The 72,089-nt window shown below is 36.6% G+C and overlaps 1 pseudogene; it reads left to right on the top strand.

Annotated features, from left to right (window-relative positions):
• The first annotated feature begins 50,846 nt into the window (after positions 1-50,846).
• On the top strand, positions 50,847-51,004 carry LOC127483364 (U2 spliceosomal RNA; annotated as a pseudogene).
• Positions 51,005-72,089: the final 21,085 nt, after the last annotated feature.

Below are 72,089 nucleotides of genomic sequence, written 5' to 3'. Positions count from 1 at the left end.
CAGCATATTCATTCTCAGAATACATGTTATTATTTTTATAGAGTTAACTAAGCTTTAAACCATGCCTGATTACTACAACTTCAGTGCATATAGACCCCAAAGCTTAGGCTAGAGGAGAAAAGACTTATTCAATGCTCTTTAAAGTAGGATACATTTAAGATAAGTGAAAGAAGAATCTATAAAGAAACTGAACCTCAAATTTCAGAATTATTTGGTAGGGGAGAAAGATAGATTTCTGCTAAGGAATGGGCCAATGTGATATCATTTGCGATGTCCAATAAGAAAAGAGCAGAGAATAACACATGTGCTAATAGTATACCTGATTCTGAAAACTGGAATAGAGAGAAGGTATAGAATGTATTTGAACCAATACTAGGAGCAAGAGGAAGAAGTAAGAATTGATCAACTGTATGCCTTCCTGGGGTGTAGTGAATGAGTTAATTTTGTCAAAGCCATTCTTTGTTTAAACTATTACGCATCTTACTAATGAGAAATTCAAAAGCGGATTAAAGCCATCATTTTTCCTAATACTTATAAGAATAATGGAAATAAGATATATTGTAAAATATAACTGTAAATGGACATTTTATTTTACAGATCAAAATCAAGGATTGATGTATGCTTATTTTTTCATAAATGGTCAAAAGTCATATTTTGTCAAGTAATATTTAAAAATTGATTTAGGAGTTCTGTGTTCTAAAGGATAATAATTTTTATTTTTCTCCTCAAACTTACATAAGAGACTCTAAGTATGAATTTATTATTTATTATTTAATACATTTAAGTTTATGATAAAGTAATATAGAGAAAATGGATACCATCCAATCTTTCAATATATCTGCTACATTGAAAAATTCTAATGCTGCAGTAAAATCCTAGGTACAGGAATGATGATCACAAAACTTCAGAAAACAAAGACAGAAAGCAATAATAAGATAAAATGTTTTGTTCAATACCCAAGAACTAATATTATTATTTGTCTATTATAAAATTTTGAACTTAGCAGCAATAAAATAACTGAACTGTATTTCTTCAAAGCACTATCTAGTAGTATAATCATAACTGTATAATGACTGCCTTATTAAAACAAATGTGAGTAAAATGGCTCTTGGATCAATTGCTTAACCTGCACGATAAAAAAAATTCAAAACCCAATTCAATCTGAACACAGAATGCTGATCAGAGGGTGGGAGGGTGGAGATTGATAAAAGTCTTTGTAAAAGCAAAATAAGAAAAATTGGGTGTGACTCAAAATTTTGAGAAAGATGGTAATATAAGATGTTAATAGGGGCATGGGGTGAGGAGTATATGAGAACTCTTTGTATTAATAACTCAATTTTGCTTTGTAAATTTAAAACTATTATGAAATAAAATGCTTAAAAATTGTCAATGATACAAAATGATTATTTGAATATTTGCATTGTGCTGATAAATCTTTTTTAAATTATGGATTACAATGGCTTCCCCCCCCCCCCGATAATTTCCTCAACTCACACCCCTCCCATCTCCCGCTCCCTCTCTCCTTCAATTCACAAAAAGATTTATTTTCAATTCTCTTTATATACAGAAGATCAGTTTAGCATATATTAAGTAGACATTTCAACAGTTTGCACCCACATAGAAATACAAAGTGAAAAATACTGTTTGAGTACTAGTTATAGCATTAAATCACAATGTACAGCACATTGAGGACAGAGATCCTACATGAGGAGTAAGTGCACAGTGACTCCTGTTGTTGACTTAACAAATTGACACTCTTGTTTATGGCATCAGTAATCACCCTAGGCTCTTGTCATGAGTTGCCAAGACTATGGAAGCCTTTTGAGTTCACCGACTCTAATCCTATTTTGACAAGGTCATAGCCAAAGTGGAAGTTCTCTCCTCCTTTCAGAGAAAGGTACCTCCTTCTTTGATGACCCGTTCTTTTCACTGGGATCTCACGCACAGAGATCTTTCATTTAGGTCATTTTTTTTTTTTTTTTTTTGCCAGAGTGTCTTGGCTTTCCATGCCTGAAATACTCTCATGGGCTTTTCAGCCAGATCTGCGTGCCTTAAGGGCTGATTCTGAGGCCTGAGTGCTGTTTAGGACATCTGCCATTTTATGAGTCTGCTGTGTATCCTGCTTCCCATGTTGGACCATTCTCTCCCTTTTTGATTCTATCAGTTAGTATTTTCAGGCACTACTCTTGTTTATGTGATCCCTTTGACTCTTAGTCCTATCATTATGATCAATTGTGAACAGAAATTGATCACTGGGACAAGTGAGATGGCATTTGTACATCCACCTTGATGGGATTGAATTGGAATCCCCTGGTATGTTTCTAACTCTACTGTTTGGGGCAAGACAGATTGAGCATGTACCAAATTGTACATCTCTTCCCTCTCTTATTCCCACTCTTAGTTTTAACAGCAATCACTTTTCAGTTAAGTTTCAACACTTAAGAATAACTGTGTATTGATTACAGTATTCAACCAAAAGTATTAAGTGGAACAAACAAAAAAAATACTAAGAGGGATAACGTATTAAATTGTTCATAAACAGTCAAGGCAAGGGCTGATCAAGTCAGCGTTTCTCATAGTGTTCATTTCACTTTAACAGGTTTCCTTTTTGGTGCTCAGTTAGTTGTCACCGATCAGGGAGAACAAGTGGTATTTTTTCCTTTGGGACTGGCTTATTTCACTCATAATAATGTTTTTCAAATTCCTAACAGGGGTCACTTTTCAGTTAAAATTTAAACACCTAAGAATAATTGTGTGTTAATTACAGAGTTCAACGAATAGTACTAGAAAAAAAATACGAAAATGAATAAAGTATTACATTGTACATCAACAGACAGGACAAGAGCTGATCAAGTCACTGTTTCTCATAGTGCCCATTTCACTTCAACAGGTTTCCACTTTGGTGCTCAGTTAGTTGTCGCCCATCAGGGACAACATATGATATTTGTCCCTTTGGGACTGGCTTATTTAACTCAACAAAATGTTTTCCAGATTCCTCCATCTTGTTGCAAATGACTGGGTTTCATTGTTTTCGACTACTGTATAGTATTCTGTAGAGTACATGTTCCATAATTTCTTTATCCAGTCTACTGTTGATGGGATTTAGGTTGGTTCCAGGTCTTAGCTATTGTGAATTGAGCTGCAATAAACATTAATGTGCAGACAGCTTTTTTGTTTGCCAATTTAATTTCCTTTGCATAAATTCCAAGGAGTGGGATGGCTGTGTTGTATGGTAGGGTTATACTCAGGTTTCTGAGGAATCTCCAGACTGACTTCCATAGTGGCTTAACCAGCTTGCATTCCCACCAACAGTGGGTTAGTGTCCCTTTTCCCCCCACTTTCTCTCTAGCATCTATTGTTGGTAAATTTCTGAATGTGAGCCATTCTAACCAGGGTGAGGTGAAACCTCATTGTGGTTTTGATTTGCATTTCCCTGATTGCTAATGACCTTCAACATTTTTTCATGTGCCTGTTGGCCATTTGGATTTCCTGTTTTGAAAGATGTCTATTGAGGTCCTTGGCCCATCTCTTAAGTGGGTTGTCTGTTTTGATGTTGTGGAGTTTCTTGATTTCTTTGTACATTCTGATTATGAACCCTTTATCTGTTGCATAGTTTGCAAATATTTTTTCCCATTCTTTCTGTTGCCTCTTCAGTCACCTGACTGTTTCTTTTGCAGTACAGAAACTTCTCAATTTGATGCAATCCCAAATGTTAATTTTGGCTTTGACTGCATGTCACTCCCCTATTCGCAGAGGAACTACACTAGACCCTGCGCTGTTCTTTTGTCTCCTCGGCCCTTCCCGGGTTTGCTGCTGTTCCTTCCCGGGTTGGCTGCTGACCCCTCCACCTCCATGGAAGGGCAGTTCCCCCTGCCAATTTCCCCACTTCCGGCTCTCTCGGGGGCTGCTCAGATGTTATCCGGTAGTTCCTGGTGCATGTTGTCTCTCGCCTCCTTTATAGTCCTCTTCCACCAATCCCAACTCTGCTACCCACACGCTGAGCACGCTGCTCTCCTCCAATCAGGAGCAAGATCAGCTCCTGCAGCTCATCAGTCAAATTGGCGAGAGACAGCTGTGTAGAAGTTGTTTACTCCTCTCCCAGCGCCATATTGTGGGAGAGCAGATGCATAGAATAAGTCTTAATTCCAGTAACTTCATCTAGTCCGAGTTGCTCCCCACAACTGCATGTGATTCTTGGGTATTTTCCATGAAGTCTTTGCCAGCACATGTATCTTGCAGTGTTTTTCCAATGCTCTCTAATAATTTGATGGTGTCGGTCATAGATTTAAGTCTTTAATCAATGTTGAGTAAATTTTTGTGTAAGTTGAAAGGTAGGGGTCTTGCTTCATGATTCTGCACATGGAATTCCAATTTTCCCAGCACCATTTATTGAATAGACTGTCCTTACTCCATGGATTGGTTTTGGAGCCTTGATCAAATATAAGTTGGCTGTAGATGTTTGGATTGATTTCTGGTGTTTCTATTCTGTTTCATTGGTCTGTCCATCTATTTCTGTACCAGTACCATGCTGTTTTGATTACAACTTCCCTGCAGTATGTTGAAATCTTTTATTGTGATGCCTCCGGCTTTGTTTTTGTTGTACAAGATTGCTTTAGGTATTCGAGGTCTCCTGTGTCTCCATATGAATTTCAGCATCATTTTTTCCAGATCTGAGAAGAAGGTCTTTGGTATCTTAATTCGGATTGCATTGAATGTATAAATTGCTTTTGGGAGAATGGACATTTTGATGATATTGATTTTTCCCATCCATGAGCATGGAAGATTTTTCCATTTCTTGGTATCCTCTTCTATTTCTTTCTATAAGGTTTTGTAATTTTCATCATAGAGATCTTTAATGTCCTTGTTTAAGTTTATTCCAAGGTATTTGATTGCTTTTGTAGCTATTGTGAATGGGATTGATCTTAGCAGTTCTTTCTTAGCCAGGGCATTGCCTGTGTATACAAAGGCTGTTGATTTTGTGCATTGATTTTATATCCTGCAACTTTTCCAAACTCTTCTATGAGTTCCAATAGTCTCTTAGTAGAGTTCTTTGGGTCCTCTAAATAAAGAATCATATCATCTGCAAAGAGGGATAGTTTGAGTTCTTCCTTCCCAATTTGTATACCTTTAATTTCTATTTCTTGCCTAATAGCTCTGGCTAAAACTTCCAGAACTATATTGAATAGCAGTGGTGAGAGTGGGCATCCCTGTCTGGTACCAGATCTCAGTGGAAATGCTTCCAACTTTTCCCCATTCAATAGGATGTTGGCCGTGTGTTTTTCATAAATTGCTTTGAATGTATTGAGGAATTTTCCTTCCATACCCAGTTTGATTAGAGTTTTCATCATGAAAGGGTGTTTGTATTTTATCAAATGCTTTCTCGGCGTCTATTGAGATAATCATATGGTTTTTCTTCTGCAGTCTGTTAATGTGGTGTATCACATTGATTGTTTTGCGCACTTGAACCATCCCTGCATACAAGGGATAAATCCCAATTGGTCTGGGTGGATGATCATTCTGATGTGTTGTTGCATTCTATTGGCAAGAATTTTATTGAGGATTTTTGCATCTATGTTCATCAGGGATATTGTTCTGTAATTTTCTTTCAATGCTGCATCTTTTTCCAGCTTAGGAATTAAGGTGATGCTGGCTTCATAGAAAGAATTTGGGAGGATTCCCTCTTCTTCGATTGTTCTGAATAGTTTGAGAAGAATTGGAGTTAGTTCTTGTTTAAATCTCTGGTAGAATTCAGCAGTGAATCCATCTGGTCCTGGGCTTTTCTTTGTTGGGAGGGCCTTTATTACTGTATCAATTTCTGTCTCAATTATGGGTCTGTTTAGGTTTTCTATGTCTTCCTGGTTCAATTTAGGTAGGTTGCATGTGTCCAGGAATCTATCCATTTCTGATAGGTTTCCCTGTTTGCTGGCATACAAGTCCTTGTAATTATTTCTGATGATTCTTTTTATTTCTGTGGTGTCTGTTGTTACATTTCCTTTTTCATCTCTGATTTTATTGATTTGGGTCTTTTATTTTTTTAGTTAGTCGGGGCAATGGGGTGTCAATTTTGTTTATTTTTTCAAAAAACAAGCTCTTTGCTTGGCTGATTTTTTGTAATTTTTTTTTTTTTTTGGATTCAATCCTGTTGATTTCTTCTCTGATTTTAATTATTTCTCTTCTCCTACTAGATTTGGGTCTGGTGTGCTGCAGATTTTCTAGATCTTTGAGATGAATTGAAAGCTCATTTATTTGGTGCCTTTCCAATTTCTTGATGTAGGCACCTATTGCTATAAACTTTCCTCTTAACACTGCTTTTGCTGTATCCCATAAGTTTTGGTATGTTGTGCTGTTATCCTCATTTACTTCCAGAAAATTTTTGATTTCTCTTTTAATTTCTTCTATCACCCATTACACATTCAGGAGCATGTTGTTCAATCTCCATGTGTTTGCATATGCTCTAGGGATTCCTGAGTTGCTAATTTCCAACTTCATTCCTTTATGGTCTGAGAAGCTGCATGGTATGATTCTAATTCTTTTGAATTTGTTGAGACTTGCTTTATGGCCTAGTATGTGGTCAATCCTAGAGAAGGTTCCATGTATTGCTGAGAAGAATATAAATGCTGTATGTTTAGAATGAAAAGTTCTGTAGATATCTGTTAGATCCATTTGGGCTATAGTGTCATTTAAATCTACTGTATCCTTGTTGATCTTCTGTCCTGGTGATCTGTCTATTTCTAAGAGTGGGGTATTGAAGTCCCCCAGTACTATTGTATTGGAATCTAAGTCTCCCTTTAAGTCCATTAACAAATCTTTTAAATAAACCAGTGCCCTGTAATTAGTTGCATATACATTGATAATCGTTATATCTTCCTGTTTAATCGATCCCTTAATCATTATATAGTTCCCCTCTTTGTCTCTCCTGACAGTTTTTTTGGTAAAGTTTATGTTGTTCGATATTAAGACGGCTACGCCCGCTCTTTTTTCATTTCTGTTGGCATGGTTTATCTTTTCCCAACCTTTCACTTTCAGTCTGTATGCATCTTTGTTGTAAAGATGTGTTTCTTACAAGCAGCAAATAGATGGGTTTTGTTTCTTAACCAAATCAGCCAATCGGTGTCTTTTAACTGGACAGTTCAGGCCATTAATGTTCAATGTGACTATTGATAAGTAGTAACTTTGCCCTGCCATTTTTCAAAGATATTTTCTTATATATGTTTTGAACTTCCTGTGATCTTTTGCTGTGTTTCTGTGTTTCTGTGTGTAACACATCTTTAAGCATCTTTTGCAGGGCTGGACGAGTAGTGACAAAGTCTTTCAATTTCTGTTTGCTGTGAAAGGTCTTTATTTCACCTTCATTCACAAATGAGAGCTTTGCAAGATATAATATTCTGGGCTTGCAGTTTTTTTTTTCTCTTAGTACCTGGGCTATATTTTGTCATTCCCTCCTAGTCTGTAGGGTTTCTGATGAGAAGTCAGCTGTGAGTCTGATGAGAGATCCTCTGAGAGTAATCTGATGTTTCTCTCTTGCACATTTTAGGATCTTTTCTTTATGTTTCACTGCGGTGAGTTTAATTAGAATGTGTCATGGTGAGTATCTCTTTTGGTCATGTTTATTTGGGGTTCTATGAGCTTCCTGTACTAGGATGTCTCTGACCTTCTCCAAACCTGGGAAATTTTCTGCTAATATCTCACTAAAAGGTCTTCTAATCCTTTCTCCCTCTCCATGCTTTCAGGAACTCCTAGAACCCGATTGTTGGGGTTTTTAATAGTATCCTGAAGATTTTTGACAATATTTTTTAGATTTCTAATTTCCTCTTCTTTTCTTTGGTTTGACCGTATATTTTCCTATTCTCTGTCTTCTAAGTCTGATACTCTCTCATCTGCTTCACCCATTCTGTTTTTAAGGCTCTCTAATGTGTTTGTCATTTGATCTATTGAATTCTTCATTTCATTATTATTTCTTGTCACTATCCCAGTTTCATGTTCTATTAGTTGTTTCATTTTATTTTGATTCCTCCTTAATATTTCATTTTCACGAGAGAGATTTTCTATCTTGTCCATTAAGGATTTCTGTAGTTCAAGAATTTGTTTTTGAGAACTTCTTAATGTTCTTATCAATTTTTTGAGATCTGCTTCTTGCATTTCTTCTATCTCATCATCTTCCTAATCTTGAATTGGGGTGTCTGTTTCATTTGGAGGCATCATAGTGTCTTCCTTGTTCTTGTTACCTCAGTTTCTGCGTTTATTGTTTGGCATATTGGAGATATTCTTTGGTTTCTTTGGTGTGGTGTTTTTTCTTGTTATACTGTGACTCTAGATTAAGTGGACTGTCTGCTATTGATGGATCCTTAGAGGCTGTGATGGGTGTGGCCAGAGAGCTCTGTTTGGTTCTTCAGGGTTAAGGGTGTGCCAACGGTGACTCACCCAGATTGTTCTCTTGCTTGCTCTCTCTCTCTCTCTCTCTTTTTTTTTTTTGACTCAGTTGGGAAGTAATTCCATACAGCTGAGTGGATTTGAGGGTAGTTGATGTATGAAATCTGGCTCTGTGGGTATTCGTCTGCTTACCCCTGGGACCACACAAAGAGTTTATGCAGCCCTCAGTGTGGTCTCAAATTTCTCAGCAGTCTCTCACCAGGTTGCCAAGGTTACCGAGTTTGTGTACTTGGTGAGTTCTCTTGCCCCCCACTCAGATTTTCACAGTCTCAGTTCGTTAGCTCCGCACTTTCACTAGGTCTTAACCTCCTGTTATTTCTCCCCACCAGAGTCAGGTTTTTCTGCTTGGCTAATGGCGGGTGCCATTTACATACGTAGAATGGCACCTGCTCTTTGTCTTGCTTGGCTTTGTAAGGTGAGTGGAGAGAGAGGCTAATGTCAGTGCCGGTTCCCCTTATTTATTCATTTTTTTCTCTCCTCCAGTCAGCCTGGTGAACTTTCCCCAGTGGGGCTTCAGGCCTTGTTCCCTGTAGGCTCTTTCCGCCTTTCCCTGCCAATGTCTTGGGTTAGTGGGGTTTTTGTCTCACCTCCCCTTACAGCGCTGGCGCAGACTCTGCAGCTCAGCTTCTGCGGCGGCTCGGCTCCCGCAGCTTGGCTTCCATGCGGTGGGCGACCTTGCTCTCCCTGTAGGTCCTCCGTGACACATCTACTAGATCTGGAAGAGTTTCCTCTGCAATTTTTTCCTGAGCCTTTTCCTGAGGCTACAGTAACTCCACTTTTATTAAACTATCTTTTCACAGACTATCGGTGCATGCCCTCACTATTCTGCCATCTTGGCTCCACCCCCTGCTAATAAATCTTAAATCATTTTTGTTTGGTTCCTGCTGCAGTAGCATCATTGCTAACAAATATTTTTAGTTTCATCATTTTCTAATTATAGCACTAAATTTGATACGTTCTCAGAAAATTTCTTAAGATTTTGACAAGTCAGGCTAACATTTCATTCACTTCTGCCACTAATGACACCGTGGTTCATTAACTACAGGTTGAGATACATGTTTATGTCATTTGCTTATTGGAGTGCTAATTGTAGCATATGTCTAGTTGACTGTCATGGGGGTTATGTGTCTGGGGGTTATACACATGAGCTTGGAACTTTCAGACTGAAAATAGGAGCTAACAACTCTTTGTAGTCATTTTCAGCAATCACTCCTGTTGAGGGTAAAATAAATTGTTTTAAAATATTAGCTGCTACGTTGCCTAATCTATTCCTAAAAGTCTGGTGTTCTGGGCCTTCTTGAGAGCCAGTGGGTAAGAAACAGCAAGCTTTCTCTTGCATAATGACATTGACATTTTTCATTTGTGCTTGCACAACCCTATTGAATTTCTTCATTTGTATTTCGTTGTCATAATTTGCCAATGTAACATAATATGAGTTATTTAAAAGCTATGATTGAAATATTTAGTCTATAAAAGTGTTACAAACACTGATTACTATCTAAGCTAGCACATCTAATGAGTTATCTGCAGTACATGTTCCAATACCAATAATTCCTTCATTATCTAGGTTTATATTTCATTTTCCTTGCTTATGCACCTTAAATCCATCATTAATTTCTTTTTATACTTACTAATCATATAAATTAGCAAATTCCTGTTTTTACTATAGTTCTTTTTTCTGTTTGAGCTTTCTCTTTCTGCATTAACCATGTGTCTGTATGTAAGCTATAATACTGAATGTTTCTTGTTACTCGTCTAGTGACAATAAATTTTTCTCCACAGGAAAAATAATGTAATCTGATAGCATCTTCCAGTTACCTGACAACCAACCCAGGCCACATATTCAAATGATTGATAAATAAAACATAATTAATTGATATGTCAACTACTTCTGCCTAACATCATTATCTCAAACTTAGTTGCTTAAAACAACACATAGTTATTATCTAGGAGGCTCTGTGGGCCAGAAATCCAGGAAGCTGAACATAGCTTAATTGGGTTTTTGTCTTAGGATCTCATCAGAGATGCAGTTAAAAAAAAAAAAAGCTCTATTTCTAACAATACTTAATTATTATCAGACTTAAGTTCTTTGAAGGTGGAAATTTAGATTGAGACACTGAATTCTCAGTGTCTCATTGAAAGTTCTGAAATCCTAGAGGCTGCACATACTTTCTTTTTGTATGAGGTTTATCTTAAAGACTGTTTGCATCCTCATAGTCCACAAAAGAAACCAATCTTACCAACATTTTGCTCTTGGACTTCTAGACTACAAATCCATGGAGCAATAAATACCTGCTATCCAAGCTATTCAGTCAGTGATAATTTATTATTGCATCCTCAGTAAAGTAACAAAAGGTCTAAAAACAAAACAATTACTAAATAGAGCTAGACCTACCATGTCTCAGGTCTCCTAAATACAAATTTAGTATACTTATCCACTATGAGCTTTCTAAAAAATCACCACTTTTTTAACGGTGTTCTTTTAATCTTTCTTATTTTTCTATTGAAAGTAAAGCCATGAGTAGTTTAATGAAATCATTGGTTCTGTATTCTAATATTCTTTCTTTCTTTCTTTCTTTCTTTCTTTCTCTCTCTCTCTCTCTCTCTGTCTCTCTTTCTTAGTCAGAGTTACACAGAGTGAGGAGAGGCAGAGAGAGAGAGAGGTCTTCCATATGCTGGTTCACTCCTCAGATGGCTGCAACGGCCGGAACTGTGCCAGTCTGAAGCCAGGAGCCAGGAGCTTCCTCTGAATCTCCCATGTGGATGCAGGGGCCCTAGGACTTGGGCTATCTCCTAATGCTTTCCCAGGCCATAGCAGAGAGCTGGATCGGAAGAGGAGCAGCTGAGACTAGAACTGGCACCCATATGGGATGCTGGCACTTCAGGCCAGGGCATTAACACACTGAGCCATAGCGCCGGCCCCTATCCTACTATTTTCTAAAGTATTATAGTATTGGAAAGAAAAACCAAGTATTTCATTGATTAGTGGCCTATTAAGATGGTTCAGTTTTATTTTGTGTTGGACTAACATTTTGTTATTCTAGGAAGTATGCATAATAATCAAGTTATAAGCCATGTGAGAACACATTTAAAGTTGTAGTTTCCAGTGAAGTCATCTTTGGTTTAATGTACAATTGGATGATACTAGGGTCTGAATGCTTTTAGTGTCTCCTCATAATTCATATGTAGGGATCTAATCACCACTGCAGTAGTATTAAATGGTAGGGCACTCAGAGGGGGTAAAGTCACAGATGTGGAAGTCCAAAGAATGGGGTTATTGTCCTTGCAAAAGAGTCCTGGGGGAGCTTGTTTGTCTCTTCCACATGGGAGCACACAGCAAGAAGGCACTGTCTGTGAACCAGAAAGCAGACCCTCACCCAACACTAAATATTCAAGTGCCTTAAACTGGGACTTTTCAGGCTGTAGAAATATGAGAAATAGATGTCTGTAGTTTGTAAAGTCCCACCTTCATGACAGCATTTAGTCCTCTTTCTCCAAAAGCTCGAGAGCCTAGTTGAACTAAAGCATCTCTTCCCAGATGGGTAGAATCATGTAGCTCCTTAATTTTCCATTGAGAGGCCAATGGGAGCATAACCTTATATGATTTAAGGTCCACCATCCATTAGCATCTTTAGTGTAGCCTCACTGTTGGGCCCATTCAATTTCAGGCTCAATATATTGAGGTTCCTTAGTCATTTCTACAGGTTGAGGTATGAGAGCCATTTCCAGACCCTCTTTTTTTTTTTTTTTTTTTTTTTGACAGGCAGAGTGGACAGTGAGAGACAGATACAGGTCTTCCTTTGCCATTGGTTCACCCTCCAATGGCTGCCACGGCTGGCGCACTGCGGCTGGCACACAGCGCTGATCTGATGGCAGGAGCCAGGTACTTATCCTGGTCTCCCATGGGGTGCAGGGTCCAGGGACTTGGGCCATCCTCCACTGCACTCCCTGGCCACAGCAGAGAGCTGGCCTGGAAGAGGGGCAACCGGGACAGAATCTGGCGCCCCGACCGGGACTAGAACCTGGTGCCAGCGCCACAAGGTGGAGGATTAGCCTAGTGAGCCGCGGAGCCGGCCTGCAGACTCTCTTGTGCAGCTGCTCTTTTTGCTTCTCTATCCTCTAGTGCATTTGCTTGGTTAACGTAGTTGTCTCCCTTTTGATGCCCCTTAGAGCGAATGATGACCACTTCTAAAGGCTCCAGTACTGCCTGAGGTAGATTTAATATATCCTTGCCATATTCAACAGGGGAATTCTTTGCAGTCAGTAAACCTCTCTCTTTCCAAATTGTGGCATGTGCATGTACCACAAGAAAAGCATATTTGGAATCTATATATATATAGAGAGAGATGTTATGTATCTATCTATCTATCTATCTATCTATCTATTTGTTAGCTCATGGGCCTTTTCCCAGCTGTAAGGTTCTAGTTAGTGCAATAATTACAGCCTTTGGGGCAGAAGTTTTGTGTGGTAATGCTTGAGCTTCTATTACCTGCGTAAGATCCATCATGGCATAGGCTGCTTTTCTAATTCCTTCCTTCATATAGCTACCCCCATCAGTAAACCATTCAACATGTGGATTTTTTTAAGGGCTCATCTCATAGGTCAAGCCTACCAGGATACACCTGTTCTATAGTTTCTACACATGAATGTGTTAACTCTCCTGAACTCTCAGGTGGTGACAAAGTCGCTGGGTTGAGGATCTGGCACACCTTAAGTTATTTCAGGTGAGTCTAATAATAGGGCTTGATATTTTGTGAGGCGTTCTCCTGTTAGCCATTGATGTGCTTTAATTTCTTTTTTTTGATTTATTTATTTTATATGAAAGTCAGAATTACACAGAGAAAGAAGGAAAGACACAGAGAGAGAGAGAGAGTGAGAGAGAGAGAGAGAGAGAGAGAGAGGTCCTCCAGCTGCTGGTTCACTCCCCAGTTGACTGCAATGGCCAGAGCTGTGCAGATCTACAGCTAGCCTCCTCTGGGTCTCTCACATGGGTGTAGGAGCCCAATCACCTGGGCCATCTTGTACTGCCTTCCCAGGCCATAGCAGAGCTGGATCAGAAGTGGAACAGCTGGGACTTGAACCGGAGCCCACATGGGATGCGGGCACTACAGATGGCAGCTTTACCTGCTACACCACAGCACCGGCTCCAATGTCCTTTGATTTCTAAGACCCCTGCACCTGGTGTGGATTTTGAACTTAATTTCTAATGCATTTACAGGTTTTGATTCTAAATGCTGCTATCATTTTTAAATTTTTAGAATGTATCATTCCAAGGATGCAATGCACATCCAGTAAGTAAATCCCAAGATCACCATGGCACCTTGGAATTAATTTAAACTGATTCAAACACAACTTAATTTAAAAGTAGTATCTCTTAACCCATTCACCAAACCCATTGGCCTAAAATGCAGATTTAGTATTTGGTTGAGGGATGGCAGGTGCACAAACAATAGAAGGTGTAAGATTGGGGTTCAAAGCATTCTTTTGGCATAACTCAGGAAACTTTACTTTTTTTCGGATCTCCCAAGGATTTCAAGGATTCTTCTATCTCTATGTCAGTGTTTATTTCTTACTCAATTTTTCTGCTCAGTGTGGCCCATTATAAGGCAAAATGACAACTCCTCACTATTAACCCATCTCTGAAATAAGTGCAGATTAATTTTTAAAATTTCTATAGTTTATTTTGCTTCTGGAAACAGCACAGATAAAGGAGCGTATATGGGACCATTGCTTTGCTTCTCTGTGTCTTTCTCTTCCTCTGGACTGTGGAGAAAATAGACAAAATTAGTGGAAAATGTGGCAACTTATTATCTGGTAAAAATGCTGAGTAATGTTATTTTGTCTCAGAAGAAACTAGAATCCAAAACATTTTTCAGATATCGAATTTATATTTATTGCTTTTCATTCTCCAGGAAAAAACAAGAACAACGACAAAAAAGGATGCAGCTATGCTGTAACACATGAGAAGGAAAAAGCTATTGAAAATTTAAAGGGAAGAATCAGATGGAACTGACATTGCACAAAAGAGCTCCTATTACTCAGATATTTGCTATTTGACCAAAGAAGAACAAATATGGTTTGTTATAAACCACTAAACCTTGGGGTCACTTAGATAACTAGCCTATTTGTGTCCAGCTATTTAGATTAGTTGTTTAGTCATTTATCCTCCACTTTTCTTCCAATTAGAGGTCTTCTAAACAGTGCGGCTGCAACACGGGCATTTGACATAGCAGTTATGTAGCCATTTGAGGTACCTGAATCCCATGTTGGGTTGCCTGGGTTCAGTTCTGGCTCCACTTTAAATTCTAGCTTCCTGTAAATGTGCATTCTGGAAGGCATCAAGTGATAGCTCTAGTATTTGGTTCCCTGACACCACTGTGTGAGATCTGGATTGAGATCCTGGGTCCTGGGTTTTGCATGGTGCAGCACCAGCTGTTGCAGGCATTTGAGAAATGAATCAGTGAATGAAGAATCTCTCTCTTTCTCTTCTTCTGTGTGTCTCTCAAATAAAAATAAAATAGGTACATACATACAATATGGCAATGTGCCCTGGAAAATACAATATAGCCACACTACACATGTATGATACCAGTTATTTTTTGAGGTACCATGAATTTGCGAGAAATAGGAGCAAAGAACTTGATACTCGGAATTGACTTTCTTTGGCTTGGAAGTTGAACTTCAAAGTAAAGACATAAAATGTTTCTCTTTTATTTTGTTCATGGTAGAGTATGCCTCTAAGTGAACAGGTATTATTAATTTTTTCTACTTACTTCAGAAACATGTGAATGATTTATTTCATATTTTTTTAAACTTTTATTTAATTAATATAAATTTCCAAAGTACAGCTTATGGATTACAATGGCTTCCCCCACCATAACTTCCCTCCCACCCGCAACCCTCGATTCTCTTTATATACAGAAGATCAGTTTAGTATACATTAAGTAAAGATTTCAACAGTTTGCTCCCACACAGAAACATAAAGTGAAAAATAATAGATGATTTTTTAAATGATGATGAAATCAAAGCAGACCTATTGTCATGTTTAATCCCAGTGAGAGTCAAGTTGGGAACTGATGATCTTTTTTTTTTTTTTTTTTTTTTACAGAAGATCAGTTTAGTATACATTAAGTAAAGATTTCAACAGTTTGCACCCCCATAGAAACAAAAAGTGAAATATACTGTTTGAGTACTCGTTATAGCATTAAATCTCAATGTACAGCACACTAAGGACAAAGATCCTACATGAGGAGTAAGTGCACAGTGACCCCTGTTGTTGACTTAACAAATTGACACTCTTGTTTATGGCATCAGTAATCACCCTAGGCTCAAGTCATGAGCTGCAAAGTCTATGGAAGCCCCCTGAGTTCACTGACTCTGATCATATTTCGACAAGGCCATGGTCAAAGTGGAAGTTCTCTCCTCCCTTCAGAGAAAGGTACCTCCTTCTTTGATGACCCATTCTTTCAACTGGGATCTCACTCGTGGAGATCTTTCATTTGGGGTTTTTTTTTTCCCCCAGAGTGTCTTGGCTTTCCATGCCTGAAATACTCTCATGGGCATTTCAGCCAGATACGCATGCCTTAAGGGCTGATTATGAGGCCAGAGTGCTGTTTAGGACATTTGCCATTCTATGGGTCTGCTGAGTAGCCCACTTCCCATGTTGGACCATTCTCTCCCTTTTTTATTCTATCAGCTAGTATTTGCAGACACTATTCTTGTTTATGTGATCCCTTTGGTTCTTAGTCCTATCATTACGATCAATTGTGAAAAGAAATTGATCACTGGGATTAGTGAGATGGCATTGGTACATGCCACCTCGATGGGATTGAATTCGAATCTCCTGGTATGTTTCTAATTCTACCGTTTGAGGTAAGTCAGCTTGAGCATGTCCCGAATTGCACATCTCTTCCCTCTCTTATTCCCACTCATATTTAACAGTGATCACTTTTCAGTTAAGTTTCAGCACTTAGGAAGAATTGTGTATTGATTACAGTATTCAACCAAAAGTATTAAGTAGAACAAACAAAAAAAATACTAAGAGGGATAACATATTAAGGTGCTCATCAACAGTCAGGGTGAGGGCTGATCAAGTCACTGTTTGTCATAGTGTTCATTTCACTTTAACAGGTTTCCTTCTTGGTGCTCAGTTAGTTGTCACCTATCAAGGAGAACAAGTGGTATTTGTTCCTTTGGGACTGGCTTATTTCACTCAGCATAATGTTTTCCAAATTCCTAACAGGGATCACTTTTCAGTTAAAATTTAAACACCTAAGAATAATTGTGTGTTAATTACAGAATTCAACCAATGGTACTAGAACAAAAAAAAAATACTATAATGGATAAAGTATTACATTGTACATCAACCGTCAGGACAAGAGCTGATCAAGTCACTGTTTCTCATAGTGTCCATTTCACTTCAACAAGTTTCCACTTTGGTGCTCAGTTAGTTGTTGCCAATCAGGGAGAACATATGATATTTGTCCCTTTGGGACTGGCTTAATTCACTCAGCATGATGTTTTCCAAATTCCTCCATCTTGTTGCAAATGACTCGGTTTCATATGATTTTTTTTTTTTTACCATTTTGTCAAAAGGAACTGCAGTTTAATAAGCTTAGCTACTTTTTTTTATATTTTCTTCTTTCTTTCTTTCTTTCTTTCTTTCTTTCTTTCTTTCTTTCTTTCTTTCTTTCTTTCTTTCTTTCTTTCTTTCTTTCTTTCTTTCTTTCTGACAGGCAGAGTGGATAGTGAGAGAGACGGACAGAGAGAAAGGTCTGCCTTTTCCGTTGGTTCACCCCCCAATGGCTGCTGCGGCTGGCGCACTGAGCTGATCCGAAACCAGGAGCCAGGTGCTTCCTCCTGATCTCCCATGTAGGTGCAGAGCGCAAGGACTTGGGCCATCCTCCACTGCCTTCCCGGGCCACAGCAGAGAGCTGGATTGGAAGAGGAGCAATGGGGACAGAATCCGGCGCCCCAACAGAGACTAGAACCCGGAGTGCCAGCGCCGCAGGAGAAGAATTAGCCTATTGAGCCGTGGCCCCTGCTGAGTTTAGCTACTTTTGAGAACAATTGGAAGTTCTAAAAATTGGAATTGATATTTGTTGTTCAGGAATTCTGAAGATAGGGCAATATTATAGCTAGATTTTACCACGCATCTGAATTCAGTAAAATGTATTTTATGATGTAATATATTGGGAATCAAATGTTGAGTTCTAGGTTTATCTTTGTATCTATCTATCTATGTAATTACTTTAAATATATTTAATAAGAGAAGCAAACACAGATACATCTAAAATATTATCCTTGATAAACCTAACATTTCTTATTTGATAGTGTTTGGTTATAACTATCTGCATAATCATTTTGGTTCTGTCACATTTAAAAAGGAATATTAAAATGCTGGATTGAATTCTGTGGAGAGTGACCTTTCAATTTATTATTACAGCAAACTCCAAAAAACTAAAACACTCCATTTTTTATTATTATTGTAAGGCTGTGAGTGCAGGAATTTTTAAAGGATTTTTTTTTTCAAATAAAACCAAAGCAAGATCATGAACAAAAGTTAAAGGTCAAGCATAAAACTAAGCAAGGCTACCATAGAATCCAAATACTAAAATAAAATCAGGATAGTATCAATTGCTAAGAGAATGTTGCAAGGAAAATTTCTATGGAGTACCATAGAGCAATTTCTATACAGCTTCAACATGTGCATTTTATATGACCTGTAAAACATCTTCTTGAAAATGTCTTATAGCTGTACCCATTTTTGTAGATATGATATATGAACAAATTGACGTCCTTTTAAACTCCTAGTATAGCTATTATGGTAGAAACTAGAAAAATAAAATTTAAAGCAACAATTCCCACAATTTGATACAGCTAGAATTATAGATATTAATTAACTAACCATAATGTTTTCAGTAGTGAATGAGACTACAGAAAAATGATATTGTCCAAGAACATTCCATCATCTAGGCACCAGATTTTGTGCTGAAGTTAAGACAGTGCCAATGGCAGAAATACTCAGATTCTGATATCTAGTTGTGAGCTGTATACGTTTGAGGAGACATTTTGGAGGTAGACATGGTATCTTCCAGATTTTAATTTTTTCACAGATGGTTTTCAGTTATGGTGATGAAATTATTATTTTATACTTCTGAAAATATTTACTCCATCAAATTAATGTCTCACACTTAATCAAAGATACGTGAGAACAGTAAAATGAAAAACAAGTTGAAGAAACAGAGGAAGAAATGGATCCATTTTGTTGTATGAGGTTATCAAAGACAGATTATAAAGCAAACATGCTTGATATATTAACAGAGGTAACAGCCAAACATTAGAACCTTTTAAAATAATCCTAGTGGAAATTCTAATCATAATATTTCATTGAGTTAGATTAGAACCCAGTGCTATAGGAGTATAGCTTTAAAAAGCACTAGTGTATTAGAATATAGCTAGTAAGAAAATATCTAGAATGAAAAAAAAGGAAAGTGTCAAATACAGGATATGATGTAATAAACGTAAGTGATTCAGGAAAAGGTCAAATATGCTTTTTTAGATTTCAGTAAAAGCATATACAAAATATGACAGAAATAATTTTTTGAAAAGAGAGACCATGTGACTTTTAATAACTAATTAAAACATAAGCCTTCTCATTAAAGAGCCCCATAAATTTTAAGCAGGAAAAATAAAATTGAAGTCCACACCTATGAACATACAATTTCTACAATAAAGTTATAGTAAATTAAAAATAATTAAAAATTAGAATGTGCTACTAAAAATTGGGAATAGATTGGAACATGGAGTGGCAGAAAACATTAAAAATAACTGACAGATTTAGACTTAAAGTCCCAAGAGTCCAAGAGTGGCAGTTAACATAAGTGAAAAATATCTTAAGTATATTGAGAGAAAATGATTCCTAAGCAAGGATTGTATAACCAGTTAAAATACTTTTTTTTACATTGTAAATAATCTATCTTTTCTCTTTGTTCTAATAGTCCCTGTGTGTGTGTATGTGTCTGTGTATGTGTGTGTGTGTGTTATCCTGATATTTCATTTTACAAAGGTATTTAAGTATTGATTTCTGTTTTTTTTTTTTTTTTTTTTTTTTTGTATTTGCTCATTTGTATACCGGTTAGAATTCATTCATTTTCTGATTTTTTCTTCCACTCTGGATATTTTGCATTCATAATAGTTTCAAAGTCATCTTTCTGCTACTCTGTTTCCTTTCTATATCTTGTTCCTCTTGCAGGAATGATGATTTTATTTAGTTTCAATTTATTAAAATGAATACTGGTGGTATCTATTTATGGGGAGCATTGTGATGTTTCAATGCAAGTATACAGCCATCAAATCAGGATCTTTATATACCATCCAAAATATCATTTATTTGAGGTGAAAACATTAATAACCCTCTCTTTTAGCTATATTGAAACATATTATTATTATTATTAATATTACCTGATTACTCTGGGTAGGATGTCTATTGTGCATAAATAACAAAAGTAGGTACCTTTATCTTGATCTTACAGGAACAGCCTAAATAAATAAATTACTGATTGGTGGCTTTCTCTAAGAGGAAATTTCTGGCCCTCTTGTAGTGGGCAGTGGGATCTACTATCTGTAGTTCTCAGAATAAGCCACAAGTACTAGTCCATGAAAGTATAATACAGGATCAATAGCAAGAATACAAAAGTGCTAGCAAGGGACGTTAAGTGATGTAGGTGAAGCACTGGTGTTACCTGTACAGTCTCTACTCTTATCCTCATAGATACCCTGCTCACTCTCACACAGATTTAGACTCACTTTAAACAATCATGAATTCTTCACCATGTTGCATGGTCACATTTTATAAAAATAAAAAAAAATAGAAAATGAGAGTTAGTGGGACAATCTACAAAGCTTGGTACCCTAATAAGTGCCACAATATTACTTTTCTACAGTTCCCTTCAGAAATTCCTCCCCTGCAGGGAGTCACATTTTCCTTAATATTTGCTGTCTAGACATCTATGTTTCTTGAAGACTTGTGTAGTCAAAATCTATTTAAGGGGCCAGTGCTGGGGCGCAGTAGGTTAATCCTCTGCATGTGGTGCCAGCATACCATATGGGTGCCAGTCCTAGTCCCAGCTGCTCCTCTTCCAATCCAGCTCTCTGCTTATGACCTGGGAAAGCAGTGGAAGATAGCTCAAGTGGTTGGACCTCTGAACTCACTTGGGAGACCCAGAAGAAGCTCCCAGCTCCTAGCTTTGGATTGGCTTACCTGCAGCCATTGGTAGCCATATGGGGAGTGAATCAGGGGTTGGAAGACCTTTCTCTCTGTCTCTCCCTCTCACTGTTTGTAACTGTACGTCTCAAATAAATAAAAAAAATCTTTTTAAAAATCTATTTAATACCTAAGTGTAGGTTTCTAGTGACTGTTTCTGTAGAAATAATTATAATAGCTTTCTCACAGATAAATCATGATTCAGAAGTCCCACAAAGTCTACTTGATTTCTGAATTCCCAACATGCTTATCCTTTCTATCATTGTTAAGATGCAATTACCTCTTTATAGAGACTAGAATGAATTACCTCTGTCAGCTTGCTGATTCCTTTCCTTTAGAACTCTTCCATTACTGTAAAAAGCCCAAAATGTTTGAACAACATCCTTAACTTTAAGATTAGGAAATTTTTTTATTTTAAAGATTTATTTATTTATTTGAAAGGCTGAGTTACAGAGAGGCAGAGGCAGAGATAGAGGGTTCTTCCATCTGCTGGTTCACTCCTTAGAAGGCCGCAATGGCCAGAGCTGTGCAAATTCAAAGCTAGGAGTGAGGAGCTTCTTCCAAATCTCCCACACGGGTGCAGGGGCCCAAGCACTTGGGCCTTCTACAGCTTTCTGTGGCCAGGAAATGGAGCAGCTGGAACTTGAATCCATGTCCTAAGGGATGCCGGCACAGCAGGAGGCACTGCAGGCGGCAGCTTTACCTGCTAAGCCACAGCACTGACCCCTATGATTACGAGATCTTTTTTTTTTTTTTTTTTTTTTTTTTTGACAGGCAGAGTGGACAGTGAGAGAGAGAGACAGAGAGAAAGGTCTTCCTTTGCCGTTGGTTCACCCTCCAATGGCGCACCGTGCTGATCCGATGGCAGGAGCCAGGTACTTATCCTGGTTTCCCATGGGGTGCAGGGCCCAGGGACTTGGGCCATCCTCCACTGCACTCCCTGGCCACAACAGAGAGCTGGCCTGGAAGAGGGGCAACTGGGACAGAATCCGGTTCTCCGACCGGGACTAGAACCCGGTGTGCCGGCGCTGCAAGGCGGAGGATTAGCCTAGTGAGCCGCAGCGCCAGCCAGTTACGAGATCTTATACTGTCACTTGGTGCAGTATTTTATCTCTTGTCAACAGAACCTCTAGAGTTATAGAAAATAGAATAATGCAAATAAACACTTCACCATTTAAAGTAATTCAGAATGAAGGCATTCCTTGGTTTATATTCTCTTATATTCTGTCTTACTGCAATACATGGTAATGCTGTTGGTACTACATATATATATATACACACACACATACATATATATACATGTATATACATATATATTATATATAATGAAATTTGTATAGAAACATTTTCAAGATGACATATAAAAACTGTTGAGCGATATTAATAGAATATGATTATATGGATGCTTATGTTGATTTGAATATTATGTGCTGTATATATGCATCAAAATGTCACATAATCCATAAATATACATAATTTTAATATATCAGTAAAAACAAAATAAATTTCAAAATGGAATAAAAATCACAGTTTGAACATTATATGTTACTGAAACTGATGATCTCTCTGTTTTTTTCTCCATCTTGGTTATTCTCTATATACACCATATATGTATACATATACATATGTCAGTATATACATATATACATATATACATATATATGTATATATACATATATACATATAGAGAGAATGTATACATATAGAGAATATATATATGTATATATTATATATGTATATACACATGTGGGTGTATATATATATGCATACATTTGCATATAATCATCAGTACAATGCAATAAAGTGTGTAGTAATTTATTTTTCTTAGACTAATAGTGCTGCAGAGAGAGTAAATACAACAGTGTTTAAACAAGTTAATGGAAACATGTTTTATCTTTTAATTTTATTTTCTATGATATTTTGATAGCATAGCATAGAACAAAACCATATGTATTGTTAGAAAATGCTTTTAAATACATTTATGATTCCATCACATCAGCCTCAAGCATTGCATTAAAACAATATCTGTTTGGAGAAAAATCTATTATTTTAAAATACCTGTTACACAAGAACATTATAAAAATTAACACTGGAGTGTAATATGAAGCAGGAAGCTGCTGACATGAGATCATTAGCAGAGCTCCAAAACAGAAAACTTGCAAGAAACCTGCTTTAATAATTAACAAGCTACCTTGCCAAAAATGTAAACTATGCTAGCTCTAATTTCAGCAATGGCATTATCATTAGTATCTAAAGACACTCAGCCATGTTTGATGAACACTCTAAAGTAATTTACTCCTTTTTTGAATCTGTGACTATTACAACACAAAATTGCTAGATAAAGTACCTAATTGACTATTGACTGGCCAGTTAATGATATAAATGATCTCTTTAATGAATTTCATTAAACTTGTCAAATTTATTAAAACACTACTATGTGCATCATTTAAAATGCATTATCATAACTTTTATTATAAATCTGTACTCTTGGTTTTAGTTTCACACATTTTATGAATTTGAGATTGTGCAATTACTACTTAGTTATCATTTACATAAAACTGACAAGTTTAGTTTCTCTAATTCTAAAATAATTTGTTATTTTGTCTATCCCTTGTTTTTCATTTCATTCAGAAATTCTTAAAAGTAATACCAAAAGCATTCTTATGGGTGTTAAATGAGATTTAAAGTTCATTTTAAGGGTTAAATAGATTAAAGAATACAGATCACCTTGCAATTAGCTGTAATCCCTATGTACATTTGTGCAATTGTTTCTTATGGTTTTCTTTTTTTAAAATTTTATTTAGTAAATATAAATTTCTGAAGTACAGTTTATGGATTACAATGGCTCCCCCCCCCATAATTTCCCTCCCACTCACACCCCTCCCATCTCCTGCTCCCTCTCCCATTCCATTCACATCAAGATTCATTTTCAATTATCTTTATATACAGAAGATCAATTCAGTATATATTAAGTAAAGATTTCATCAGTTTGAACTCACACAAAAACACAAAGTATAAAATATTGTTTCAGTACTAGTTATAGCATTACTTCACATTGGACAACATATTAAGGACAGATCTCACATGAAAAGTAAGTACATAGTAACTCCTGTTGTTGACTTAACAATTTGACACTTTTGTTTATGGCGTCAGTAATCTCCCTAGGCTCTAGTCATGAGTTGCCAAGGCTATGGAAGCCTTTTGAGTTCGCCAACTTCGATCTCATTCTGACAGGGCATAGTCAAAGTGGAAGTTCTCTCCTCCCTTCAGAGAAAGGTACCTCCTTCTTTGATGACCCTGTCTTTCCACTGGGATCTCACTCACAGAGATATTTCATTTAGGTCTTTTTTTTTTTTTTTCCAGAGTGTCTTGGCTTTCCATGCCTGAAATACTCTCATGGGCTCTTCAGCCATATCCGAATGCTTTAAGGACTGATTCTGAGGCCAGAGTGCTGTTTAGGACATCTGCCATTCTATAAGTCTGCTGTGTAGCCCACTTCCCATGTTGGATCGTTCTCTCCCTTTTTGATTCTATCAGTTAGTATTAGCAGACACTAGTCTTGTTGGTGTGATCCCTTTGACTCTTAGACCTATCAGTGTGATCAATTGTGAACTGAAATTGATCACTTGAGCTAGTGAGATGGCATTGGTACATGCCACCTTGATGGGATTGTATTGGAATCCCCTGGTGCGTTTCTAACTCCACCATTTGGGGCAAGTCCGATTGAGCATATCCCAAATTGTACAACTCCTCCCTCTCTTATTCCCACTGTCATATTTAACAGGGATCACTTTTCTGTTAAAATTTAAACACCTAAGAATAATTGTGTGTTAATTACAGAGTTCAACCAATAGTACTAGAACAAAAAAAAAAAATACTAAAGGGATAAAGTATTACATTGTATATCAACAGTCAGGACAAGGGCTAATCAAGTCACTGTTTCTCTTAATGTCCATTTCATTTCAACAGGTTTCCCCTTTAGTTCTCAGTTAGTTGTTGCCGATCAGGGAGAACATATGATATTTGTCCCTTTGAGACTGGCTTAGTTCACTCAGCCTAATGTTTTCCAGATTCCTCCATCTTATTGCAAATGACTGGATCTCGTTGTTTTTGACTGCTGTATAGTATTCTATAGAGTACATGTCCCATAATCTCTTTCTCCAATCTACTGTTGATGGGATTTAGGTTGGTTCCAGGTCTTAGCTATTGTGAATTGAGCTGCAATAAACATTAATGTGCAGACAGCTTTTTTGTTTGTCAATTTCATTTTCTTTGGGTAAATTCCAAGGAGTGGGATGGCTGGGTTGAATGGTAGGGTTATATTCAGGTTTCTGAGGAATCTCCAGACTGACTTCCATAGTAGCTTAACCAGCTTGCATTCCCACCAACAGTGGGTTAGTGTCCCGTTTTCCCCCAATTCCTCTCCATCATCTATTGTTGGTAGATTTCTAAATGTGAGCCATTCTCACTGGGGTGGGGTGAAAGCTCATTGTGGTTTTGATTTGCATGTCCCTGATTGCTAGTGATCTTGAACATTTTTTCATGTGCCTGTTGGCCACTTGGATTTCCTGATTTGAAAGATGTCTATTGAGGTCCTTGGCCCATCTCTTAAGTGGGTGGTTTGTTTTGATGTTGTGGAGTTTCTTGATTTCTTTGTAGATTCTGGTTATCAACCCTTTTTCTGTTGCATAGTTTGCAAATATTTTTTCCCATTCTTTCGGTTGCCTCTTCACTTTCCTGACTGTTTCTTTTGAAGTACAGAAACTTCTCAATTTGATGCAATCCCAAATGTTAATTTTGGCTTTGACTGCCTGTGCTTCTGGCCTCTTTTCCAAGAAGTCTTTGCCAGTACCTATATCTTGCAGGGTTTCTCTAATAATTTCATGGTGTCGGGTGGTAGAGTAAGGTCTTTAATCCATGTTGAGTGAATTTTTGTGTAAGATGAAAGGTAGGGGTCTTGCTTCATGCTTCTGCACCTGGAAATCCAATTTTCCCAGCACCGTTTATTGAATAGACTGTACTTACTCCACGGATTGGTTTTTGATACTTGATCAAATGCATATGTTTTAAAGTTTTCAACAGAGTATTTAAAAATTTTAATGGAAGGTAGAGTTAAAAGATATTTATTCTGGTGCACCAAAGTTTCAAATTCATGTACATTTTTTTAATAGGTGCATTTTCTGTGAACCTTTTGAAAATTTTGTGTGTGCATGGTTTTCAAATGTTTTTGAACTGACATTTTCTTCCACCAGCATCATAGTCTCAGGTTTTAAATTTTTAATCCATTTTGAGTTGATTTTTGTGTACAGTAATAGGTAGGGATTTAACTTTGTTCCTCTATATGTGTAATTCTAGTTTTGCCAACAACATTTATTGAAGAGATTATACTTTCTTCAATGTATGGTCTTGACCTTTCTGTCAAAAATCAGTTTGCTGCATGTACATGGGTTAATTTCTGTACTCTCTAGTCTGTTTCATTGATCTCTGTGTTGGTTTTCATGCAGATATCATACTGTTTTTATTACTAAAGTTTTAAAATATGCTTTGAAGTCAGGTATTGTGATGCCTCCAGCTTGATATTTTGTTCAACTTCACTTCGCCTATTCTGGGTCTTTTGTAATTGCACATGAATTCTAGAACTGTTTTTCCCAGTCCTCTAAAGAACATAGTTGGTATTATGACAGGAATTTTGTTGCATCTGTATGCTATTTTTGCTAGTAAAGGCATTTTAATGATATTAACTCTTCCAATGCATGATCAAAGACTCTTTCCATTTTTTGTGTCCTAAATGCTTTATTTCATCAGTCAGTGTTCTATAATTTTCATTGTAGACATATTTAACTCCTTTGGTTAAATTTATTTCTAAACTGCTTTCTTCTGTGACTAGGATTTCTTTTTTGATTTCTCTTGTGGCAAGTTATTGGTGCACACAAAACAAATTGTTAAGGATGATAAATAGAGAATGGGAGAAATATCTGCTAGTTATTTACTTGAAAAAGGATTAATATCTAGAACATATCAGCATCTCAAAAAAAATCAATAAAATTCAACCAATCAAGTTAAGAAATGGGCAAAGGACCTCAATAGACAGTTCTCAAAAGAAGAAATACAAAAGGCAAACACTAGCTATCAAGGAAATACAACTGAAAATTACAATGAGATATAATTTCACCCTGTCAGGATGGGTATTACCCAAAGGACAGAGTGTATCAAATGCTGGCAAGGATGTGGCGAAAGGGGAATTCTCAAACACTGCTGGTGGGAATGTAATTTAATTAATTTCACTGAGGAAAACAGTATGGAGATTTCTTGAAATTATAAAAATAGATTTGTCACATGATCCAGCAATCCTATTTGTGGGTATAAACCCTAAAGACTTGAATAAGAGTTATCAAAGATATACCTGCACGACTATGTTCATAGCAACACTGTTCACAATAGTAACAAAAAAATAGAATCAATCAAGATTTCTATAATCAGATGAATGGATACAGAAAATGTGATATATATATATAAATAGTAAAGATATACAAATAATATAATATTGTTCAGTTATAAAGATAACAAAATTCTATCATTCCTATCAATGTGGCTGCAACTAAGAGGACATTATGTTGAGTGAAATAAAACAGACACAAAAAGACAAATGTCACTTGTTCTCCCTTATATGTGGGAGCTAAAATTAAAAAAAAAAAGTGAAAACAAACATCAAAAAAGAAATGTCTGTGTCTGTAAGTTTTGCTGCAATAATAATGTTTTTTAAGCTTTAATTAATCTTTGTCAAGCAAACTAAGAAAGATATACTACCATAGTTTTAATGACATATCACTATTTTAAAATTTAGTGTATATGATAAAATTGACATTTGTTCATTTGATTATGCTTTACAGCCCTTGCTTATATCCCTACTGACTGTGGTCTTTTTACTTTTTAATTGTTGGACTCTTAGTAGAGCATTATTCCTTGGACCATAATGTAAATTTAAAATGTTATCTTAACTTTTTTCAAAATTAAAAATAAAAAAAACCTTTTTGCACCAAAATACGCATATTTTAATTCAATTTCCCATGATTTTTTTTTTTTTTTTTTTTTTTTTTTTTTTTTTTTTTTTTTTTACAGGCAGAGCGGACAGTGAGAGAGAGAGAGACAGAGAGAAAGGTCTTCCTTTGCCGTTGGTTCACCCTCAATGGCCACCGCGGCCAGCGCACTGATCCGAAGGCAGGAGCCAGGTATTCATCCTGGTCTCCCATGGGGTGCAGGGCCCAAGAACTTGGGCCATCTTCAACTGCCTTCCTGGGCCACAGCAAAGAGCTGGACTGGAAGACGAGCAACTGGGACAGAATCCGGCGCCCCAACTGGGACTAGAACCCTGGGGTACTGGCACCTCAGGCAGAGGATTAGCTTAGTGAGCTGTGGTGCCAGCCAATTTCCTATGATTTTTAAAAAGTGCCCTCAAATGTGAATTTTCCCTCCATCTTTTTGGTAGCGTCTAATAATCAATCAATATGCTCATAATTTTCAGTCTTTCTGTATGAATAATCCTGAATGTTTATGCAAATAAATTATTTATGATACATATTAAAAATACTGGAATCATCCCAATATACTTTTTTAAAAAAGATTCATTTTATTTATTTGAAAGACAGAGTTACAGAGAGAGGTAGAGACAGAGAGAGAGGTCTTCCATCCTCTGGTTCCTCCCCAGATAGCTGCAACAGCTGGAGCTGCGCTGATCTGAAGCCAGGAGCCAGGAGCTTCTTCTGGTCTGCCATGAGGGTTCAGGGGCCCAAGTACTTGGGCCATCTTCCACTGCTTTCCCAGGCCATAGCAGAGAGCTACATCGGCAGAGGAGCAGCTGGGTCTTGAGCCGGCTCCCATATGGGATGCCGGCACTTCCGGCCAGGGCTTTAACCCGCTGCGTCATGGCGCAGGCCCCTCAATATAGCTTTTCACTTGCTGAATTTTCACAAAGCATCTACTTGTTAATTTCCAGGAAGTGGACCATTTCTGAAGCTCTAAGACCAAAGTGTACATTTTTTCCATGGTAAGGAAAGTTAGAATCTATAGGTTGAATGTACTGAGCCTACAGATCAGATAGCATAGAGTGTACTGTGTAACAAACACACAATTTCTCTGTTCACAGCATCCATTTTGGTGCAAAAAATTCATCAAATTTTATTTGAAAATCTTTCTTGCTCTATTTATCCCTACTTATTTTTCTTTGAGTTTTGTATTTACTGCCAAATGTTCTTCATATCTTTGTGGCAAATAGTTTTTCCCAGATGAGTACAATTCTATTTCCCATGTTACAGGCTTACATTTTGAAGTTACTGTTCTTTCCACTGACAGGTGGAGTCTATGTCTCCATTCAGGCTGGATTTTTGACTCCAACAAAATGATGCGACATATTATGTCAGATCTCAAAAGGAGCTATAGCATCTATTGATTCACTTAGGGTACTTTCTCTTGTAATCCAACCACTATGTTTTGGGGAAGTCTACACAGCCACACAGAAAGGCCTTATGTCTGGGTTCAGGGTCCATCCAATAATGAGCTTCAATCATGAGGTACACAAATAAGGAAGCCTTCAGATCATCCAATCACCAGTGGTTAAGTAAGCACTCCAGTTTTTTCTTTTTAGCTGAAGTCCCAGATATGAATCAGGGACAGGACACTTAGACTGTGTCTTATTCAAATCTTGATCTATAGAATCTTTGAATATAATAAATTACTGTTTCTATTTCATTATAATAAAAGTAGTTAATTTCACAGGAATAGATAACTTGAGTATATCTCAAACTATTTTTTCATCTTCATCAAACCAGACCTTGTGGTATAAGATTGAATTTTTTTCTTCATCACTGTCCTTGAGGAATTATTTTACAAGTTTTCAAGAGATAATCATCATAGTTTATATATATACAGACACATACACACATACAGACACACATATATATATATGAGATAGAAATTAAAGTATCTGAGTATATAATTTGAAACAATGTCATAAATTCTATTTTTATAACATTTTATATTATTGATTTTATGTGCTACAAAAATATTTTGAGATCTAGAAACATATCCACTATGTATAGATTTTTTCCCCAGTGGGCAAAAGTTTATTTTTTATCCACATATCACATCATATGTGATTGGCCAGATATTTTCAAATCAGCTTTTTTATTGATACTAGATAATAAAGGATTTACTATCATTTTACTATACATATAGGACATGCAACCTCCTCTGTAGTAGAGGCAGAGAAAGAATGGTGGTAGTGAATGATAAATAAACAATTCTCTGGTTCTTTAAGTTTGAAAATGCTACCCTGCTAGTCTTTCCTTTTTTTTTTTTCCACTTTGGGAGAAAATATTTTTTCCTAGAAATCTTTTATTTAAGGTATACAGACTTCGTGCATTTCATACATACAAATTTAGGAACACAGTTAATCTTCCCACCAGTGGATTAACAGTTGCACATATTTTCTTCACACATAATTAGATGTATAAATAATTATTGTACACAGAATCTACTTTATTCTGATTATACGTATTTCCCAAAACAAGACTACATATCACTTAGCAGTATTCTGAGCTCAGCCACTTTTAATCCTTGGTCCTGGAGTGGCTTTCATAGAACTGGATTCTTTTGATAGGCAAAAACAAGAGCATTTGTCTTCTGGCACACATATCACCTGAGTACAATGACTGCTTGTATCTGAGGCCACAAGAACTATTTACCTTAATTGCTTTCTTAGCTATTAACTTGACTTTGATTTTTGTCTCAGTTTGTTCCCTTTATGAATCCTGTCTGATGATTTCTAACTGTTGGCTCCTTCTTGATCCTCAATTTATGGCAATTCCAATTCTTAAGCTTCTTCAATGCCAGGACTATTATTTGTTTCTTGCTTTGTGTCTGTGATCTTGATCTCTTGCCGCACAACACTGCCATGGACCAGACAGAAAGTCGTGCTGGAGACAAAGCAAGGAAATTATTTTTTTATTTTTATTTTTTTTATTTTATTTATTTATTTTTTTTGACAGGCAGAGTGGACAGTGAGAGAGAGAGACAGAGAGAAAGGTCTTCCTCTGCCGTTGGTTCACCCTCCAATGGTCTCCGCGGCCGGCGCGCTGCGGCCGGCGCACCACGCTGATCCGATGGCAGGAGCCAGGAGCCAGGTGCTTATCCTGGTCTCCCATGGGGTGCAGGGCCCAAGCACCTGGGCCATCCTCCACTGCACTCCCTGGCCACAGCAGAGAGCTGGCCTGGAAGAGGGGCAACTGGGACAGAATCCGGCGCCCCAACCGGGACTAGAACCCGGTGTGCCGGCGCCGCTAGGTGGAGGATTAGCCCAGTGAGCCGCGGCGCCGGCCAAAGCAAGGAAATTAAATACGGTCTTTGTAAATCAGTCATTCTTGTTAATATTATTTTAAAGACAAGATACAAACTATACTTTTCTTTCAGATCATAGATTCTCAATTGTTTGCCTGGGCATGAGCACAGAAAAAATTGGAAATAAAAGACTAATTAGACAGATAAATCAACACAGCAGCTTTATGCAGTGCTGCTTATAGCAGTAACACTTGCCACATTAGATAAACTCTGATTCCTCACTACCACTAGATACAACCACCAATGGCTGTTCTTTCATGAGTTGAGAAAGCATATAAATCATTCAGAGCAGTCCCAGACATGTTGATAAATTCTCAATAACTTTGCCTTATATTTTTTTGGGAAAGAAAAACAAAGCACTATGAAATATAAGCCATTTTATCTCTGTTTTTCAGACTTTTCCTCAATGCAAGAACTGTAACACACCCAGCAAAGGCCTGTTCGTTTCATTGGTTCCATTTACTGGACACAGACTCAAGTATTCCTACTCTTTGCAGATTGAGTCACTTTTTTCTCCTTTTACCTGCAAAGGCTTCTGAAATTATATTTTTCCATCATCATTGCATCTACTTCTTTTTCATGGTTTCACAATTTTCATGGCCAATAATATAAAATACATCTTCTTTATATGAAGTTATATACATTATAGAGTACGCGGAGAACACAACAAATTTTAGAATAGAAATTGAAAATCTAAAATATAGGTCTTATTAATATTTGCATTTGATTCCTTTCTAATTTCTTCTTCTTTACATGTATATTTTATGTAATTTGGCAAAAATATTATATATACAATTATATAGGTTTATGCAGTTGTTAAAGGATAAATCTCAAAATTAGCTAAAATTATGACAAGTATTTATTCTTATTAATATTCATAATGATCCACATTCTATGAATAGTAAAAAAAATTAATTCATTTTATGTTCTAAATGCATGTTGTTTTGTTTTTTACAGCAATTTTCTATCATATGCTTTTCTGTAAATCTGTTTGTCTTTCTTCTCAGAATCTTAATTATGATCATAGTCATCATCAATACGACCATAATAATCATATGGGGCTTTTATTAATAATTTTAATTTATTGCACCATTCCCTACCTCATACTAAAATAAGTCATTGTTTTTGCAGAAATCAAATAATTGAAATGATACTATCATTTTATTTGAACATTATGTTAACTTCCACATAAAACGACGTTTCATTATTTATATAAACTGATCATGGTCACCTTCATTAAACTGGCAATGCCTTACATTGTTTCTGTGTCTATATGATGTGGAAAATGCTTTTGGATTTGTTGTTTTGCATGATTACTGCAGATTTATGAAATAATTAAGTACATCATTCTCATTATTTTCTAACCAAGAAAATGAATTCAGAAAGAGAAATGAAAATGCCCAGTTATACAGCCAGTGTCAAAACAAAACCTTCTGACCTCTGATTTAATACACTTTCTGTATTTTAATTTCATAGAAAATTAACCTATTAATCTCAAATAATAATCAGTAAGTTTATCTTCTTCCTTATGCTCAGTATTTAATGCTAATGTTCATGATTCCTCTAAGGTTCTCATTTTTTATTATTATTTCTGGTTAATCTTTGAATTAAGATATAAATACGTTGAAGTTGATAAAATCAGAAGTATCAGTATTGAAAATTAAATAAAACTCACTTTTGTCTTCTGTAAAGACTATAAATCTGGAACACTCTATTTTCTATATGGCAAAGACACTAAAGATTGTGAAATTATAGTGTTTAAAAATTTAATTAAAATGCTTCTTGAAAATAGCTCAGTCCTAGTTGACATATTGCTGACAATTTTCTGTTATGTTTGTTTCCCATAGATGAGCCCAATAATTCAACAAAGTGTTACCATGAATAAAATCTTAGGCATGAATGTGACAAGTATAGTGTACACACAAAATAATGCTACTTGGCAAGAAAAATGTGTCAGGTTATAAAATTCCACCTGTTCATCAGTTATTTCATAATCACTGATTGACTTTCCTAGAGTTCAGTTTCTTCAACCTACAGAATCTGTTGAATGACTTAGAGTGACCACTTTCATTTTGTTCCCCTTTATAGGGACAGTACGACGCACTACTTGTGTGACACTGAGAGTGCCTTGGCCTCATTCGTGTTATCACTGAAGGAGCCATCTCTCTGTAAGCCTCATCTATCTGCCATGGAAGTCACCAGCATTCACTTTAACTGTGTCTTGCCTGGTGCCTAGATGTATGCCCTGTAGCATTCTGCTTTGACACATGCCTGTTCCAGCAGTGGTTTGAGATTACAAAGGACCTGTTGAGTACTGGTCATGAATATGCCAACAGAAGCAAAAATGATTTAATGTCTGCAGGTGAATTTTTGGTCAACAGAAGATGAGAGCCAAGCATGCCCTCTGTCCCTCACTGCTTGTGCACAGCTGCAGATTATATTGCAGTCAGTCTCTGAAGAGTGGCTAGCTGTATGATGGAATACATATTTGTTGTTACTCCTTTTCTCCCTTCCTCTTGTTGGTTTTTTTTTTTTTTTTTTTTTTTTTTTTTTTTTTTTACAGGCAAAGTTGATAGTGAGAGAGAGAGACAGAGAGAAAGGTCTTCCTTTGCCATTGGTTCACCCTCCAATGGCCACCACGGCTGGCGCGCTGCAGCCGGTGCACTGCGCTGATCTGAAGGCAGGAGCCAGGTGCTTCTCCTGGTCTCCCATGGGGTGCAGGGCCCAAGCACTTGGGCCATCCTCCACTGCCTTCCCGGGCCACAGCAGAGAGCTGGCCTGGAAGAGGGGCAACTGGGACAGAATCCGGCGCCCCGACCGGGACTAGAACCCGGTGTGCTGGCTCCGCTAGGTGGAGGTTTAGCCTATTGAGCCGCGGCGCCGGCCCTTCCTCTTGTTTTTATGCTTTCCTAAGAAGTAACACTCAAGGATATGTAAACAGACTTTGCCTTGGGATCTGCCTTGAGGAGAAGCCAGGCTAGCAGACATCACCTACGAAGAGGCTGATTTACTGTTCAGCTACCATAGCAGCCAGAGGTGCCACTTGATCCATTTCTAGACAATGGAATTTAAAAGCGACTGTTTTAAAGGGCTTCTGGAAAAGATTTTCTCCCAGTTAAAGAAAATTGTGGGTGTGGTAGAGAGCAAAGAGAAACTCTCCCTTCCTTCCTTGTTAAGTTCTCCCTGAGTACAACAGGGTCTGGAACCTTGATAATGAGACTGAGCTGCTGAACCCACCCTGGGTCTGCAATATTCTGACAAGGAAGGACCTAATGGAGGAGAGGAAGAAAGGAATGGAGGGAAGGAGAAGGAAGGAAGGAAGGAAGAACTGGGGGTGTCGTTTGTTGTGGCAGGAAGAATATCACTTGGGATGCCCCTATCCCATTATTAGAGTGCTATAAGTTAGTGTCTAGATTTGGCTCCTGATTTCAGCATCCTGGTAATGCATACTCTGGGGGGCAGCATATGGTGCCCATGTTCTTGGGTCCCTGGCACTTATAAAGGAGACCCAGTTTCAGATGCAGGTTCTTAACTTCAGCATGGCACAGCCCTAGATGTTTTGTGAACATTTAGGGGGTAAATTAGAAGATTTCTTTCTGGTTTTCTGCCTTTGAAATAACTATAAATAAATATATAAAAATGAATACAATATCCAAATATAACTATTTTATTTCTATAATAGACTTTGTGCACATGACTCATTTCAACAACCTTGCACTCTCATGTTTCTTTTTTTTTCAACTGTGTCCTTGATTTTGGCTTTGTAAACACTTATTTTTTGTAATAAGTTGTCATCTCATTTAGCCTTCTGGACTGGCATCCAGTCCAAGAATAGCTATCTATTGTGGACAGCCCTGCATGACTTAAAGAAAAATAGAAGTTATTCTATGCGCACTGACAATAGATAATTTTATAAACACAACTAGATTTTGTCAGATAATTCTTATTATAAAACTGGAAAATATTCACTCAATAATAAAACTAGTCAGGAAAAGTAATCAAGCCGGCACCGTGGCTCAATAGGCTAATCCTCCGCCTGTGGCGCCGGCACACCGGGTTCTAGTCCCGGTCAGGGCGCCGGATTCTGTCCTGGCTGCCCCTCTTCCAGGCCAGCTCTCTGCTGTGGCGAGGGAGTGCAGTGGAGGATGGCCCAAGTCCTTGGGCCCTGCACCCTCATGGGAGACCAGGAGAAGCACCTGGCTCCTGGCTTCGGATCAGCGCGGTGCACTGGCTGCAGTGCGCCGGCCGTGGTGGCCATTGGAGGGTGAACCAATGGCAAAGGAAGACCTTTCTCTCTGTCTCTCTCTCACTGTCCACTCTACCTGTCAAAAAAATAAAAAAAAAGTAATCAAAACTTTCTATTAATAAGTGAGAGTGATCCAACTAAAATAATGGAAAGAAAAATTTGTTTCATGTGCTGGGATTTTGAGAGTTTGTGTGCTTCTAATCTGGCTGGATATATGGGATTCAATGTTAACAGATCTCTGTATCTCTCTGTATCTTTCCCCTCCTTCTCCCTCCCCCTTTTTTTCCCCTTCCCTTCTCCATTTTCCTGTGTGTTTTAATGACCTACATCAGTTTAATTCTCAGATTGATCTTTTACAATGCAGCATGGAAGAGAGTCCCTTGCAAACTGACATGGCCTTTGCAACTCATGATTCCAGGAAATTCATCTCTCTTAATGGAAAATTTAAATACATTGAATGAAACCCTTACTTACTTACTTACTCTGAACTTATCCCCAAGGTGCTGAAGTACTCTAACTGGTCAAACCTGAGTAACATCACATTTGCGATCTTAGTGCGTCAAGGAGATGGAAGAAGAAGCAGGGGCAAACATATCCAATTATTGAATTTGCTTTCTAACAAAACACAAATCAAAGCAAAATATTTTCTAGTTAATTAAATAAAGGAAGATAAGTTTGCTAAGCAGAGAAAATATTAAACTAAATGTTCAATAACTTCCACTTCTGGCAGTTTACTCAGAGAGAGAAATCACAAGCAGGCAGGGTTATGGCAGAGATCAGACATTTGGCCATCTGCACACAATGGCAATCTGATTTATTTCCCTAAACTTCTCCGGGAAGTCACTTTTACAGAGACCCGAATGAAGCAAGATTGGTCCTAAAGAGAACATTCTATTCTATTCCTTCACCTCACTGAGAAAATCCCAGTGAGCACATTGGAGGTGAATTTTTTATTGAAGCAGAATGGGGAATGGCATATTGAATGTGTTTAATTAGGATGCCCTCTATCGTCAGCAATGATGCCAGCAATGTCTAAATACATAGATGGCTAGCCTTGAATAAACCCTCCCATGTGTTGGGGTGCTTGAAAATATGCTGCTGCTGCTCACTACTTCTGGATCAGCTAAACTAACCTGAGGGCTCTGTATCAGCCCTTAAGACATTCGGATCTGGTTAAAAAAACCCATGAGAGTTTTGCAGGCATGGAAAGCCAAGACACTGTGGCAAAAAAAAAAAAAAAAAAAAAAAAAAAAAAAAAAAAAAAAAAAAACAAAAAAAAACAAAAAAAAACAAAAAAAAAAACACCTAAATAAAAGATCTCTGTGAGTGAGATGCCAGCGGAAAGCACTGGCCATCAAAGGAGGTACCTTTCTCTGAAGGGAGGAGAGAACTTCCACTTTGAATATGGCCTTCTCTAAATAAGATCAGTGTTTGTGAACTCAAGAGGCTTTCAGGTGATTACTGACATCATAAATAAGAGTGTCAGTTGTTAAATCTACAACAGGAGTGCACCTACTCCCCATGTAGGACCTCTGTCTTTAATGTGATGTACTATGTGAATTAACAGTAAAACTACTACTCAAACAGTACTCTATACTTTGTGTGCCTGTGTGGGTGCAGTCTGTTGAAATCTTTACTTGGTATATACTAAGTTGATTTTCTGTATATAAAGATAATTGAAAATGAATTGTGATGAAGAATGGGATGGGAGAGGGAGTGAGAGATTGAATGGTTGTGGGTGGGAAGGAGGTTATGAGGGGAAAAGCTGCTATAATCCAAAGTACTTTGGAAATTTATATTTATTAAACAAAAGCTAAAAAAAGAAAAAAAAAGAAAATATGCTGCTGCTACTCACTACTTTTGGATCTGCTAAACTAACCTAAGGGCTCTGTATCAACTCTGTAATTTGATGTTTAGTAAGTTTCTAGACAAGCAAAAAGTTTCACTCCAGATCAGAGAAAATATGTGAACTATTTTTTTTTTACTTATTCTTTTAGAAATACAATCTGGAATTTAATGAAGACTGAATTAAAATTAGAAAATTTTTACTTCTAGTAAGTTGTTCCCAGTGTGTTTCAGAATGTCTTCACTGACTTTTTCAAAGCCAATAGCACTCTATTCACATTTCACCGTAACAACTGACAAAGGCAATTTACAGCACTGGCATGATGGAAGCTATGAATAAAATGATGGACCTGTGTTGCACAACATAGATAAAATTTGGACCATTTTTTAAATTGGTTAGCAAAGCTGTTTTGTAGGATATGTTTTAAAAATTATAATGCTCAAATACAGTGCTGAACACTATATAAAAATAACTAAAGATAACATTACTATTTAAGAGGGAGGAAGGCAGGGAGGCAGGGAGGGAAGGAAGAGAGAGAGAGAGAGAGATATGAGAGAATGACTTTTATCTCCAGATTCTTGCAATGGTGTTGGCTGGGACAGGTTGAAACTGGTAGCTAGGAACTCTTTCTAGAACTTTGACAGGAACACGATACTTGAGCCATTACCCAAAATCTCTTAGAGTGCATGTTAAAGGGAAGCTAAATTGTGAGCCAGAGCTTGAATCTGAACCCAGCCACTCTGATATGGGATGTGAGCAACTTAAGCTTTAGACCATACACCTGCCTCAAACATATTTTGATTTTAAAGCAATATTCTGATGCAAATTACTCATGGGACAAAAATATTATCCATGTTCATTGAAATTATAACTCTTATAGTTTAACATTCAAATATCAATATTAGTTATATTAGTTTGGATTGTTGTTCTATATCTGCATCATAAATGTTTTCCTTGTCTTTAATATTATGAAGGATGAAAAAAAGGTTACATGGATATTATACCTACAACAAAGGCATTTCAAAATAGTTTGTGGGAAAATTTCATTATCTTTTCATATTATATTTCCATTAAATTTTTTGAAACACCTATGTATGCTGCATGTGTACCTCTGTCACTGTGGCTTAATTTTGAGGGTAAAATTTTAATTTAGTTTAATTTTCATGTTTAATTTAACAGTAATACTGAATTCTTTGCAGCTTTAAATTAAAATCTGTGGCTTAATATCATTAACTCTTTTGTTTAATTATTTATTTATTTGAAAGGCAGATTTACACAGAAAGAGAGAGACAGGAAGAGAGAGAGAGAGAGAAGAGAAGAGAAGAGAGAGATCATTCATCTGCTGCTTTATTCCCCAAATGGTTGCAATGACCAGGGTGGGGTCACACCAAAGCCAAGAGCCAGGAGCTTCATCAGGGTCTCCCATATGGGTACAGAGGCCCAAGGGCTTGGGCCATGTTCTGCTGCTTTTCCAGACACATTAGCAGGGAACTGGATCAGAACTGGAGCAGCTGGGACTTGAACTGTGCCCATTTGAGATGCAGGTGCTGTAGAGTCTTAAACCACTGCAACCACTGCACCACAGGCTCAGGCCATCATTAACTGGTGTTAGAGTTCCAAATATAACACAATGCTGCCCAGAGGACTGGGTTTGGGAATTTTCCCGCTAGTAAATGTGAGTGGTAGACAGAAGGAAGTTGGGATGTATGAGTAGGGAAGTATGCAGCACTCTTGACCTCTGTCATAGTAGGTAAGCTTTTTATGTGCTTTATATGAATATTGCTAACCTTTCATAAAGGAGTCCATTATTCAGAAAATTTTGAAAAACTATGATTTCTACTAAATCTCTGAATATCAATATGAGGAAACTAGATTCAAAGAGAATAAATAGCTTATTCACAATTTATGTTTATTCAATATCAAAGGTATACATGTATATTTATTTAATTAATTACAGTAGACTAAGTAAATTTTATCATCTTAGTCGAATTAAGCTTCCCTAAAGCACATTTGTTTGAGCCACCTTGATAATGTCTGCTTGGTTGATTTTACTGATCTTTCATAAATAGTTTCATTTACCAAAAAATGCTGATGGTTCCTTGTCAAGATGAATTATATTCTTTCTGTTAAGGCTACACATATTACTTTGGCAGCTTTTGTACTGCATTGTAAAAGAAAATCAAGGACAATGTATAAAGCACAGCAGAATGTGTGTTATAAAAGCAAATTTATATGAATATCTGCTTCTAGAGAACACCTCAGATCCCTACATCTTAATTAATATGGAATTATTCATAAATATATTTCACCTTAAATCACATTTTTGTGGAAAACAAATATTTTTACATATTCTCAAACCCAAAGTTTGAGCTTGAAACTTTTAGTAACATTTTATCCCTGGCTTATTGTTTTACTTGTGATGAGGCTTGGAATAAGTTTGCTTCGCTTTATTTGTTCTATTTTGGTTCACCAGTTAAGGACTTACGATAGAAATTTTTCTCAATAAGATTATAAATTCTTACCTATGTGGGTACTTCAAAAAGCTCATAGAAAATAAAATTAAAGTATGCTTATTTTGGTTCAAAATATTGATGCCCATGCAAAGTTTGTTTCATAATACATCTTTGAATTGACTTCTTAGACTCCTCATATGCATAATTTCAAATTTTTGCACCAAAATAAACGTATCTTTCAATTTTGTGTTTCTTTGAGCTTTTTGAAGTATCCTCATTGCAGTTAGTCTAAACTGTTGATGTTAAAGGCACAGTGTTCAAGAGCTTAGTATAACCCCCTTAGGAGACACTTATTGCTCTTTCTGCCAAATGAATCTATATTCCTAGGAATCATATCACCTTCTCAAGAACATTCTTCTCTACCCATATCCATGTTTCCTTCCAATGATCCAGTGTTTGTTGTCTTTTTTTTTTCTGTCCATCCATCCTGTGGTCAAAATGATCATTGGAGGGAGCGGGCCAATGACGGAGCTATTCTAAATTCCTTCCTGAGAAGTTAAAAAATTGAATTAAGAAAACTCTTATTCTTTCTAAATAAGGCCAAGTTGAGCTGGAAGTTAATTGTAGGCATACTTTTAGCAGTGATAACCAACAAATACAAAAGCAAAGGACAAAGAGACTCTGGTGGTATTTAATCCCAAAATGCAGAGGGCCCAGATGATGTTTCCAATCTATTTCCTTGTTTTATCTGTGCTAACATACATAATTTACCTTCTGTTTCCCAGGGTGTTTACTATTTTTATTTCTGCCTGATTGTCACATCCCTGCTCTATTGTCAGCACTTAGATATTACGTATTTCTAGCGCTATTTTTATTTAAATTTATTTTAAGAATTCCTTAATTATCATTTAAAATTATTTATCATATGATTATTATTTTGAAGCAAATATTAGTTAAGCACAGTTTGTTTCCAAGATCACATTTCAAAATGGTAGGTAAATGTCATGTTTTTTATGCATAAGTCTAAAAATGGTCAATACATCTTTTAAAACACTATAAAAACACAAACACAAAATTCTGACTTTACTGGAATTAATTAGTGTTTCAAGTTCATACTTTGAATGTTCTCAAAACATATATTATATATATAACCAATATACAACCTATTTGGCATATAATTATTATTTCTTCTGACAAGCAGAGTTAGACATTGAGAAAGAGAGACAGAGAGAAAGGTCTTCCTTTTCCGTTGGTTAACCCCACAAGTGGCTGCTATGGCTGGCTCATTGCGGCTGGCGTGCTGTGCTGATCTTAAGGCAGGAGCTAGGTGCTTCCTCCTCGTCTCCCATGCGGGTGCAGGGCCCAAGGACCTGGGACATTCTCCACTGCACTCCTGGGCCACAGCAGAGAGCTGGACTGGAAGAGGAGCAACCGGGACAGAATCTGGCATCCCGACTGGGACTAGAACCTGGAGTGCCAGTGCCGCAGGTGGAGGATTAGCCTAGTCACCCACAGCATCAGACTGGCATATAATTATTTAACAGGTATATTGCCTAAAATCAAGTATTGCAAAGCATTTGTAGAGAAAGGGAGAATAGTAAAGAATGTGTAACATAATTAAAATGAGAATTGTTGTGAAAGCTATACTTTGTGTAGAGACTGGAACGGAAACAATTATTCATACGTTATCATTTTAATTCACCATAATATTTCTTAAAGGGCAGAAAGAAAAACTGAGATGGATGTAGAGCAACCAGAAAATGTTCATTGTCAAGAATTAGTGAAGAATGGGGCCAGCATTGTGGCACATCGGGTTAAGCTGCTACTTTTGACACCTGTATCTTATATTAGAGCACTAGTTTGAGTCCTGGATATTTGGTTTTCAAAACACCTCTTTGCTAATGTTCCAAGGAAGGCAGCAGATGATATAGACCAAATGCTTGTGCCCATGCTACCCATGTAGCAGACTTGAATAGATTTACTGGCACCTAGTTTCAGCTTAGCCCAGCCACTATACACCCCTCTTCTCCACCCCCCCTCCTTCCCCTCTCTCTAACTCTCTTCTCTTTCACTCTCTCCTAAATAAATAAATCTTAAAAAGAAGCAGTGAAGAAGGAAGACCTTTCTCTCTGTCTCTATCTCTCTCACTGTCCACTCTGCCTGTCAAAAAATAAAAAAAAATAGAAGTCTGAATCTAAAGGAGTGATATTAAAGATGGAAAATATGGGATCCTTTGCTTTCATTCTTGTTTTTTTTTCTTTTTTAGTTTTTTTAAATTTATTTTTATTATTATTTTTATTTTTTGACAGGCAGAGTTAGACAGTAAGAAAGAGACAGAGAGAAAGGTCTTCCTTCCATTAGATCACTCCCCTAATGGACACCATGGCCGGCGCTGCGCCGATCTGAAGCCAGGGCCAGGTGCTGCCTCCTGGTCTCCCATGCGGGTGCAGGGCCCAAGGACTTGGCCATCCTCCACTGACCTCCCGAGCCACAGCAGAGAGCTGGACTAGAAGAGGAGCAACCGGGACAGAACCAGCGCCCCAACTGGGACTAGAACCCAGGGTGGTGGTGCTGCTGGCAGAGGATTAGCCTAGTGATCCCGGGTGCTGGCCCCCTTCTTCTTATATGTCATTAATCTTTATCTCATTTTGCTGCTTACTCTACAAAAACTCTTTGTAACTAAATATTATCTATGTGCTCATGTTTCATAATTTTTTCCATTCAAAAATTTTAATTGATGCATAATTAATGTACACACTTGTGGAGTACCATGTGCTGTTTTGGTAAATACGTACCTATATAATGTCAAATCAGAGCAAGTATATTTATCTCCTCAAACATTTAACTGCGAGACAAATCATTCATTGAGCTTCACGCTGTGTATCCAACTGTCAAAATATTTCCACTTAGGGGCTGGCATTGTGGGTAAACGTACCATCTGTGATGTTGGAAAACCATATGGGCTCCTTTTCAAATTCTGCCTGCTACATCTTCAATCCGGTTCCTTGCTAATGACCTGGGAAAGGCAGAGGAAGATGGCCCAAGTGTTTGTGGCCCTAGTAAGTGTGTGGGAGACCTGGATGAAGCTCCTGGCTTCTGGCTTTGGCCTGGACCAGCCCTGGCCATTGTGGCTACTTAGGGAGTGAACCAGCAGAAGGAAAGAAGGGAGATTTTCTCTTTCTCTCTTTCTCTCTCTCTCTCTCCCTCTCTCCCTTCTCGGTAACTTTTTCAAGTAAATAAGTCCTTAAATTTTTTTTTTCACTTAAATTTCCTGAAAACACCTAAGCCCAACCTTATTCCAAAACTATGTAAAATGTATTCCAAGTGAATCCATGTCTTCCAAGTTCTTATCTTGATTGATGGTACTTTTGTGGATATTCATCCAAACCAGAAACATTTGCATGTTCACCCAGTAATTACATCTAACGATATGCTATTCATTCATCAACACTTTCAGTGTGACCTGCCTGAATGTGGTAGTTATACAAATTCTGTTCAATTGGTTAGCCACAGGCCCAAAGTAACACATCTGAAAATGTCCAGTTTATAACAGGAAATGGGTAAAATTCAGCTACACCATTAAACTGATGGTGTGAACTACACCAAATATCTAGAGAGGATGAAAGTGAGCTTCAGTTTGTCCTTGCGTTGTAAGGGCTATCCTATGGCACATTTTTACTACTTAATTAAAGACTATCAACTGTGTTTGGAACTCACATTGATGGGATTAAATATTCAGTCTGAGTAAAGGCTTCTTCTACCCTGGTAGCTATGAAGGTATATCCCTGATACATAATCCAGAGGTTTTTCCAGCAAAAGGGACAAATCATGAATTTCACTGTAATCAAACCACATTTAGACACTGAAAGACCTAAGCTTATTGAACAAAGCTATTAACCAGAAATAGAGGCTAAATACACAGTTTGTTTCCTTCCCTTCACCAAGGATTCTGTAGGAAGATCCACTCTTGAGTGCCCAGTTTTACAATGCCTCTAACTGAACTGTAGGCTCCAAACTATTCCCTTGAGCAAAGCAATCAACCACTTGGTAGCACTGTGTTTCTTTCTGTATGGATATTAGAAAGTTGCAATTATGTTGGAACAAACATAATATTTTTCTTAATTTCATTTTCCTTTACCTCCTGTTCCTTCTATTTCCTCATACTCTTTTCCTTTTACTATTAATCAAACACTGGAAGTCATCCACAAATTGGATCATTAAAAGTGTATATATTAACTCTTTTTTCTGGTCCAGTCATCAATATTGACATGTTTATCTGTTATGCCTTACTTGATATATATTTATACCATGCTTTTTCAGGAGAGATAGAGAGATAGAGATAGAGATAGAGAGAGAGAGAGAGAGAGAGAGAGCAAGCGAGAGTCATAAGAAATAATATGAGCTAAAATTTTTAAACAGAGGGTAAAAATACAGTGAATGTGATCCCTTCTTTCCAATTACTTACAATCTAATACATACAAAAGACCACACACACACACACATACATACATTCCAAAAGGGAAACTTCTATTGACTGTTAACAAATAACAACAGAAAGAATGGAATTAAGGAAAATAGAAGAAAATATGTTATGCTGTCTAGTTTAGAGAAATCACATTTTGCATGCTTTTGGTTAATGAAGGAATCAAGAGCAAAACTGGACATGGATTCAACACAGGGACATTGATCTCAGAATATTAATTCTTTCCTAATATTCAAATTTTATACCACTTTTAGTACAAAAGAGAGCCACAGAGAGAAAGCCAATTTTAGTCAAAATCTTCATAATCCCAATGCATCAAGACTCTTTATTTCAACACCACAAGTCAATCAAAAACCACAACTCATCAGCTTTGATATTAGTATTTTCTCATGAGAAAGTTGCTGTAATGGAGTATAATTATAGTAATCACAATCCAGAATAAAATTACAGTGATTTAAAATTTCTCCAGAGGTAAGCATTTATATTATCTTGGCAATCCAGAGATACATGCATTGTTCTCAATTCTCAATTGCAAAAGCTATAATTAGTGCTACCAAAAAAAAAAAAAACCTGATAGTGCATATTAATGTTACAAACCATGTATGTTAGTTCACAACTCCACTGTTCAGTTTTACTCTGTAATTTTTATTAATTTAACTAATTTTTCTCTGATGTGTTTATATATCTTTTTTTAAATTCTATAATATTAAACACAATTATCTTGGTGGAGAAAAAACAACTTTGGAAAAAATCCGTTAATTATTGTATATCTCCCCTTTAGAAAAAGGAAGAATGGCAAATATAGTCTTCCAGGTCTATATATTACATGCTATGTTGAGCACTTTTTACAAAACTTTAGTGGATGTGTGAGAATTCAAATTTGCAAATGGAGTTCTTTTTTAAAGTTCCAATTTTTTTTTTATTTTTTCATTTATTTCAGAGAGAGAGAGAGAGAGAGAGAGATTTTTTTTTTTTTTTTTTTTTTTGACAGGCAGAGTGGACAGTGAGAGAGAGAGACAGAGAGAAAGGTCTTCCTTTGCCGTTGGTTCACCCTCCAATGGCCGCTGCGGCCGGCGCGCTGCGGCCGGCGCACCGCGCTGATCCGATGGCAGGAGCCAGGAGCCAGGTGCTTTTCCTGGTCTCCCATGGGGTGCAGGGCCCAAGCACCTGGGCCATCCTCCACTGCACTCCCTGGCCACAGCAGAGGGCTGGCCTGGAAGAGGGGCAACCGGGACAGGATCCGGCGCCCCGACCGGGACTAGAACCCGGTGTGCCGGCGCCGCTAGGCGGAGGATTAGCCTAGTGAACCGCGGCGCCGGCCTGAGAGAGAGATTATTGAGAGAATCCAATCTACTAGTTCATTCCACCAAATGCCTGTATCAGTCCTGAAGCCAAAAGGTAGGAAAGTGATCCAGTTCTCCCACATAGGTGGTAGAGATGCAACCATTTGAGCCATCACCTACCTTCCAGGGTGTCTATTAGCCGGAAGTTAGAATCAGGAATAGACCCAGAACTTTAACCCAGATAATCTGGTAATGATGCAGGCATCTCAAGCAACAGTTTAACTACCAGGGAAAATGTCCACTCCTGGAATTTATTTTCAAGAGAATTGCATTCATTGTCTCAGAAAGACTCTTCTAATAATTTTTTGGAAATTTATTAAATATTTGATTTAAAAATAAATGGTTACTTATCCAGCAGAAATGCACATATATGTTTGGCAAAATAAATGTGCTAGAATGTTCAAGATAGACATATTATCAACATAAAATTGGCAGGCAAGTAATTTTTTATATTTACCTGTGGGGTGACATGTAGTAACAAGAATTACTATTCCTCAGCACATATAACTATTTATGTAGTCTTTTAATCTCTAATTAAATTTCGGACACAATAATCTGCAATAAATCAAGTGGCATTGATTAATGCACATTTGAATACTGTCCTGTATACATATGTTAACTCTGATAAAAAGAAAAGACAGTTCCCCTGAAAAGGAAAAAAAAAAGAGTTATGTCCTTTATTTCTTGGGTTTTGAACTCTGAAGATGAACGTTTTGGTGAATTTATGAACTAGGAACAGTTTGGTTTCTTCTTTCACTACTTATAGATCTTTCATTTCTTTTCCTTGTCTCATAGCATGATTTAGCACTTTCAGTATGATGTTAAATGGATGTCTTGAGAGGGGAAACGCTTGACTTATTTCTGATCTTATAAAAGAAATCTCTAGTTTCTCTCCATTAAGTATGATGTTAACTGTAGTTTAATATAGTCTTAAATCAAAGAAGGACTCTTCTATAACTATTTGCTAAAGATTACCTGCATGTGGACATTTCTATCAGCAAATTGTATTACAAATATAGACATAGACTCTATTGATCATATTGGCTTTTTTCCCAGGCTGTTAAAAATAACGTGTCTTTCTGGAGGGAAAGATGTGTGTGTGTGTGAGCTAGCAGCTCCTTTATAAGATTCTGGTTTCATAACTTTGGGATCTTCCTTAATAAGGCACCTACACGGGCAGGAAAAACCTGGTGCTCATTGTGTCACATAAGCAAATTGGAGTTCAAGGAACCCTTTTAAAAGTTATTCTGGCTGCTGCTTTTACTATAATACATCATTTTTTGTCTCTGATCCAGAGTTCTTGAGTTTTTATGGTAATTTTACCAAACTGTAACATTTGCTTGCTTGCAACTAGGACACAATTTCAGAACTTCTGCAATTCCTCTCTTGATGTTTTAATACCAGTCTTAAAAATACTTGATTGATTTTCTTTCCTTCAGAAAAGTCTTTCTGCCCAAGGCAAGCCTGGTTCGTAATCAGTGTGGAGATTTTGCCAATGCTCCAGAGAATGAAATAGCTCACAAAGGAAGGGTTTTTACCACTTTCTGGAGTTTTATTTTATCTCATACCGATTGCCTTCATTGCTCTCTGGTGTCTTTAAAATATGATTTAAAAAAAATAACATGTTGCCATGGAAGTTCTGGCTTAGCATCAACTATTATGTTGCCTGGAAAGTAGTTATCCCACATTCTAATTTTACTTTATTTTTTATGTGAATGAAAAGAGATAGAAAAGTAAAGTAATAGATAGCAGAATCATAATGATAAACTCAGTTGTTTCAATTTTTATCAGCATTCTGTGCAAATACTTATGTTGTCTCCTTGTATGTAATCATGGATTTTCAGAAAAAAATCCTTAAAATCAAAAAAATCATAATCAAAGAGTGATCCAGGTAGAAATGGCTGGAAAATAAAGACGAGTCACATCAAAAAATTACAGCCAGTAGAATAACACAGGAACAGTTATTTGTTCATTAAAGAATTTTAGAGAAAGATTAAAAGTACTTCCTGATCCAAACTCATGGTACTTATAAAAAATGAAAATAAGCATTTAAAAAATTAACTGATGAGATTTCACATTATTTTGAATTTATATTTTATCTGACATACTTCTGAAAGAAACTTTTTTAAAAAAACTAAGGAGCTAGAGGAGATAAGAAAACGAATAACATCGATCATTATTTAAATGCTTGTCAATTACAAAAGACCATTGACCATTTACCCAACCTACAAAAAATACTTATTGATAGCACAGTTTGGCCCAGGCACTATGCATATAAATGAGGTGATTTCAAAAAGTTTGGTGAAATAGAACTTAAAAATAGATTTATTTTGGTGAAGAAAAATTGAAATCCTTACATAGGAGACTTCAAAAAGTTCATGGAAAATGCATATAATTGAAAAATCACGTATATGTATGTGTGTGTGTGTGTGTGTATAAATGAAAACAGAGGTATCCCCTATACCACCCTGGAAGATGAGACTAGTTTCATGTAATAATTTAGTGTCCTACATGTTTACTGTTACTGAGATTAAAGAAAGACATTTCCTCTGGAATAATCAAAGTTACTTTTATTCAGAGGATGTGAAATTTCAAATCATTCAGCTATAAACTATTTTTATAGATTTATATATTCATTAGAAAGGCACAGTTACAGGGGTGGGAGGGAAAGAGAGTAAGGGTGGGGGAGAGGAGAGAGCCTACAGGTGAAAGGAGGAGAGGAGATGAGAAGGGAAGGGAAGGGAATACAAGATCTTCCATGTAAATCACAAATAATGCAGGACAGAGTCTGAGGGCCTAGCAAGTGATCAAGTTACTTATTCACTCAGTTAATATATATTTGCTGATTTCCTTACTGCATATAATATGCTAAATAAGAGTGATGTAGAAGATGAAATAGTCATCATGCACTTACACAATCAAGTCAGTTTTCTTGGAGAACATAGGACTTGAATTTCTAAAGAATAGGGACATTGTCAGTTGGGCCAATGGTGTGTCAATTTTGTATATTTTTTCAAAAAACCAGCTCATCATTTGGCTGATCTTTTGTAATTTTTTTGGATTCAATCCTGTTGATTTTTTCTCTAATTTTAATTATTTCTCTTCTCCTACTAGATTTGGGTCTGGTCTGCTGCAGTTTTTCTAGATCCTTGAGATGCATTGAAAGCTCATTTATTTGGTGCCTTTCCAATTTTTTGATGTAGGCACCTATTGCTATAAACTTTCCTCACAACACTGCTTTTACCATATCCCATAAGTTTTGATATGTTGTTTTGTTATCCTCATTTACTTCCAGAAAGTTTTTGATTTCTCTTTTGATTTCTTCTATGACCCAGTGTTAATTCAGGAGCATGTTGTTCAATCTCCATATGTTTGCATATGCTTTAGGGATTCCTGAGTTGCTAATTTCCAGCTTCTGGTCTGAGAAGCTGCATGGTATGATTCTAATTCTTTTGAATTTGCTGAGACTTGCTTTATGGCCTAGTATGTGGTCAATCCTAGAGTAGGTTCCATGTACTGCTGAGAAGAATGTAAATTATTTACTTGTAGGATGAAAATTTCTGTATATACCTGTTAGATCCATTTGGGCTATAGTGTTGATTAAATCTGCTGTTTCCTTGTTGATCTTGTCTGGTTGATCTGTCTATTTCTGAGAGTGGAGTATTGAAGTCCCCCAGTACTATTGTGTTGGAGTCTAAATCTCCCTTTAAGTACCTTAACATATCTTTTAAATAAACCAGTGCCCTATAATTAGGTGCATATACCTTTATAATAGTTACATCTTCCTGTTGAATTGATCCCTTAATCATTATATAGTGCCCCTCTTTGTCTCTCTTAACAGTTTTCGTGTTAAAGTTTATTTTTTTCTGATATTAATATGACTACACCTGCTTTTTTTTTTTTTCATTTCTGTTGGCATGGAATGTCTTTTTCCAACCTTTCACTTTCAGTCTGCATACATCTTTGCTGGAAAGATGAGTTTCTTATAAGCAGCAAATAGATGGTTTTTGTTCCTGTGGGGAGCAACTCGGACTAGACTAAGTTACTGGAATTAAGACTTATTCTATATATCTGCTCTCCCACAATATGGCGCTGAGAAGGGAGAAACAGCTTCTACACAGCTGCCTCCAGTTCAACCAAGAAACTGTAGGACCTGCTCCTGATTGGAGGAGAGCAGCGTACTCGGCGTGTGGGTAGCAGAATTGGGATTGGTGGAAGAGGACTATAAAGGAGGAGAGAGACAACATGCACCAGGAACATCTAAGGGGAACACCTGAGGAACACCTGTGCAGCCCCCGAGAGAGCCGGCCGGCGGTGTGCCGCTCCCCTGCGGAAGTGGGGAAAGTGGCCAGGGGGAACCGCCCTTCCACGGAGGTGGAAGGGACGGTAGCCAACCCGGGAAGAACCAGCAGCAAACCCGGGGAGGGCCGAGCAGACAAAGAACAGCGCAGGGTCCTGTGTTGTTCCTCCACGAAGACAGGGAGTGACATAATGGTGCCGTGACTTGGATAGGAAGCCTAGGCAGGGTTTAGTGTCGTTCCTCCACGAAGAGGGGGAGCGACAGCTCCTTAATCCATTCAGCCAGTCTGTGTCTTTTAACTGGAGAGTTGAGTCCATTAACGTTCAATGTAACTATTGATAAGTAGTAAATTTGCCCTGCCATTTTCACAAAGATATTTCTAATATATGCTTTGAACTTCCTGTGATCTTTTACTGAGAGTTTTTCTTCCTTTACCTTCTTTCATATTGATGGCCATGTTTCTGTGTTTCTGTTTGTAACACATCTTTAAGCATCTTTCGGAGGGCTGGATGAGAGGTGACAAATTCTTTAAATTTCTGTTTGCTATGAAAGGTCTTTATTTCACCGTCATTCACAAATGAGAGCTTTGCAGGATATAATATTCTGGGATGGCAGTTTTTTTGTTTTTTGTTTTTTTTTGACAGGCAGAGTGGACATGAGAGAGACAGAGAGAAAGGTCTTCCTTTGCTTTTGGTTCACCCTCCAATGGCCACCGCGGCCGGTGCACTGTGCTGATCCGATGGCAGGAGCCAGGTGCTTCTCCTGGTCTCCCATGGGATACAGGGCCCAAGTACTTGGGCCATCCTCCACTGCACTCCCGGGCCACAGCAGAGAGCTGGCCTGGAAGAGGGGCAACTGGGACAGAATCCGGCGCCCCGACTGGGACTAGAACCTGGTGTGCCGGCGCCGCAAGGCGGAGGATTAGCCTAGTGAGCCGCAGCGCTGGCCAGTTTTTTTCTTTTTCTCTTAGTACCTGTGCTATATCTTTCCATTCCCTGCTGTTCTGTAGGGTTTCTGATGAGAAGTCTGCTGTGAGTCTAATTGGAGATCCTCTGAGATTAGTGTGATGTTTCTCTCTTGCACATTTTATCGCTTCTCTGCCTTTTGGCTAAGATCAAGTGTAGTATCTCTTGCACATTGCACATTTTAGAATCTTTTTATTTATTTATTTTTACAGACAAAGTGGACAGTGAGAGAGAGAGAGAGACAGAGAGAAAGGTCTTCCTTTTCTGTTGACTCACCCCCCAATGGCTGCTGCGTCTGGCGAGCTGCGGCCTGCACACAGCACTGATCTGAGGCCAGGAGCCAGGTGCTTCTCCTGGTCTCCCTTGTGGGTGCAGGACCCAAGGACTTGGGACATCCTCCACTGTACTCCTGGGCCACAGCAGAGAGCTGGACTGGAAGAGGAGCAACTGGGACAGAATCCGGCGCCCCGACCGGGACTAGAACCTGGGGTGCCAGCGCTGCAGGTGGATGATTAGCCTATTGAGCTGCGGCGCCGGCCACGTTTTAGAATCTTTTCTTTATGTTTCACTGTGGTGAGTTTGATTATAACATGTTGTGGTGAGGATCTCTTTTGGTCATGTTTATTGGGGTTTCTATGTGCTTCCTGTACATGGATGTCTATGTCCTTCTCCAAATCTGGAAAGTTTTCTGCTAGTATCTCACTAGAAAGGCCTCTGTGTGTGTAGAAGGGTATCTACATGTGTTCATTTTTGTCTAAATTATTTAAGAGTAGATTTCACATAAATTCATTTATCCTAATGACATGTGTATTTCTTATGTGCATGCCTATTTATCAAATTTGGGGAATTTTCCTTAATAGAAAACATTTATCAAATCTAGGTTCCAACATTCAATTACACCAGCTGTCCAGGAATCTACTTTATAGTTTGTAATTAATGCTTTTCAGCATAAGATCCTGTATCCTTTAGTTATCTTTTTTTTTCTTTATTATGGAAAGTGCTTCAATTTTTGTCTATATTGCATAACACTGACATTTTGAAGAAGTGCAGGCAGTTATTTCACAGAATATTCTTTAATTTACCTTGTTTCACGTTCCTTCACAATTAGATTAGTTTTGTATCTCTGTTCAAAATAATTTAAGTGATGTTGTGTTTTTCTAAAGATATCACATCTGAAGGCACAACATATCTTCCTTATGCATTAGTTAGTAGAGTTCAAATTATGAGCTGTATTTCATTTAATGTTCATCCTGATAACCCAGTTAATATGTTGTCCTTTTATTTTTCACTGTGCAGTTCCTCTACTTACTTGTAGCTCATGAGAAGCTTTAAGATAAACACAAATATCCTTCTCCTCAGTTTTTTGCCAGTATCCATTTATGGTTCCTGCCCAAACCAATCTTAAACATGTTGGTTAAAAGATGTGTTTTTTTCCCAAGTCCACTAGTGATCCCATACATATTTATCACATGACACTCTTCTGTAAAGAATAGAATTCTATGTCTCCCCCAATTAGTTTCTTTGTTAATTATTATACTCATATATTTCTATTACTTTCAAATTGATTATAAATCACAGCTTTTCTTATTTTGTTTTGCTGTTTAACAGACCCAGTATTGGCCAATTGGCCCTTAAGCTGGTCTCTGTATCTTTTTGTTACATCATCATATGCTTTTTTCCTATTATATCTTATTTTCTGACACAATAAGCTGTTTCAAGTTCATTTAAAATCTTCCCTAATCTAGTCCTTTAATTTTCCATTAATTCATAGACTTCCAAGTTCTATTTGATGCTGAAGGCATTTGGAAATCAAGATTTATGTGATAGTTATTCTCAATGTGATAGGGTTATCACTGCATCTTGACTGTTTCATTGGACTGGAATAGGAAGATTAGGTTGACAGATTAGATACCTAGATGTATTTATTGGTTAATATTTATCCTTCCATTAATCCAATTCCATATGGCTTTTTTTCATACTTCATTTTAGTTTTGTATTACCCTTTTTCTAGAATGAGAAACCTGAGTCCCAACAAACATGAAAACAATTCCTCATTTCTGCAGTTGTATAATAGACAAGGCAGTTTCTGTATCATTTAGCTCACAATCATGCTGAAGAAGAAAAATTAGCTGTAGATGGGAAATTCTCTCACATCAGTATCCTGAGAGAATCTTAGGGCTTATCTCATGGAGATGGTCTTGTCAGACTTCTATATGGTCTCTAACTTCATTGTTTTATTTGCCTGGTTAGGCTCCTAGTTATTTTAAAGTGCTGATCCCTTTCAATCAGCTTTGGTTGGATATAGACATACAATTAATAAATCTTAGGAATTCCTAAAAGAATGTAAGCTTTTAAGCACTGGTAATTTTAGAGGCTCTGGATGATGTCGGTGTCTTCTAGTGGTCATTCACCTTATCCTCCTGTAGCAAATTAGAGGAAGTCAGATGAGCAATTGTCAATCAGAATCAGATCAAACACAAGGTTTTTTTGAAGTTCCCAACAGGGATGATCTTCTATGATTTGGTTTCACCTCTGTGGCCCTTCATGGAGTCCCACTTAAAACACTGGAGATACACACACACACACACACACACACACAAGGCCCTAACTACCAATTGTTGTCTCCCCAGTGCCGTGAGGTGATTAAAATGTCCAGTTTTGCTTTCATGTTCATCTCTATTTGGCTCCTTCATTTCTTACTTTGAACAGTTTAAAAATGTGGCAAATGCTTTGAAAGAAAAATTCTCTGAATTTTGCCCTAAATCTCTTTTTATTGGATATAATGTTCTCTCTTCCCATCATTCTTGATATTCTTAGATCACATTTCTAATTATATCTTCCAAGCACTCTGATAAAATTTATTTTGATAAAATCTACTAACAGTATTGCCTTTCACCAGTTTATAGTTTTTGTCTCTAACTTGGGCAATTTTCTGTTTCTTTTCTTATCATCAATTATTCTTTCAGCAGCTTCAGAAATTCTTTTATTAGAGCATATAAAGGTTTTTCAAATGTCATATCATTCCATATATAGTTGTATATATTGCCTCACTGAAACATACCATGTGCATGAAAATATACCCATCTTTCCCCAAGTTATGATCATTATCATGAGTCCCTCACTTCATGATATTAATGGTTTCAAGAAAGAAATATATGTATATGTATAAAATGGTTACATTTAAAATTAATGAGGCAAAATATTTTAAATTTTGGTTTAATTTTAAAACTAAAAATTAATAAACATAATTAAATGTTATTGGACTGTTAAATTTTTTGAATTTTCTTTTCAAGTTGTGCATGAAGGAGATTTCGTATGCTACAATACACTGTAAATGTGAACCACCCACACCCATGCCATCAAACACGCATAAGCACACATGTATTCACTTACATCATGCTTCACAGTTACTCTACACATGCACTGCTGAGGATATAAAAGGTGCAGGTGGAGATAGCATGAGCTGAGGAATAACAAGAGGTTCAGCTGCGTTTCTTTAATAATTTTCTTTTCTGTTCTATGATTTAATGATCCTACCAACTTTCTAAGTCAAAATTTTTCCTGTAAGATTTAACTTTTTATTTTATTATATCACATCATATTCAGGGATTTCAGCAGAATTTAAAAAAAATCAAAGTGTTGACAACATCCTCACACCTGTGTTATTGTATTTTTAACTCCAAAAATCCCATCATAATAAAATGTACACTGAAGCACTTCATCCTGTACCTCACCTTAGTGCCCCATCTTGTAACTGAAATTACTTACACATGTGATACTAGATTAAAACATTATAGTTAACTTCATAAGAAAAAAGAGATTTTTGGAAAAGGGCAACCTGAGTAACACATACAGAAACGTCAATAGGAAAACCAAGCATTACTTCAACCAACCAGATGTGCAAGCATGGAACATACATTTAATGGCACAGGTACTTCATTATACCTTCTGTTTGGAGAGCCTGAGTATAAGATGAATACAAGCCTCAAGAAATTAATGAAAATATGACTGCTGAATGATCTTTCCCATGCATCATATCAAAAAGGTGTGCATTATATTTAATTAAAACTATACTAACAGTCCAGACAAGAACTGTTCAAAGGGGAAGAATTACTAAGTTATATTTATGAAATGGAAACAAACAAATAAATAAAACTATGCTAATTAATTGTTAGACCAATATACCTTTGCTGAAATGTGAAAAAATGATAAAGGATATCCTAGATTTTTTGGATATGTGCAGATATTAATTTTACTTTAACTCTTTAATATTGATTTTAGAGTAGCTTTTACAGAGATGTCCTCAATTAAAGTGATAGATGTCTAAGTTTTCTTTAAACTAGGTAAAAATTTGCTTTCAAAAATATCTATTGGTTCTGAAAAAGTTTATCAATTGCTTTGAGTAAAATCATATCTCTCTTCCTTACTCTTTTTTGCCCCGAGTGGGCTCCTAATGCTTTAACATTTCAGGCATGCTTCTCCAAATGTCTATTTCTACTGCCTTTAAAGTGTATTGCTCCTATACCCCTATTGCTAACTCACTGACTTTTCTTTAAATGTCTGTTCAAATGGGATCTCATTGATGAATCCCATTCCATTGACTACATTTAACTTTGTAACCAGCTCCACATTCACCTGCTTTATCCTCCCTAGCCTTTCTTCAGTTTTAATATTGTTGCATGCCACTTGCCATTTTGTAATTGTTACTGAATTTACTTACGTTTTACATTTATATTGTGTCTCCTCGGCAAGAATGTGAGCTTCATGAAGGTGTAACATTTTAGAAGTTTTTTATTTTTTATTATTTTGTTGTCTAATATGATTAGGTCACATGGAAGGACACTCTAAAATTTATTGTGTACATTTTTTGAATTATTAGCAAAAAAAGAAAGGTTGTTTCAATAGCAAGCAATGTAAAGTTTAGAGTTCTATATATGTAATGCCGTGGCAATGCAGCCATTAAAAAATAGCCCATGAACCTGGTTAGATTGATTTAACTTTGTGGTTGTATATTTTCCAGTGTGTATAAAGTTGTAGAGGTACGAAATAGAGGACAAGTTTTAAAAATGTTCGTGATTTGTTGTACATTGACTGTAAGGTTGATGGAGAAGGAGAAAACATGTAAATAAAGGAAATTATTTTATCATATGAATACTTAAGCACAAGCTGAAAAAGAAAAAAATAAATTGGAACATAGGTTCTATGCTATTTTATTCTGAGCATTATTTAGTCTTCATTTAAAAATGTATAACAAACTATTAGAGATACTTGGTGTTTACTTTTCCAATTTAGCACTTATTCATAAGATTGATTGATAAATAAATCAGGCTGTCCATTGAAATGGTCTAAAAATTTTTGCTGATTTTATCCAATTGAAGCACTGTGGTTATTACCCTGCATCCTCAAATAATGAAATTAATCACTTCAAGACTTGAAGGAGCAAGTGACTATTTTGACATTTTTGTGTTTCTATTAAGTGCAGTTAACAAATGTCTATAAATGCACAGATCATATTCACATAGAAAGAGGAACATTCATATATGATGTTGTAGTGTTCTTTCCTCTTAGGTAATCAATAGCCATATGAGATGTTCAAAATTAAAAGTATTGATCTGCTTGGGTGCCCCCCAAAAATAGCATACACTGGGTGGTTTAAAAACAGAAATTTATTTTCTCACAGTTCTGGAGAATAGACTTCTAATATTAAAGTTCCAATCAATTTGGTTTCTCGTGAGGGCTCTCTTCTTGATTTGCAGATGGTCACCTTCTTTCTATGGTCTCACACAGCATTTCCTTGTGGCATGCAAGGCACATCTCTTTCTCTCTCTTTCTTATAAATCTGCTGATCCTCAGGGACTAATTATTTCATTTGATGTTAATTACCTTTTAATGTCTTTATCCCCAAATACGATCACACTAAGTTGGTCAGATATTCAAGTTGTGAAATTTGAGAGGACACAATTTAGTTCATAACATTAAAACATAATTAACATAAAATAAATAAAAAAATAGTTCCTAAATTAATCCATCAAAAATTTAATGTGTTAATAACCAAAAATGCCTAATGGTTATGTAGATGGAACATGTCCATCATTGCAAAAAATTCTATTAGATAGCAATATTTTGACATCACTTGGGGTGCCCACATTCCACATCAGAGTGTCTGGTTGAGTTCTGGCTGCATCATTTCTGATTTCAGCTTCCTTCTAATGTGCTGGGGAGGCAGCAGACGATGGTCAAAACAATTGAGATGCTGCTTCCAGTGTAAGAGACCTGGATAGAGTTCATGGCTCCTGGTTCGGCCCAGCCTAGCCCTGGCTGTTTTAGGTGTTTGGGGAGAGAACCAGTGAATGGAAAATCTTTTTCTGTCTGTCTCTTTCTCTTGGTCACTCTGCCTTTCAAATAAATAAATCTTAAAAAATAAAAAAAATATAATATTACTACAAATTTTCCTCATTCAGCTGTAGGAAATATAATCTTATAATTCAATCCTCTAAATCACTAACATTTGTTTTACCATACAATCTGTGGTCTCTATAAGTGATTAGGTCAAATGCACTTAGAAAGTGTACCATGAAGTTTTAAATGAAACATTTTACGACAATAACTTAGTTTAAGGGAGTTGATCCTGTTGCTCAAATCTTCTATTGTTACTGATGTCCTGCTTATTAGTTTTCCTATTAATTATTGAGAGTAGGCTATTTAAAAATATTCAAGTAGCAATAAGAAATTTTCTATATTGTCCTTTAATCCTCCCAATTTATTCATGCATTTAAAATCATTTTATGTACATAAATATTTATGATTTTTATGTTGACCTTTTTATGACGATAGCGTCTTTGAATCTTTCATTACTCTTTTTATTTAGTCTACTTATGTTTTGTATTTATCTTTTATTTTTTCTTTTGTCTTATTTGGACATATTGTATATAGAATTTTAGCTATTTTTTTACATTTTAATTTTTGCTGTAAGGGTTACATACGCATAGTTAAATTCTCACAATCTATTTGGGATTATATTGCATCCCAAAAATAGGATAAATATAAATTTCAAAAGTACAACTTTTGGATTATAGTGGCTTTTTCCCCTAAAACCTCCCTCCCACCCGCAACCATCCCATCTCCCACTCCCTTTCCTATCCCATTCTTCATCAAGATTCATTTTCAATTATCTTTATATACAGAAGATCAACTTAGTATATACTAAGTAAAGATTTCAACTGATACTGTTTATTGTATGATATAATATAATTCATATTACACTATGTGAATTTCTAGTTGTAAACCTATTTGGCAACATGGAGTAAAAATAAATATATTTATGAGTATGCATCTGCACAGCAGTTAAGATGCCTGTTCGTAAACTTGCAGCCTATTTTGGATTTCCTAGGTTCAAGTCCTGACTCCCTTTCTGTTCCTACCCTCCTGACAATGTAAACAACCACATTCAAAACATACATACAGTATGCCACTTGATAACAAAGAAATTCATGTAATTATATGAATAAGGGATTGTGCCATATTATTCAAGGCAATAAAGGACATAAAAACAAATTTCTAATATTATGGAGTTTAACATTCATAGAAAATTGAATTAAATTGGCATGTGAAGGTAATGGATAGGTGTTTCATGTGTTACTACCTATTTTTAGGCTAGATTTTGGTATTATGCCAAAATATTATAGATTGGATTCTGTAATGGAAATAATGAACTCATTGGTTTGTGTACAATCAACTTATGTTTGAAAGAAGATAAAATGTAGCTATTTAAATATAGTAAAAATTATATGAAAATCCTTTTGTTATAAAGTTAACTATTTGGAGTTAATTGAAGTCAAATAAAACATTGCTTTGTAAATGTCTTCATTCAGGAATTTTGAATCCCATGGACAGAAGGGTTTTTAATGTGATTCACTCATACAGAAACACTTGCTTTTGCACTTGCACAGCTAGGTGCTGAGCATCCAATCATGAAAAAAATCTTGATTCTTGCTCATGATAAAATTGTTTTCTCATGGAGAAAATTAAACTTGTAAACAAATCAATTATAATGTATTGCATGAAATGCTATAGTAAAGGCATAATAGGAGTGCAGTGAGGGCACAAAACCTACTGAGATCGACAAACCATGATAGTCCAATCAAGAAAAGAAAATGATGCCTTCGATTTTCAATCTTTATTGGACTCATTACCTGGAATTCATTACCTGAAATTTTCCTACCAATGTCATGCATATCCTTCGACACTTAATATTTTCACTGAACCATACATGTTTGCAAGTCTTCCACTTTGAGTGATGTTCCATTTTGTCAATGGTACACTATAAAGAGAATCATAGAATAGTTAAGGAATCAGTCTCTGGCTTCAAGGTCCTCTGGATTTAAATCTGTAACCTACTCTCTTAATCTTTATATACTTCTACTCCCCCAGTCCTTAACATGAGCATTAGAGTAACACTTGGGACTGGGTATGAAGAACTCACGATTTACTATAGTGCAAGCATTTAGTAACTACCAATACTCTTACCATTACTATTAGAAAGGACTAACTTAAAGGAAAAATAATATATTTTTGGAATAACTTTCATGTATGTAGCAGTACCTATTCTACAGCAAAATAAATATTCTGAAAAGTACCTGCTTTTGACATCTGCTTTAACAAAGATAAAAATTTGTGTTGTGAGTATATACATTTTAAAGTTTCCTGGTATTCCCATATTAAATAATGAGATTAACTACCCAACAGATCTTTTAAAATACATTTAATAAGATACAGGAGAAATGATGGAAGACATGAAACTTTCACATTACATATACATGACTATGTCTAAGGCAGAATACTCTGTGTGATTGTCCTTCCTCAAGGTGGATGTGGCTAAAAACAGATATAATGGTAATGACATGTTTAGCTAGTAGCTAGCTGTTATTAAGTCCTAGGCTTCACTTGTTCATTCCAAGGTTTACCTAAAGCATCAAATCTCAAAACAGCACCCAGATAAGCAGGATTTAAATCACAGAAGCCTGTATTTAGCCAATTCTTACAGTGACTATTATTCTCTTTATGCAACCGTTGGAGTAATGTATGTGTATGCGTGTGGTGGGGGTATCAGGGAACATTATTCAGGATTCTATTTCACTCAAGTGCGAAAAATAACAGATATGTGTTGATTATCAGTCTAGAATCTACACATTATTTAAAAAGTAATGTCTTAATTTTTGTGGTTGTCTAAGTATCCTTTTTATGTTTCCTATGAAACATTGATAATAAACCCAACTGTAGACGTAACAACTTTTGGGTTGAGTTACTCATTGAAGTATACTGCTGACCATAATGAAAGCTGCATATATTAAGGACAGAAATAAGTTAGTCAATCAAATAAATTAAGTTCAATTACAGAGTTCTCTCAATTGTTGAGAGATGAATTTCTCTTACTAGATAATATGCACAATAGAAGATATGATAGATGAAACTGAGATAATTATTCTGCATACATATGATCTGAGAATACTGTCAACTTCTGGAAGATTGGAGATTGCATACAAATTCACTTTTCAATAATTTGTGATTAGTGTCATCATAATAAAAATTATCATTCATTATAATTTTCAGTTCTGAAACATTTTTGTTTAAGTTTGTTTGCAAGGACATTTTGCAACTTAATCTGACACAATTTTTCCTTGTACTCCTTAGTATCTGAACACCTTAATCTTGCTTCAACAAAGTTGAGTAATATAGGAATTAAATAGTTTTGCTGCCAGAGATTATTGCCTGTGTTCACCTATACTCCATAAACATGCTAACACTTGCTTTTACTTCCCATCTGCTACAGTGAAATAATAAAAAATTCTGAACAAAGAAATGCTCCATATAATGGCTACTGATATTCATGTTTTATGTCAATTCAGCCTGCACCATATAAAGAATGGTCTTCATTCCCTCTGAAATAAGAAGACAACATTATACTCTAAAGAAACTTTCATAATTTCCTTTATTCTCTTCTATTTTTTATTTCCCTTCATTTTATATGAGCAAAAGGAAAAAATGTCTATAATTTCTCAGTTAATAACTACAGACTTTTGAGTTTTTTATTAATTTAATTGACAAATAATGATTCTCTGCACCAACTTACCATTTGCTTGTTATGAGGAAGGAAATTGAGAGTCTCATTTGAGAATTTTTAAATCTATGTCATTATCAGCTGTGGTCACCATGCAGTGCAACAGAGCACTAAAGCTTTATTTCTCCAGTCTAATTGAAACATTGTGTCTTTTCATCAATATTTCCACTTTCCAATCTACCCCTTCCATTCTAGTCTCTAGTAATCACCTGCCTTTAATCAAGGGGTGGTGGGATGGCACTTCAATAAGTTTGTGAAACATGGATTTAAGAGGTAAGCTTATTCTGGTGCATAACAGTTTAAATCCATGCATATGAGGGACCTTGAAAAACTTCACAGAAAATACATCTTTAAAAATATTTGCATGGACTATAAAATTTTGCACAGGAGTTGGCTTCGTGGTGTTGTAGGTTAAGCCTCCACCTGTGATGCTGGCATCTCATATGGGTGTTAGTTCAATTCCAGGCTGCTCCACTTTCAATCCAGCTAATGGCCTGCAGAGGAAGATGGTCCAAGTGCTTGAGACTCTGAACCCATGCAGGAGACCCAAAAGAAGCTCATGGCTCCAGTCTTTGGATAGGCCTGGCTCTGGCCTTTGGATAGGCCTTGCTATGGCCATTGCAGCCATTTGGGGCGTAAAACAGAGAATGAAAGACCTTTCTCTCTGTCTCTCTCTCTTTATACCTCTCCCTCTCAAATAAATAACAAATCTTCAAAAATAAGTAAAACATTTTGAAAAAATTAGACTTGTATTTTATTTCCATTTTCCCACAAATTTTTGAAGTAGCCTCATTTTTGTGTGCAAGAATTTACTCAAATAAAGTAAATTAACATTAATGAAACAAAAGCAATGTGAAATATATAAGGAATTGCCCTCCTTGATTAAGAACTTAGTATGCTCTCTTACCAAAATGTTAAAAAGGTGGTTTCACTTCAGTTTTTTTTCACCAGCCTTCAGGAGAAAGAGAACTTCTTTTTTTAAACTGATACATAAAAAATTATATACTTATAGAGTATTGTGATGTTTCAAAACTGTTAAAATATATTAGTAGGCACATACATTTGTACAGATTTAGGGGATACAAGGTGATGTTTCATTACATGTACACATTGTATAATGACTGATCATGATAAGCATATTTCTCTCTTCAAGCATTTAACATGCCTTTACAGTATAAACATCCAAAACCCATCTTTTCTTTTTTAAAATAAAGAAATATACAGTATTTTAACATTATCTGTAGTCCTTCTGTTATGTAACAGAATCCCTGAACTTACTTCTATGCAGCTATTACCAAATACCAGTCAATCAACCTTTTCCCATTCCATTATATCTTCCTTTCATTGCTCAGCCTTTAGTAACAACTCATTCTTATCTATTTTATAAAACACTAAAGAGTCTTTCATGGTAAAAATATACAAAATTAGATTCAGTGTTATGACATAGCAGGTAAAGCTGCCTTCTGCAATGCTGTCATCCCATATAGGTACCAGTTCAGGTCCCATCTACTCCACTTCTGATCCAGCTTCCTGCTAATAATGTGGGAAAACAGTGGAGGATAGCCCACGTTCTTGGGTCTCTGCACCCATGTGGAGGAAGCTCCTGGCTCCTGAGTTCAGTCTTTCCCAGCCCTTGCCTTTGTGGCCACTTGGGCAGTGAACCAGAGGATGTCTCTCCTTCTCTCCCTATAACTCAATCTTTAGAAAAAGAAAAGAAATAATATACAAAACCATACCTTCTAGTTTTGCTTACAGAGTAATGCATAGGGGGTGGGTGCTATGGCTCAGTGGATTAAGCCAATGCTGGATCATTGGCTTCCCATTATGGAGTCATGTCTTGGCTCCTCTGCTTCCTATCCAGGTTCCTCCTAATGCAGAAGATGATGGCCCGAGTACTTGTGTCCCTGTCACCCACAGGAGTAGTAGGCTCCTGGCTTTGGTCTGGCCTAGCCTCAATTATTTGAGAGCATTTGGGAGAAATCTCTCTTGTCACTACTCTCTCTATGTTACCTAGCCTTTTAAACAAATAAATAAATAAAAACTTAACAAGAGAAATGTGCAGTATATTAACATTATCTACAGTTACTCTATGGTGCAAAAGAACACTGAATTTCCTACTTTTATTTAGCTATAACTCAGCACTCATTAATCAAACTTTCCCCATGCCTTCCTCACCATTTTCATCCCTAACATATGATAAACGCCATTATATTTTTAATTTCTATGAAATCATCATATTTTTAGAATTCAAAAGTGAGTAAAATTATGTGACATCTTTCTTTGTGTGCTTGGCTCATTTTACTTGTCTTTCTGAGATTGGTTTATTTCATAATCACATCCAGTTCCACCTATGTTGTTGCAAATTAGGACCCATTGGTGTTAATTCCTTTTTAAAAAATATGGTTGATTTCAGCAGTGAAACATCTGATCCTGTACTTTGCTTTGATAGGAGATGATTTCATTACTGATTCAATCTCCCTACTAATTATTGGATTAATTATGTAATTTACTTCTTCATAAATCAGTCTTGGTAAGATGTTTGTGTCCAGGAAATCTTCCATTTCTTCTAGATTATCAAATTTTGCCATACAACTGTTTGTAGTAATCTGCAGTAATCATTTGTATTTCTGTTGCATCAGTAATAATGTTTCTGTTTTCATTGTGGATTTTATGTATTTGAATCTTCTCTCTTTTTTCTTCCTGTAGCTAACAGTTTGTCAATTTTGTTTCTTTTCAAACAACTCTTAGATTTTTTAATTTCTTTTCTCAATCTCATTTATTTATGTTCTTAGTTTTATCATTTCTTTAAATTTACTGATTTTGGATTTGACTTGTTTTTGTTTTTCTAATTCCTTAGATTGCAATGATAACATGTTTATTTGGGGTGTTTGTGCTTTTTCCATGCAGACATTGGTTGCTATAACATTTTTCTTTGCACTGCTTGTGTTGTATCCTATGTGTTTCCATTGTCACTCAATGGAATAACATTATTTTTAATTTATTCCTTGAAATATTGGTGTTGAGAAGTAAGTTGTCTAATTTCCATGTATTTATATAGTTTCCAAAGTTTTTCTGGTTATTTATGTCTTGGCTTTTTAAAAATTGTAACCAGAAAATCTACTCCATATAGCTGTACTTTTTAAAACATTTTGTGAGTTTTTTTGCAAACTACCATGTGGTGTTTCCTGGACAATGTTGTATATAATGTTTAGAAAAATTTATATTCTGTAGTTGTTAAACAGAATGCTTTGTAGATGTCTGTTGAATCCACTTGATCTATGGTACACTTTAATGCTATTGTTTTATTTCCTGTCTAGAGTATCTGTCCATTTCTGGAAATGGGACATTAAATTCCCTGACTATGATTGATTTGGAATCAATTTCCTCATTTAAGTCCATTAACATTTGTGTAATATATGGGTGCTCTGATATTGTGTGTGCATGTGTGCGTGTGTGTGTGTGTGTGTATATATATATATGGTGTTTACTATTGTTGGATCAAATCTTTTGTCATTATATATGGTCTACCTTTATTTTTTTACTGCCTTTGTATCAAAGTCTTTTTTATCAAATATATGTATGGCTACTTTCATTTTATTTTTTATTTTATTTGCATAAAATACTTTATTCTATCATTTTGTATGCAATCCACGTGTCTGTCTAGAGGTGAAGCAGCATATAGTTGTATCCTTTTAAAAAAAAATTCCATCTAGTCACTCTACATCTTCTAATTGGAGCATTGACTCCATTCACTTTGAAGGTAATCATTTGCTAGGTAAGGTCTTGATACTACTATTTTGAATTTTGTTTTTTAGTTTTATTGCAGTGCTTTTCTTTCCTTCTCAGTCTCCTATAATCTTCATTTGTGGTTAACTGATTTTGCTCTTGTGGTGTTCTTTGGACTCCTGGCTTATTATTTCTGGTAAGTGTATTACAGATTTTTTTTTTTTTTTGCTTAGTGGTTACCATTAGGCATACATAAATTCTTTCTTGTTATAACAGGCTATTTTTAAATGATAGCAATTTAGTATTTGTTATAAAAATAAAAAGATACAAATCAAATGGCTACAATGTAATAATAAAGAAGTCACTTGAACTCCATTCAGTTTCAGGTTTTGAATTTTGATGTTCCATTTTGACATTCCCTTCTGTTGACCATTTCTTAACATTTTTAATCCTATTTACATTATTTTAATTATTTTTTACTCTCCAAAGTAGAGACATGAGTTATTTATGTATGGCTTATAAAATAGAAGAATTTCCCAGTGAGTGTTCTGCCTGCTGAGATGGTCTTTTACTCATTAGTATCTCTTTCAGTTTCAAGAATTTCCCTAACATTTCTTATAAGAAAGATATGGTGGTAATAAATTCTCTCAGCTTTTGTCTTTATCTTTATCCCATATCTGAAATACATCTTTGCTTGTTGTCATACAGTGGTGGCAATTCCTTTCCTTTATTATTGTGAAAGTGTCATCCTATGTCCTCCTGGACTGTGAAGTTTTTCCTGATAAAATGAGTTAGAATTGGAACTCCTTCATGGGTTATTTGCTTATTTTCTCTTTATAATACATCTTGGGGAAGGCTTATTTTGGGTAAATGTGAATAGTACTTTTTGCCTTTCTGTGACTGGATAGTTGTGTCTTTATCTTAGTTTGAGAGGTTTTCTGTTATCTTTGAATACGCTTTCTAACTCTTTGGCATTCTGGAGTCCCTCTTGAAGTCCAATAATTAAGGCATTTGTTCTTTGTCATATAATCTAAATTTCCTATAAGCTTTCTTCATTTTTTGATTCTGTTTTCTTTTTCCTCTTCCTTCTTTATACTTTCAAGAGGTTTGTCTTTGAGTTCACTTATTCTTTTTTATTCTTTTCTGCAAATGACTGATGCCTTCTACCACATTTTAATTTCATTTAGTATTATTTTCAGTTTAAGAATTTCTGTTTGATTTTGTTTAATTATTTGTATCTCTATAGTGAGTCTTCTGCTACAATATTAAATCATTTATCTGTGTTCTCTTGAAGTTCATTGTTCTTTAAACAACTATTTTAAAATCTCCAGCCAAGAATTTAAAATTTTCAATTCGTAGATGCTTTATTTCTCGCATCTTATTTTATTTATTAGGTGATGTCATAGTTCCTGAATATTCTTCAAATAATTATGAAGTTGTTTATAATTTATTTGAAAGACAGAGAAAGGGAAACAAAGACACAGAGAGATCTTCATCTTCTAGTTCACTCTCTAAATACCCACGGCAGGCAGAACTTGACCCGGTCATTGACAAGAGCTGAAAGCTTATTCTGGGTCTTCCACTTGGGTGGAAGGGATCCAACTACCCGAGTCATCATTTACTGCTTCCCAGGATACACATCAGCAGGAAGCTGGACTCATAAGTGAAGTGAGGACTCAAACACAGGCACTCAGGTATTGGATGCAGGCATGTCAGGTGGAGTCACCTGTTACCCCAAATGTCCTTCTCACCTGGAAGGAAGCTCTAGTTAATTGTTCAGTTTATAATATCATCTGCTCATTGCATGATTCTGGTTGTGCTTGTGTCTGTCCCTTTAGAAATTCCAAGTGGATTTTATTTTCTTTGAGATGGTGAGCACTACCAGCTTTCTAAGTCTAGGTTTATCACAGCTCTGCTGTGGAAATTTTTCACTATTTCAGCCCTATAATGTTTCCTAAACTCAAATATGTACCAAATTTGCAAAGGTTGTATTGTTCAGAATCTACTGGGGAAGTGCCTGAGAAGGGATTCTCTATCCCCTACAAGTCTTTTCTTGGGACTAGAGTTTGCTTAGACTCTTCGTGCTGTGTTCACCAATGCCACAATGTGAAATCACACCCAGAATCCAGACAACTGATACCAGTTCAACCTGGGGGTAGGAACAAAGCCCACCCTATTATGATCTGCCTGTTGCTGAGATGGACTGATGTTGCTGATGCTGTTGCTACCAATAACTGATGGAGTTTATTGGGCATAATTATGCTTGGCATTGAAATAGACCTAGATGTTCTGTCTGCAGGATCTGTTTAATAATGGGTTTTACCAAACCCATACAAAGTCTTGTGGTTCCTTGATGTTTGTCCAAAGTTGCAAGAAGGGTAGAAGAGGAAGCCCCTCAGATGCCCAGACAGGCACTAGGTGATTCATTCCTGGATTGCAGTCATTAGGCCCTGTGTAACCTTGGGAGTATACACCAAGGGCACGTGAGGCTGGTTGTAGCCATGGCCAAAATAAGTCCATCCCCCAGATGCTGATCTTCATCTTATGCTGGGATTAATCTAGAGATTCTAACTATAAGCATTTCCCTAGGGATGGGACCATTAGGGTCTATCCATCGTTGGACTTAATCTGACCTGCTCTGAGAACCAGGACACACTCTGGGATTCCTTGCTGTCTTCCCAAGTTTGAAGAGGGTGATAAAGACAGCTGTTTTGATTTTCATATTGGTACTAGGCTGGATCACACTTCAATCTCAAACTACAAGGCCCGGTGAAGTCTTGGCGGTCCATATCAAGCCTGCTTGAAGCACGTGCTAATACACACCAGAATGAGTCATCCCTTTGGAGCAGAGGTAACTGCCTGATGCCATGCTGAGAAGGTTTACAGGTTCCAACTGCAGGCAGCGGGCTTGGAACTTTATTATGTGCTGGATGGCAAGAAGCAGGCTTGGCTCTGATCTCCAGGGCAAAGTCCTGAATCCCCTATCCAGCCCTACTCCACAAATATTTCCTCCATTTTCTGCCAGAGGTTTGGGGAGCAATGGTCAAGTCTGCCTGGCTGAAGATGGTCAGTCTGCAGATGCAAGACTGGGGGCATGGGCTATGTGGCCCTGCCTGACTCTGCATTTTATAGTAGTAGGCCTGGCACATGGATTTCATTCCCTTTCCCTTCCCAAGCAAGAGGTGTCTCTCTCCATGCTGAATTCATTAGAACTGAGGGGGGAATGAAAAGGGCAGCTATTTCCTTCATACTTTCTTAAATGGGACTTTTATTATTTGTATACTAATATGAGGCACAGTGATTACTCACCTGGTTTCTGTATCTCTTCTGGAGGTGACCTTGAGCATGAATAGCTGTTTAAATAGTTTCTTTGGGGAGGTTGTCAATGAAACATGTTAGCCACCATCTTTCCTCCCAGGTTTGTAGTATTACTGATAAAACAATTCAATGTTGGTGTTTGAGGATTAGTAGCTGCATTAATCAATGTTCCAGTTGATTTATGTTCCTTTTGTCTATCTTTATCAATATCTATTGATCTAACACATTAGTGATATTTAGGATCTTATTAATTTTGGTGAGGCCATTGAGAGTACAATGGACCCATTTCAGTACTCCATCTTACATTCAAAATTGCTACTTTGCTAAAACCAGGAAAATAAAATATATGGTAGTTATTCAGGAATAAATAATTTTTATAGTCATTCACATAATAATTTTTAATGGCATGTGTTTTGTAAGAATTTTATGATAATGGATTCTTTCTGGAACAGCATTATTTATTGTGTTCCAGTAAGTTTTGTTGAACTTCTGAAGTGCCACTTAAATCAAATACTAAGTTAATGGTGCCTATCCTCAAGTGACCTATATATACATGTATCTAAATAACCCCTATAACTTTTAAACTGTGGATTTTAGATCAAAGTGTCTCATGATTTTATTTTGAGGGTTTTAAAAGTGAAGAGTCACTTGAGAAAAAGATATTTTGAAACAGAAAGAAGTATACAAACAAAATCACCATGGAATCCTCAAAGAAATTCATTAAAAGAAGATCAAAAGTGTCCTCAGCAGATTGATTTTTTTTTGCTCTTGAATTCTTTGAGATGTTTAAAATACACTTTGTGGTTTTGTAGATAAAAATAAAATGTAAGAAAATAATCTTAAATCCTCATCATTTCTGTTTTCTGCAGAGTAGGATTTAAATGTGTTTTCCTTTCTGGTGGAGAAATCATTCATGTTTTAGAGTGTGGGTGTATGTATTTTGTATTCCGAAGTTGGAATATAGGTCTAAGAGTTGATTCTCTCTTTTGTGATTCATATTAAGCCTTAAGATTGCCAAAGGTTGTTTCCAGGTGTCCTAGAATTACAATACTTGGACAGCAACAACAATAGCATTTTGCATTCTTTCTTGAATAGCTTTTTTAAAGACAAGGGATAGAAAGATGGCTAGCATCCTAGAACTGTACCCATGAAAAACATGAAATCTGTTCTCTTTATATTAATATAAATTAAAGGAGTTCTAAAAATGATTTATTTATTTGAAAGACAGAGAGAGAGAGATTGAGAGATTTTTTATCTGCCAATCCACTCCCCAAATGATTATAGCAGCCAGAATTATGCCAAGACAAAGCCAGCAGCCAGGAACTCCATCTCTGTCTTCCAGAGAGCAGGCAAGGGACCCAAATACTTGTACTATCTTCTGCTGCATTAACGGGCACATTAGCAGGATATTGGATTAGAAGTGCAGTAGTCAGGACTGGAACCTGCACTCTGACAAGGAATAACTTAACTCACTGTGCCAGGAATTCAGGCCCCTCTTGAATAGTTTTGACTCCATTGATCAAAGCACCAGAATGCTCTCTAGATCACTCTGGCTACTATGGGCACAGTGAAAAATAAAATCTGCACAATTAGAGAAACTGTCTGTAAACCAAAACATCTGGTAAGAGATCATTAGGAATTCAAACAACTCAGTAGCAAAATAATGCAATATATCACCTAATTATGTGGCAAGCAAGGGGACTGAGTAGACATTTGTCCAGAGAATTCACATAAATGACAAACAAGTATATGAAAGAATTTAACATGACTAGTAATCATAGAAATGCAAATCCAAACACAGTGAGATACCACCTCATGGCTCTTAGAATGGCCTTATCAAAAGGGCAAAAGATAAAGTGTTTGCTAAAGAAACAGAGTTAAGGGAACTCTTTTTTTTTCTAAAACCAAATACCTTGTTTTATTGAAACAAAGAACAATTTCAGAGTAGACAAAAGCAGAGTTGATACTGGAGAGTGGACCAGAATGATTTAATTATCCATGAGTTATGGTGTGGCTTATTACACATGCTGAAACCACAGCCAACTCCATAGCCTTTAATTTACATACTGGGAATTCTGCTTGTCTCTAAATGTCAGCATACTGAAACTTTGAACAAAATCTTCTAAAAAAACAAGTCAAATTTTTATACTTTCTTTTTTTTAAGTAGAAAATCCACTGTTCCTCAGGAGTATAGAAGAAGGGCTATAAACAATAATCAAATCTCAAGATCAACTTCACGCACATACATTACATTTTTTGTACTCTTAAATACCTTTGATGGTATACAAGAGAACATTAATACAACAATCCCTATGGAAAACAGTGTTGAGATTCATAGAAAAATTAAAAAATGGAACTACTATATGATCCAGCAATTGCACTTCTAAGTATATATTCAAGGAAAATGATGATGGTGCTTATCTTAGTCTCCCATCTGTCTGCAACAGATGAATGCATGAATAATTGTTATATAGATATTGTGAAATAATATTTTACCGTATAGGTGCAGGGCCTCCACTTTGGATCCAGCTTCCTGCTTATACACCTGCAAGGCAGCAGATGACAGTCCAAGTAATTGCATTACGACCACCCATGTAGAGACTCAGATGGAATTCTTGGCTCCTGGCTTTGACTTGAACCAACTAGCTGGGAATGAACCAGCAGATGGAAGTATAAAATTTGCAACAAAAACAATAAAGGACATTCAAAAATTAATTTATAATTTTAAAAATTACATTTTAATAAAACTGAAATAAAAAAGAAACAAGGTAAATAATTATCCATTCTTACATTTTTGGCATTGAATTATGTATTTCAAACAAAAAATACCAACTATGGCTTAGATATTCCTGTATGTTAGTAACATTAATTGTTCACATTTTACTTAAGTATAATTTAAGTAAAAATTTTACTTAAGTAAAATGTAATGCTCAATTCCTGTATCTTAATTTTCCTAACTCCATTGCTATAATATTTTAAATAGGAGTTTGCTTTATTTTAGACTTGATGACTCTAGAAATAGCATGCTTCAGTTTTGTTGATCATCACCACATCCAGCCTCACCCCAGCTCTGGCCAGTGTGGCTCATCATGCAGAACTACATTTTCCAGGCAACCCATGGTTTGAGTGAGCACCATAGACTCAGTCAGAAAGAAACATGAAAAAATAAGAAACATACCCTCAAAGACTTTTGTAACAGAGTTAAATAACAAATATTTTTATTATGGAACTTCCTTCAGGAGAGGAAAAAAGTAAACTCATAGAAGACATGTTCAACAAAATAATGACTGGAAATCTCCCAATCTAGAGAAAGATACGGAAATCCAAATACAGGAGACCCATAGTATTTTTTTTTTGTTTGCTTTTTAAAGATTTATTTATTTGAAAATCAGAATTACACAAAGAGAGGGAAAGGCAGATAGTGAGAGAGGTCTTCCATCCGCTGGTTCACTCTCCAACTGGCTGCAATGGCCAGAGCTGCATTGATCCCAGGAGCCAGGAGCTTCTGTTGGGTCTCCCACATGGGTGCAGGGGACCAAGACCTTGGGTCATCTTCCACTGCTTCCCAGGCCAAGCAGAGAGCTGGATCAGAAGTGGAGTAGCCAGGACACAAACTGGCACCTATATGGGATGTTGGCATTGCAGGTGGTGGCTTTGCTCACTATGCCACAGCTCCACCCATATGTTCTTATTTTATTTTTTTGACTTTTATTTAATAAATATAAATTTCTGAAGTACAGCTTTTGGATTACAGTGGTTTCTCCCCCCATAACCTCCCTCCCACCTGCAACCATCCCATTACCCACTCCCTATCCATTCCCATTCACATCAAGATTCACTTTTTTTTTTTTTTTTTTTTTTTGACAGGCAGAGTTAGACAGTGAGAGAGAGTGACAGAGAGAAAGGTCATCCTTTTGCCATTGGTTCACCCTCCAATGGCTGCTGCGGCTGGTGCGGCTGGTGCGCAGCGGCCGGCGCACCGCGCTGATCTGAAGGCAGGAACCAGGTGCTTATCTTAGTCTCCCATAGGGTGCAGGGCCCAAGCACCTGGGCTATCCTCCACTGCACTCCCTGGCCACAGCAGAGAGCTGGCCTGGAAGAGGGGCAACCAGGAGAGAATCCGGCGCCCCGACTGGGACTAGAACCCAGTGTGCCGGTGCCGCAAGGTGGAGGATTAGCCTAGTGAGCCGCGGTGCCGGCCTAGT

This window comes from Oryctolagus cuniculus, chromosome 8 (assembly GCF_964237555.1).
Source record: "Oryctolagus cuniculus chromosome 8, mOryCun1.1, whole genome shotgun sequence".
NCBI classification, from domain to species: Eukaryota; Metazoa; Chordata; class Mammalia; order Lagomorpha; family Leporidae; genus Oryctolagus; species Oryctolagus cuniculus.
This window is presented reverse-complemented; position numbering and strand designations above follow the sequence as displayed.